The sequence below is a fragment of the Sinocyclocheilus rhinocerous genome, unplaced genomic scaffold (genome assembly GCF_001515625.1).
Source record: "Sinocyclocheilus rhinocerous isolate Xijiao unplaced genomic scaffold, SAMN03320098_v1.1 scaffold1541, whole genome shotgun sequence".
Lineage (NCBI taxonomy): Eukaryota > Metazoa > Chordata > Actinopteri > Cypriniformes > Cyprinidae > Sinocyclocheilus > Sinocyclocheilus rhinocerous.
Genome location: NW_015666203.1, coordinates 108116 through 164290, shown reverse-complemented (window position 1 = coordinate 164290; position 56175 = coordinate 108116). Strand labels below are relative to the sequence as shown.

General features: G+C 37.3%; 2 protein-coding genes and 1 long non-coding RNA gene across 3 annotated transcripts; 2 read left to right on the top strand and 1 right to left on the bottom strand.

The window, feature by feature from the left end:
* Window positions 1-2870: 2870 nt before the first annotated feature.
* LOC107732167 (KAT8 regulatory NSL complex subunit 1-like) lies at window positions 2871-24178 on the bottom strand. Its single transcript, XM_016543436.1, has 14 exons — window positions 23546-24178; window positions 18542-19933; window positions 13980-13986; window positions 13750-13886; window positions 13210-13345; window positions 12934-13105; window positions 8971-9150; window positions 8717-8884; window positions 7288-7421; window positions 6449-6567; window positions 5505-5562; window positions 5287-5399; window positions 4951-5209; window positions 2871-3098 (listed from the first exon to the last, which is right to left on the bottom strand). The coding sequence occupies exons 2-14, from the start codon at window positions 19861-19863 to the stop codon at window positions 2946-2948; spliced, it is 2958 nt and encodes a 985-aa protein (XP_016398922.1). The 5' UTR covers window positions 19864-19933; window positions 23546-24178; the 3' UTR covers window positions 2871-2945.
* Window positions 24179-26277: 2099 nt separating this feature from the next.
* LOC107732178 (uncharacterized) lies at window positions 26278-29066 on the top strand. Its single transcript, XR_001638846.1, has 3 exons — window positions 26278-26444; window positions 28660-28762; window positions 28986-29066. It is a non-coding gene; the product is annotated as an uncharacterized LOC107732178 (long non-coding RNA).
* A 5153-nt stretch (window positions 29067-34219) lies between these two features.
* LOC107732176 (serine/threonine-protein kinase BRSK2-like) lies at window positions 34220-52497 on the top strand. Its single transcript, XM_016543452.1, is given in 20 exon segments — window positions 34220-34623; window positions 34721-34815; window positions 35600-35685; window positions 35807-35947; window positions 37392-37508; window positions 40532-40565; window positions 40666-40734; window positions 40919-41065; window positions 43056-43087; window positions 43318-43482; window positions 43860-43957; window positions 45838-45988; window positions 46079-46149; window positions 46746-46822; window positions 46825-46972; window positions 47913-47961; window positions 48503-48626; window positions 49217-49424; window positions 52141-52230; window positions 52306-52497. Coding segments are annotated over 20 exon segments (2169 nt in total). The 5' UTR covers window positions 34220-34538; the 3' UTR covers window positions 52488-52497.
* Window positions 52498-56175: the final 3678 nt, after the last annotated feature.

The window sequence follows — 56175 nt, the reverse complement described above, 5'->3', positions numbered from 1 at the left end:
AAAAAACTCATACAGATTTGGAACAACTTGAGAGAGAGTAAATGATGACAGAATTTTCATTTTTGGCTGAACTGTCCCTTTAAACCAGAATTCAAAGGGCTTAGAACAGGGCTGTCCAAACTCGGTCCTGGAGGGCCGGTGTCCTGCAGAGTTTAGCTCCAACTTGCCTCAACACACCTGACTGGAAGTTTCTATGCCTAGTAAGAGCTTGTTTAGCTGGTTCAGGTGTGTTTAATTAGGGCTGGAGCTAAACTTTGCAGGACACCGGCCCTCCAGGACCGAGTTTGGACAGCCCTGGTTAGCTCCAGCCCTAATTAAACACACCTGAACCAGCTAAACAAGCTCTTACTAGGCATAGAAACTTCCAGTCAGGTGTGTTGAGGCAAGTTGGAGCTAAACTCTGCAGGACACCGGCCCTCCAGGACCGAGTTTGGACAGCCCTGGCTTAGAAGGAAAATTTAGCATGAAGGATTCCTTGTTAAAGTGAACATGAAATCAAAACTGACCCAGTTCACTTTCTTAATACATATTTTTGGTCTCACTGTGTTCATCATTCAACATTTCAAAAAAGTAGGCCAAAAATAGACCCCCTTGCTCCCCAATGTAGCTGCCTGGGTATATCCTGGCCTAAATAATGTAGGCTATACGTCAAATTTGAGACAAAAATATGAACTTCTGTGGGGAGAAAAAAAAAAATCTGTTTTTCAGTGTACACATTTATACATAACATATAAGTGTTAAATGTTTTATCCCCAACCCAGTATTAGAGTAAAAAATATTTTAAAAGAGTAAACCTAAGTAAACATTTCAATTTAATTTAACTTGTTTGTCTAAACTAAAATTCAGTAGGCCTAATTTATTTTGGCCCAAGTATAAAGACAAACAGGAGCTATTAAATTTCGCAAAGATGTGTAATTTCTTGTAATATAGGATGATGTATCATTAAGGGTTTGTAACATCAAAAGCAGTTTCGATTTTTGAAATTGATATTTTTCAGGTAAAACAGCATTGACAGCATAAAATATTGTCAGTAAGTTAGAGCCATTTAAATGTCCATTTAACATAAATATTACTCAAAAAGTCTAAAAAAGGAAGAAAGACAACTTACCATTGGAAAACCGTTTTTATACAGTCTATGTGGAAAACATGACCATGTCCCAGTCAGAGAGTCTTCTCACTAGTGTTGGCAGTGTTTCAGTTGGTAGCAATAAAGCTGTTTACACCAATAACGACAACAAAGATAACCATGATGATAATTACATTAGCCTAGCGTCCACACAAACGCAAGATATCGTTCAGTTTCTTTCATTGGCGCGCTCATCTGCCGCTTTAAATGTGGTGGATTCTGATTGGCTGTCAGTGTTTTATCAAACATCAACTGGAGAGAAAAAAAGAAACCGTTCTGAAAATGATTCCGAAGATTTCGTTCCTCTGTGTTATCTTTCCATATTCTCATAGAATTACAGTAATTCAGTCTTTATAGTTTTAGTTATTGTACTTGGTGTGAAAAAGCCTGTGGTACTCCATAATTATTTGCAAGAAGCATTCAGGTATGGCTCCATACTCCTGTGTAACCTCTTCATGATCTAATTAACTCCTGATGGATAAAATCAAGTCCTGCCATTTTCTTAATAGCCGAATATGCAATTTCTCACACGTCTGCACCAGGCATTGAAAATCCTTTTCCCCTGTTGTCAGGAGCAGCACAAGCACAAACAAGGCATCAGTTTCTACGCTTGCCTCCAATGTAGAAGATGTGGCAGAAAATCAATACGGTTGGTTGTTTTATCGTTACAGCACAGTGATGAGACGTACAACCTGAATGGAGTTTGATTTGTTTTAATGGTACTATTTACAAAAGGGTGTTTTTCTTTTTCTTTTCTTTTTTCTGCAAATGATTTAACATCTGAAACAGTCTGAATTACAATGAAACCTGTCTCAAACAGCTATGAAGAGAAAGACACATCAAAGTAAATTAAAAAAAGACAATTGTGATTGTATGAAAAAGAAAAAGGACAGGGCCACAACAATAATGTTGAGTTGCATAGCAAGTAGATTCTCGAAGGGGCGACAGTGCGGAATAAGAACACTAATATGGGGTCACACCGACAAAGTGAAAGAAAAGCAGACGCCTTGTTAACACAAGTTTCCATACAACTGCATAACCTGAGAAGGGCAGGTCTGTGTGAAACATCTGGCTCCTTTCAGAAGGAATACAAAGTACAACCTCAACAGATGATGTAGAAGGAGCCTGGAACACGCAAGGGCCCAAGTGTGAGAGCTAAACTAATGTGCACTAAAAGGCTTTGTTTCGCAGAGCTTGCAATTTCTCCATTAACATTGAGATACATAATGCCATGACCATCAGCATAGCCACACTCCATATGCTGGTTGGAAATTATTAAAAAGGGAGGGTCGAGGAAGAGAGCAAGATATTGACGCCCTGTGAAGTGCTTTTTAACGGAGGAGATCTCTGCTTGGAACGTGACCGCCAATCGAGAATAACACGGACAAGTATTTTCGTCAGGTTTTGGTTTGTCACTTCACAACACAAGCATACATATATAAGTCAGCAGAGAGGCACCCTTTGATCAAGCCCTCTTAAGTCTGCTACACAGTGCACTACATAGTGTTCACCTGACAGGTTAGAATACCACACCAAGTCCCAATGATATATTTAGCTGACTATGAAAACATTTATGGAAACAACTTTCATACATCTCGTTTACATTTTTTCTTCTGAGAAAAGAGTTTTAGAAGACAGGTTTAGCTTTCTATGTTCGGTAATATTCACTAAAAACTGTGAAAATAATTGGGTGATGTTTGAATATCAAACAACAGAAGTCCTGACAGATTTTTTTGTTTGTTTGTTTTGATTAGTATGAGTTTTCTTCTCAATTAATGCCATAGGAGGTGTGGTTTTAAGGTCGTTAATCGGTTAATCGTCACGGCGAGGAAGCGTCGCTCTCTGACTCCGCCCTGCAGTGGGCGTCGGCTCTGAAGCCTGTAGGAAAGCTCGGTTGACTCTTGTCTGTCTCGGGCTCCACTATCGGGTCCTCAGGTAAAGGAAAACTCCTGGGTTCCCAGGGCTGGACCGTCTGTCAGGGTAAAAAAACACAGGGTGTTAAGAATAGAATTTGTAGTAAAGAAATTAAATAGTGTTTCTGTATGTATTTTTTTATTTCCACATTCCCATTTATAAAACAAAGCACAAGCACAAACAAGGCATCAGTTTCTACGCTTGCCTCCAATGTAGAAGATGTGGCAGAAAATCAATACGGTTGGTTGTTTTATCGTTACAGCACAGTGATGAGACGTACAACCTGAATGGAGTTTGATTTGTTTTAATGGTACTATTTACAAAAGGGTGTTTTTCTTTTTCTTTTCTTTTTTCTGCAAATGATTTAACATCTGAAACAGTCTGAATTACAATGAAACCTGTCTCAAACAGCTATGAAGAGAAAGACACATCAAAGTAAATTAAAAAAAGACAATTGTGATTGTATGAAAAAGAAAAAGGACAGGGCCACAACAATAATGTTGAGTTGCATAGCAAGTAGATTCTCGAAGGGGCGACAGTGCGGAATAAGAACACTAATATGGGGTCACACCGACAAAGTGAAAGAAAAGCAGACGCCTTGTTAACACAAGTTTCCATACAACTGCATAACCTGAGAAGGGCAGGTCTGTGTGAAACATCTGGCTCCTTTCAGAAGGAATACAAAGTACAACCTCAACAGATGATGTAGAAGGAGCCTGGAACACGCAAGGGCCCAAGTGTGAGAGCTAAACTAATGTGCACTAAAAGGCTTTGTTTCGCAGAGCTTGCAATTTCTCCATTAACATTGAGATACATAATGCCATGACCATCAGCATAGCCACACTCCATATGCTGGTTGGAAATTATTAAAAAGGGAGGGTCGAGGAAGAGAGCAAGATATTGACAGGCCGTGAAGTGCTTTTTAACGGAGGAGATCTCTGCTTGGAACGTGACCGCCAATCGAGAATAACACGGACAAGTATTTTCGTCAGGTTTTGGTTTGTCACTTCACAACACAAGCATACATATATAAGTCAGCAGAGAGGCACCCTTTGATCAAGCCCTCTTAAGTCTGCTACACAGTGCACTACATAGTGTTCACCTGACAGGTTAGAATACCACACCAAGTCCCAATGATATATTTAGCTGACTATGAAAACATTTATGGAAACAACTTTCATACATCTCGTTTACATTTTTTCTTTAATTTGTGGGCTAATTTTCATTTTTGGGTGAACTAACTCTTTAAGACTGGTTTTGTGCTCCAGGGTCACTTATTAGAATGATTTCTGAATGATCATGTGACACTGAAGACTGGAGTAATGATGCTAAAAATTCAGTTTTGATCACAGGAATTTAAGATATTAAAACAGAAAAGAGTCATTTTAAATTGTATTCATATTTATATAATTTACAGAATTATTTAATTCGTTTTTGCTATATTTTTGAAAAGACAAACTTTTGACTAAACAATAGTTTATTTTCATCTATAGACACATTTATGTTTTATTTTGTTATGTTATATAAAAACAATGCTTCAAAATCTTACTAAATTAAATAATTGTCTTTTACACCGTTCCTGTAAGGCCAAAAAAGTAAAATATAATTTATTTATTTAATTGTTTTTTTACATTGTATTAAGTTGAAAGTCCATTTTAAAATTTTTCATACCCACTATTAAATGTTAACCGAAGGTAAACGTTCACTTAATTGATTAAGCTGTGACTGTGGCGATGAGACAGAGACAAAAAAGATAAACACTTTTCCAGAAATACTAGCGCTTACAATAGATTGCTCTTTAGAAAGCAGGATGTAAAATAGAAGCGCATTTTTTAATTAAAATTTTTTTCTATGGAGAAAACGAGCAGGATGATGATCATGAAACTGGCGTGAGAATGCGTGTATGTTACCATCTCCTCAAAGGTGCAGTCTGAAGTGGAGCCGCACGTGTCTTCGCTGTACAGCAGTCTGTGTGCGTCTCTGGTGTGAGGTGTGTGTGCGTCGCGGGAGCACGGCGTGTCAGGGCTGGGTGGGCTCAGGGGTGACGGCACCGGTCCGTAGTCCTGCAGGAGGTGGAAGTGACTTGCGTCTGGGGATGAGGGCTGAGGCGTCGAAGGGTTCGTTCCCACTATTGAAGGTGTCGTTCGCCCGTCCAGGGATTTATAGGACCTGTGGAACGACATGGTTAACTATAAACTCACAAAACAGGAAAAACGTTGTCTGATAAGATCAAGTAGGGCAGGTACCTGCTGCCTCTCCTCTTGGCGGGTGCGAGAGCCGTCCATCGCCAGCGAGAGCGCTCCTGATCCTCTAACGTCTGGTGGAGTTTAGCGAACGCTCCTTCTGAAAGGTCCTCCACCTACACGGATCAATCACATGGGTCACATCACTAATAAGGATCGACAAGAGGTTGAATTGGAATATATGAGAAATGAGTGGAGGAAAAAACAGATGGCTGTTATACCGGAATGTTACTGTCTTCCTCTGCCAGTGGTTTGGCTAAAATGTCCACTTCCCTCCATCTGAACAACAAAAATAAGTGTGAGTAGAGCAGATGTTTGAAATGGAACAGTTTATTAAACCTTTAGACAAAATAAAAAAAATGTTTGCATGTGTGTTTTTTGTTCAGTATCATATTTGATACATCAGGATTTTATGACCCATATAGTATGATCCTGAGGATATGGAGCTCAAACTTGAGAAGGAAAACACCTCAATTTTCCAAACTGAAGAAAATTATGCAACTGGGGCATTTGCTGATATTTATATGGCCAAAAAGATGAAATTCCGATAGCTTGTAATTTAAATCAATGGGATCTTTATAACAGTGTAGCAGACTACTTAATAAACAGACTCTCTCAATAATATGTCATAATAGGATGATATTTAATGTTTAGTTTTTACGATCAAAGCTCTGTTGTTTTTAATGGGGGGCAAAACATAGAATGCAATGCAATACAATGATGACTGAGAGATGAACAAATGAATGTTCCTCAAAGGCCTCAAACACCTGATGTATCATGTCATATTTAACATGATTTTTCAAAAATAAATAAATAATAATACAATAATAATAATATGTATGAATAGTCAAGTAAACTCAAATTATTTCAGTCTAATAAGTGTTCATCTTGAAATTCTTAAGATTGTTTTTACATTTACTTTATAAAAATCTTTTCACAGCAAAAAGACACCTGAAGGGCAACGTTTTTATAACTATACGGAAACTTTACTTGCTATAAAAGTCTAAACTATCAATCAGATGGCAAAAAGCATGTAGTAGATTGTGTACAACAGGTTTTTCAGAGCGTTTTGATCATGTTTATCATTTTAGGGCTTATAAATTTGCGTATCAAATATGATACAGTCAGCTTTAATGGAGGCACTGTGAGTGACTTGGAGACACACCTGGGTGTGAGAATTTCTTTGTACTGAAGCTTCTCCACTCTGGTGGTGGCGGCCACTGACATTGGAATGACGATGTTGTTGATATCAAACGGACTCTCGCCTCTTCTTCTCCGAACGGGCTGTTTAAAACATGAATGAAAAGTGAACACATGAGCTCTATTTAAAATCCTGACAAGAGCACCGTATTCTGACTTTGAATGTACAATGCTGACATTTGTTTAAATATAAAGTTTAACAATCACTATTAGGACATATTATGATTCCTGTTCTTTCATCCCTAAATTTAAGCCCTATGTGTTAAGTACCATTTAAGACTGCACTAAGATTTATTTTGGCATGTTTTTGATATAAACGTGGAGGGGGAAGGGGGATGTGGCTGTCCCACAAGCTGGGATTCAAACTCGAGTCACTTAAAGTTTAACTGTGCCACATGTCAAGAACGGTTTTGGCTCAGACCAAAACTATTGTACAGAAAATAATAAAATCCTGACAAGAGCACCGTATTCTGACTTTGAATGTACAATGCTGACATTTGTTTAAATATAAAGTTTAACAATCACTATTAGGACATATTATGATTCCTGTTCTTTCATCCCTAAATTTAAGCCCTATGTGTTAAGTACCATTTAAGACTGCACTAAGATTTATTTTGGCATGTTTTTGCCAATATTAGACAGTATACTGTTGATTGGCTAGGAAGCAACGTGGAGGGGGAAGGGGGATGTGGCTGTCCCACAAGCTGGGATTCAAACTTGAGTCACTTAAAGTTTAACTGTGCCACATGTCAAGAACGCTTTTGGCTCAGACCAAAACTATTGTACAGAAAATAATGAACGTACCACGCTGTTTCCCAGAGGAGTGCTGCTCTCAACGGGGAGGGAGAGCTGTCTGGTCAAGGGACTGGTGTTGGAGGAGTGAAGGCTGGACAGAGACGCACATGGACTTGGACATGCATCCATCACCACTTTTGGTGCTATATGAGGAAAGGAAAAATGAAAAAAGATATATACACATATAAGACACTCATATGTGCTTATTGACCATTTAAAGGAACAATATGTAATTTTTCGCCGCTAGATGGCGCGTATTCAAAATAAACAAAGAATCAAAGGCGTAGTTTGATGGCGCCGTGACTGAGTGTGGAATCATGGGAGTTTACTGAAATAAATGAACTTTTCCACGACATTCTGTCTAATAAAACGCACAACATATTAAAGCGTCTTTGGTGTTTCCAAAAATCGAGGGGTTATGACGTCATGGGCAGGCGACACAATGGCACTATAGACACGGTCCGTGTCACTAGTTAAAATTGCTTATTTCTCTGGATTTAAACATTCTTCGAAACATTTGGGATAATGTAAGTACACAAGTCAGGAAAATATATAACACTGTTCTAGTAGTTTTTGGATATAAAAAAAAATAAAAAATCTTATATATTGTGCCTTTAATTTCAAATTAAATGGTGTGTTGGTCTCACTGAGCTGTTTGGTACCATGGTCAAAAATGTACTTTTGCATTAAGAGACCATATTTCAATGGATGAATGAATTGATTCAATCAATCAGAATACTACAGTATTTTATCAATAAAATGTTATGAACAAAAGTAATTTTACACTATTTACTCTTGTCTTTTTAGAGCAGCTTTTCGGTAGAATTGAATTTTTTGTTTACATCACTGAATCACTATTTCCTTGTTTATCACTGTAAAACTGCTTTGAAACAATCTGTATTGTATAAAGCGCTATAGAAATAAAGGTGACTTGACTTGCAAAGGTGGCACAAGAGCTGCATCCGACATGGCATAATGGTATGAGATTAATATCATTTTAAATAGCCTACATAAAGTAAATTATAAAGTTAAAAAACAAGAGCTCATTACAGGATAGGGCTGCAATATTTTGACAAAAAAATGAATGCCCTTGATGAATGCTTATTATAATACAGTATCTAAATGTAATGCCATAATCAAGACTTTTTATGTTCACATTTCACTTCAACATGACAGTCATGACTGTTTCAGTTTAATTGTGCAGGGGCGTTATTTACCCTGGTATCTTGCATTCAATTTTAGTGTCTTTTTTGCCCCAAGCCCCCATTAATATCTGACCCTGGGTGCTCAGTCTACTGAAACGGGATTTTATGACTGCATGATTTATTTTATGCTGTTGTCAGTAACTGTGCATAGCTGAAATAACCAGAAGCATTCATTAGACAGGCCGTTTAAGACATATTTAGGGTCATGTTTGTATGGAAAGCATTGCACTCACAGTCTGCTCTGTCCAGTGAATGCTCTCTGACCCTCTTCCTGCTGTGACTCTGGTGCAGTACACGATCCGGCCTGCAGGGTGTGAGTGTGTCCAGCTTTGGGACACATGAGATGTTGTCCACCTGCAGCCTGTGCAGCCTCTGCGACCTGCTCTTGTGATGGGCCAACCCTGACAGAGAGAAAGAATGAATAATGAATGGCTTCAGTCACTCTGTCACAGTCAGTGGCTGTGAGTAGAAATGTGTGTGTACTTACGGACAGCAGCTGCATGCGAGTTTGACAGTCTGAATTTGTGTTTAGAGAGGAAGGAGGAGGCAGGTGTGATGGAGAGCTTGTGTTTGAGAGAGATCTTCTTCAGCGATTTGATCCTGTCAAACGGACGAGTCTGCCAATGAGATCTCAAGACCTTCTTCAACTGTAAGCTGAGAGCCACATCTGACAGACAAACCAGAGGAGCAAAGGAGAAAAAAATTTATAGACAGAATCATTACAATTTATGAAATTTCAACAAATCTAGGACTGGAACAATTCATAAATAAAATTGAGAATCTGTGAATGGTGAACTTCTGACAACAATGATACTATATTATACATTTGTATATTATATATATATATATATATATATATACACACACACACACACATACATTTTATTAGCAGTTTGGACTCTCATTCTGACGGCACCCATTCACTACAGAGAATCCATTGGTGAGCAAGTGATGTAAATTTATCAGAATCTGTTCAGATAAAGAAACAAACTCATCTACATCTTAGATGGCCTCAGAGGGAGTAACTATTTAGCAATTTTTTATTATGATTGAACTATTCCTTTAACCAGAACTAACTGTCCATCTATGGGCAAACACAGGGTTTGGAAAATCTGACTGAAAATAATTCTATGCAATTTTGCAACACTAAGCTAGTGGCACAAAATTATTTTTTACCATTAAGGTTGGTTGGTGTTTCTAAACAAATGACAAATATGAAGTGTGAAATGAAGAGAACAACTAAGAAACATCTGGACCCTCTACAAATAAACCATCTACTAACAATAAAGAATCTATTTCTAAGTGCAAAACCTGCTACTCCGAACGGCCTCCTCAGTCCTCCTGTGTGTTTCTTTCCCTCCTTCAGCTCCATGCAGCCCACACGGATGATCTGACACACCAGGAAGAGACGCTGTCTGATGAGGTCACTGCTGCTCAGATCCTAAACACAGAGACGCCACAGGAGAAGAACAGCAGGAAGCACTTAAAATTGTTTCATTATCACAAAGAAAAAAATCCAGTGGTTTTTTCTTCTTCTCATTTTTAGATCTGCCACTCAAAAGTTTGGGGTCAAAACCTTTTTAATACTTTTATTCAGCAAGGACATTTTAAATTAGTGCTGTCAAACGATTAATCGCATCCAAAATAAAAGTTTTTGTTTACATAATATGTGTTTATACTGTGTATATTTATGATGTATATATAAATACAAACACATGCATGTATATATTTAAGAAAAATATGTTATGTTTATATATTAAATATATTTATACATAATATAAAAATAAATATATAAATGTATATACTTTCAAAATATATACTGTGTGTGTGTGTGTGTATTTATATATACATAATATACACTGTACACATACATATATTATGCAAACAAAAACGTTTATTTTGGATGCGATTAATCACGATTAGATAGTTTAACAACTTGAAAACTACAGGACTAACAACAATAGCGCTGTTAGTGAAGAAAATGAACAAACTTTCACTATTACTAGAGACACTGCTGCCGAACACTTTTAAGAGATTCACAGACTCGCAGGTAATTCTCTCTCTCTGATAACTTAGTTATTAACTGCATTATTCTGCTCTCAACAACTCAAACCTCCGTTACTAGGTTTAAAATGACGTTTTGGAATTAGCAACGGAGGCATTGGCACTCCATACTCCTGTAGTGGACAGCACATTCCAGGGCCCAGTTTATGGAGGGGCCCCTCTCTGACCACAATAGTGGACAAAGGTTTGCTACATTTTGATTGGATCTTGGTGGACTAACATAAGCAAACTGTCCAATGCCATCAGATAAAGATGCCAGGACAACAGCCAGACACCTCTTAGAAGGCAAGAAGGAGACCTTTGGTACAAAGCCCGGGAAGGACAGGACTTCCTATTGGTCAAAATGCAGTTTCTGCCCTTCACCGACCAACAAACTGATTCCTCAGGTTTTGGCCTGTGACCGCCATAAAAATTCCTTAGGACCTCTGGACGCAGCAGCAGTGGGTGAAACAAAGAGAAAGATCACAGAGTTCCATCCAAACTCATTCATAACTATGTTCTCAAACCTTAAACTGGTGCAAACTACAACACACATCTCATACTTATTCAGAGAAATAAGTATTCTCAGTGACAGCGACGTGTAGTGCAACATCTTACACAAAACCAGCTGTTAATGAACAAATGAATGCATGCATGACAGTTCAATCTTCTTCCATCATGTTCGGACTTAATGTGTTCGTAACATTGCCAAAGGTATTCTGGTTGTGGTTTGGTAAGTGAATGATGCATTGGTAAAAATTTAGTGACACTTTTCTAAATGTGTGTTTAGACTATGCAAATAAGGAAAGAAGGGTGGGCCACTCTGATGGAAACAGCCAATCACAGCCTGGAAATGGAGAAGCGCCAGACTGCAATCCCCTCCTCATTGGAAAGAGATAAAGGTAGTAAGGTACCTTCCCAAGAGGCAATAACAGCTACAACCTTGTTCTGAGTCAAAGTCCCGAAAGGGAGAGACACTAACAGAAACACCGAAGTTCTGAGTCTGAGTCCTGTCAAGGAAAGGACTGTAACAGATGAGTCTCCCATCCAGAGAGACAATAGCAGATACACCGTTCTGAGTCTTCGGCCTGAAAGGGTGAGACACTAGCAGATACACTCGTTCTGAGTCTCCTATCCCGAGAGACAGAAACACCAACGTTCTGAACCTCTGGCCCATGCGGGAAGCAGCAATAACAGATACCAAGTCCTGAGTCTCCAGCTTGTGAGGCAGCAACAGATACGACCAGGTTCTGAGCCTCCAGCCTGCGAGGAGAGAGATATTCTACGTTTAGAGTCTTCGTCCAGCGAGACAACAACCGATGCAGCAGTCCCGAGTCTCCATCCTAGTGAGACGAAGTGGAGATCAGCATCCTACAGCGCTTCGTGTTCAAGGCTGTTGAAACAGATTCCTGCTCCTTTCCCCACTGCATTGTTACCAGCGCAACCAGTGGAAGAAGTCACCGCAACCGGACTGCTCACTCGATCGCAGAGAACGTAAATATCACTTATCCAAACCTCTTCCAGAGACCTTGGCATTGTTGTATATTATCAGTATATGATTTTTCTAATTTACATTAGATGTTATATAGCTTATTGCAGTTGATAAATAATCTTTCACATATTTGTTTGATGCATAATAAGGTGCTTCACCTTATTTGTTTCAGAGTAGCAACAGTTTATCTTTCCAGATAATGTAGCTCTGACAAAGCAACACTCAACATAATCACTTGCATTTTATGCATCTTATGCACTTTATTCCTATTTCATTTATGGTATTCATTTAGTAGTTGTTCATTACTCTTGTCTATCTTTTGTTAATAAAATCTACAAATTGGAGATTCCACCAATCTTTCTTATGTGATGTACTCATAACCACACCTTAAGTGACACGTAATCCAAAAATCATAACGTCATTGGTGACGTGAGTACCCATCACTACATTATTTCGCCTCCCTAGATTGGCGAAAGCAAATTCACTACATCTCAAAAGCATTTAAGTAGAAAAAACACTTCACGTTGTGGCTGCATCACTACCTCGGGTGTGCATTATTTTCCAAGAATTCAACGGCCCGTCGTCAATTATTCCTTACATATATTTTGTTTATTATCTAATTTTAAAAATAAGCTAACCAAATAGAGCGACTTTGAGGGGGCCAGTCCATCATTTTCAATTTTCCAGCAGATATATATATATTATATATATAGGCCTATAAATAATAAAATGTTTTAAAAAACATACATATGTATACACAATATATACACTTTTTAAAATCATTTTATATAGTAAAACCATTTTATATAAAGTGATATCGCCATACTGTATACATAAAATCACACTGTATATTTGCAGAAAAATCTATTGTGAAAATAGTTGTTAGCTCTAATTGCATCTGACTGTGCATCTCACCCGACTGCATGGAAAGAACAGGGTGGATGCTGCGGTCTTGATGTGCAACTCTCTCCAGCAGAGGGCGATTAAACGGTAAGTCTGGTTTGGAGAGGGGAGGAGTACTGCCACACATGATACACGAGCCGTTGACCTCGCACACGCTTGGAGGTGAGAAAGACACTCTCTGAAACTGATAAAGGAATGAAGCTTACTTCAGATACTCTTCAAAATCAGCCAAAAATGTGCTCCTGGAATGTTGATACATTCATACCAACAAACTTCACCCAAACGCACCTTGCCGTTGAGATTGTGGACAGTGTTCGGGTGGATAAGACGTCGTCTCCTGCAGGTCAGCAGTGGGCGTGTTCGTGCGGATGTACAGCTGCTGTCCAGACTTGACAAGCATGTGTCAGACACTTCTGCCACACTACTGAAATAATATATATAGTGTATATGTATATATATATATATATATATATATATATACACACACACACGTTGGAGCTCTTAATTTTGAACTCTCAAAGTGCATTAGATAGAATAATTTAACTTTAAAATTTACAAAATTTTTTGTTTTTCCAATTCTTCATTTGCCTTTTAAAAAAAAATATTGCAATAAATATCGTACCGTGGACTTCATATCGCAATATTATCGTATCGTGAGATTTTGATATCATTACATACCTATTATGTACTGTAATGTGTAAATTTATAGAAAAAATTGAAAACTTTATCTAATCTAATCCACACAATGAGTAAATGGAAACAACTTATACTAATAATAAGTTCAAATATTTACTCAGACACAATATTAACTACTAAAATAGTCCGAACCTAATGGAGATGTCGTTCTGGGACTGGGATTCTGGGAAATTCTGGGATGTTTCTGAGGTCGGGACATTCTCATTAGTCTCCGTCATATTTACGGTTCTCTGGCAGGAATGGGCGGAGTCTCCCAGCTCCACAGGACCCTGCAGAGAGCACGCAAAAAAAGCAACAAAAAAAAACTTTTATACACAGCCAAATTCCATTAAACTAATTCCCAATTTCAAACATTCCTGAACCTGGATGCTGTTTTTGTCTTATAACACAAACACAGTAGATATCAAGGCCCAATCCCAATTCTACCCCTTAGCCCTTCCCCTTTCACCTACCCCTCCGTTTCGCGCGTTCAACAAAATCTTAGATGACACTGAAATTTCACAATTACACATTCCACATAATACTAGCCTAATATAAGTAAAAAAATACACATAAAGGGTCAATAATAAAATAAAATGTTCATGTGAAATGTGATATTCTTTGTATGAACTTGCATTTGTGAATGCGTATGAATGGAAGTCAATGGCGCACAAAGTGTAGAGTAGCCATTCACAGATCTTTTATCAGTGACTATATTCACTATATAACAATTGCTTAAAGGGATAGTTCACCCAAAAATGAAAACAACCATCAAGTTGTTCCAAACACTGGTTTGCCTCAAAAGATAATGCACACTTTTAGAAAAATGGCTTTATAAAGGTAAAAATGCCCATAAAAGGTAAAAATCAATTTAAACTTATTGGAAAAGATTAATTTCTATCAGTGCACACAGCACAATAACACACTCAGCAAATTATCATCTAATTATCGTTATCGATAAAATCCAAGAAAATATAGAGATATTATTTTTTGTCAATATCGCACACCCCTATTTGGACCAACTATTTTCCCAAAAAGTTTCATGGTGCAATGTTTGGAAAAAGAATTAAGCCATAAACATTTGTAATAGTGTTCATAGGCTTGCAGCCTCCATGTTACAGCTAATGCTGTGAGATTTTATGTTTGTTTTGTCTTAAACATAAAATAACCTGATCCCTGTTTGATCAAGGCATGCGACTGTTCTGACTTGTCCAATTTTCAGCATCAGTTTTTCATCTTGCATCAAAATTCTGTCTATTCATTGTATGCATTTGAAATATAGAGTTGGGTTTTGTTTTATTGTACCCAAGTGTACCTAAAATAAAAAGTGTTTAATATACAGGTTTGTGGCTCTTAATTTCCTATTAATTAACCATTTGTAATCTTATGTTCACTGTTCATTTTTTATAAATATAGGATTTGTATTAAATCTATATTCATTCATATAGTCAAATCGAATCGAGAATCGAAATCAAAAATCGAATTGAAATCGAATATCGAATCGAAAATCGAAATCGAATTGAGAGCTTGAAAATCGAAATCGAATCGAATTGGAACATCTGAATCGATACCCAGCCCTAGTAAACACAATACCAATGAATGCACAATTTATGGATGAAGGACTGAATCTGGTTAGTTTTTCTCAAACACAAACAAATACACTGATACTTGTCTTTATCAGATCAAAAAAGGCACTTCCTGATTAGCTTGTCGTTTTCTCACATACATGTGTGAATCTCAAGTCAAGAATATGTTGGGGTAACTTTTTTTGTTTGTTTGTTTTTACAACAGTTGAAAATCTCTTTAGTCTTTATCATAAATGAAATGTATGCATTTACAGTGTTTCTGGTAGAAAATGTCATTACAAACCTGTATGACTTCCTTACTTCTGTGGAACACGGAAAAAAACATATATATTTTGAACCAAACAGTTTTGGTGACCACTGACTTCCATTGTATGGGAAAAAAAACACTGACATATTTCTCCAATATGTTCCCCAGAAGAAAGAAAGTCAAAGGTTTTGTTTTATGCAAAATATAATTTCTTATTTCTTACTTTTTGATTTTGAACTGAAATGTGACCTGGACATATTTTCGTGAGATTTACCCGCAGCCAATAACCGTTCCACAATCTGTCAACATACACGTAAAAGGAAAATAAACAACTTTTGGTTTTCGATTTTTGGCGACTTTTTGAGCATAGACCATTAAAACCCCCCATCTCTGTAAAGCGCTCCAGCAGTCACTCCAGCTCTCGGTGGATTAAAGTGGTCTTTAATTGCAGTAAAAGCAAATCTTCCATTTGCATAGCAGCTGTGTTCCAGTAAAAGCTTCCAATAATGAGTGTGGGTGTTTGGGATCAATGTCCTGGGATGCACAAAGTTTAAATTCATCTTGATTTAACTGCAGTCAGAGGTCAACAAGCAGCAGTTCCTCATGCTCTAATTTCCCAACCATCACAGCGTGATGTCATAAACATGTGCCGAGAAAGATTAGTCAGAGAGCACTTCAAAGGACGAAACCGGGCTGAAAAATCACTTATCATCATCAGCGTTCAGCCAGCAAACACACACCCTGAATGGATTCAAGCATGTGACAGTGGCGTTTAGAGAAACTGGAGCATGTTTCAGTGAGCTCAAATTTGACATCCAAAAACTGCATTCACGGATGCCTGATTATTTAGGTCAAAGGTGCAAAGCCAAGTCAGCAAGCTGCTAAATGGCTCCTTTTAAAACAGCGTGCATTGATAAATCAACCTAAAATATTAAATCAGATCAAATACGATGAAAAAATACATCTAAATGCTCATTGGGCTAAACTCCAAAGCAACAGGATTTTAGCACCTGAATATATAATGCACAGTTTACCAACACAAGGGGTCTGAAATGCATGTGCTTCTGTTAGGCAGAGCTCACGACGCTTTGTACATACACACACAAAAACAGGAAGTAGGAACAAAAATTACACATGAAAGTGAAACTGCTTAAAAAGAACCGTTTTTTTATCCATCACCTGTGGTTTACTTTGATTTTAATATTAACCAAAACATCAGGGTTCTCGGTTTCACCCTCTCTGTTTTCACCTACAATGAATCAGACTCTCCCTCGGGGGCCAAACAGGAAATTTAACCTCGCTGAAGTTTTCAAATAAGACCACAGCCGCGGAGGACAGCTGAAATGACTTTAGACTAGACTGCGTCATGGCAACAAGATCTATGATCTCACTGTACAAACAAGGTCAGACTGGAAATTAACAGTGACTCTCTAAAAGGTTCAGGGCATGAACACACAGGCCTACAGTCACAAACATGCCCCCACGCTCCTTTGGGGCTCCTGTGAACAGGCCACATAACGTGCCTGCTTCACCATAGTAATGCTGCACAATGGTTTAATGAGACTAAATCAAAAAGTGCGTCCCAATTCACGTACTTATGCACTTTTGCAGTGTGTGTTGAGAGGTGTACTCACACTAAAAATTACAAAAAGAAAAAGAGTACTTCAGATATCCGGATGATGCACTTTGTTAACACTTTGTGCACTCAACAGTTGCAGCTTTCTTTACCTAACAGAAAGGGAGGGGATATCAGATTCTGATGCTAGATGACAAAACTGATGCTAGATGACAATGATGGATAGTGCAAGAAGAATGTTCATTACAAATCCAATTTATTCACCTAAAACCAATTAATAAATGGTTCAATCTAAATAAAAACTGAGCATTTTACCCACAAAATTTGCATGTACTATCTAGACATGTGCCGGTATTCGGTAATGCGATATATATCACGGTAATGAATATGCACGATATTGTTATCGTTGGCACTTCTAAATACCGTGAATATTTATATATTACAAATTATTCAGAATTTTTAATGCATTTTAAGAATACTTTTCCCATCAACTGGTCAAAATGCACAACACCGCTGTATGCTGCGTGAAAGATGCTTGGCATAAATTATTCTTGAACTGACCAAAGTATTTAAAGGGAGAAGGTTACATTAAAAACATATATTTTAACATTATGTTACATTCTGATGTTAAATCCACTATTGTTCTATACAGTATTTAATGTAATTACATCAGAAGTAACTGTAATTAAATTACAGAAAAAACTAAGAGTAAACCCTTATATTTCTGTATTGCTTTATTGCATTTAAATGTTCAGTTATTTTTGTTATAAGAAAAAAGTTATTAAACCTGTTATACTGTATTATGACAGCACTTTTTTTTAAACTAAATTTCAATATCGTGATAATACCGTATACCGAGATAAAAGCATTAGCAATTAATCGCAACATGAAAATTTGATACCGGCATATCCCTAGTACTATCATAAAAGTATAACGGCATTAATAACATGCAAACACCAAACACTACCAAAATCAGTTGTCAATAGTCTCCCGTGCACTGTATTTTATGCCTAAATTGTTTCAAATCAGTTACTTATGAGGTTCCATTTGAGTTGTAGGAGAGTTTTTGCACTCTCCTCACATGTAGTACACATGCACCTCGTGCATGACAGAGTGTTCTAAAAATGCTGTGCTCAAGTTAAAAAATTAAAAGTTTAAACAACATTTTGCACATGACACGGCATTCTAAAAACACGGCGCACAAATTAAAAGTAGTTCAAAAGTAACTCAACATTCCGTATTGTCACATACATCTGAGTGCAACAGATTATCATGAAATAAAATATGTAGGGTATGATTGGATTTTGAGGTGTGGGCGCTAAAGTTAGGTAATGATAATGAAGTCGCTGGACAGGGTTTGAGGGGACTACATGATTCGAAAAATTCTGCATACAGCACCAGAGAGAAGTCTAGCATTTTCACTGTAAGACCAGTTGACATTTTGATTAAACAACTGTTCACAATAAGAACTATAACATGCGCTTCATTTCATGTCTTTAAAAGCAGACTTTTTCTGAAAACAACTGTTTGACTTACAGTTTAATATGACGCTGCTCAACATCCGCCCTGCCCAGCTCCTCCTCCTCGATGTCACTCTCTCCTCCCGAACTGCTCTCAGTGGCGTCCGAGTCAAACTGAGCCTCCGTCGCTCGCAAATACGTGGTGCCGCTCAGATGCAGTTGCTCCAGTTCTGAAGCCACCCTACCACCCTTCAAAAACTGACTCAGATTATGCGCGTGGGTGTCCACGGAAGCGCGAGTGCCTCTCCACGCCCCTTGGTCCGCCCTACGGCTAGATGTTGGTGTCAGAGTGCGGTCCAGAAAACCAGTGAGTTGCTGTTTGAAATGCCGTTGCACCTGCTTGGCCTGCACCACCTGCAGCCGCTTGCGAAGACGCAGCAGGCGGCCTTCGATGTCCGTTTGCCTGTGTTGGCTCTGCTGAGCCCGATCCCGGAGCAGAGCCTCCAGGTTGGGGGTCGAAAGGGATGAATCATCATGGACTGGGGAAGAGTTACGGGACAAGGGACAGTCTACGATATTGTTACTGTTTGTTTCAACAACGGGACTCTCCGGTTCTGCTTTAACCTCCATACTTTCAGACAAAGCCGTGAGCTCCCTATGTGATGACACGCCTTGAACGCTTGGTGTCAAATTCTGTTGTGGCTTCACGTCGCCAGTTGCAAAGGTACCGACAGACTTGGAGGACACGGATAACAACGCTTCCCCATTGGTGGAAGGCTGGTTGCTGTCTCCATTCACTGTGGCCACGCTGCCTTTCTCAGCCACGGCCGCACTAGGTACAGCCACTTTCTTGGAGAGTCCGTTCACAGGCACCATGGTACTTCCAGCTCCGGCACCGTTGACAAGGCTCTTCAACTGACCTCTGGTTAGCTCAAGTGTGTGCCGCTTGCGCAGCAGGAAGTCGCTGCCTGCAGCAGCACTCGGGAATATGGAGCCGCTCAGCAGGCCGTGGCTCTTCAGCACCGACTGCTTGATGAGGACACCTTGCAGCTTCAGTGACTCCTTGACTTTGGTGGACGAGGGCAATGGTTTGACATCAGAGCACAAGTACGTTGCCAGCTTGCCCAGAGATGGGGCATTAGACAGGGGTTCCTGCTCCTGACCCTTGACGCTGTGGTAATGGGCGAAGCTCTGTCTGTCGTCGGCGCTGACGTGACACTTGCCGTTGGTGTGGCTACCGGCAGAGTCCGAGACCGAGTCGGAGATGAGGATGTTGCTGGCGTTGCTGTTGTTCTCGGTGCTGCCGGGGGACAGGGTGGATGAGGGAGAGGCGAGTTTGAAGCGGATGTGGCGGGCTTCGGCTGGGGTGTCGGTCAAAGCGGGCGCCATCGCAGCCATGCAGGGCCGAGGAATGGGCACGGCAGCCTGCACCTCCAAACCTTCACTCCAGCCCAACTACACAGCCTGGCTACAAAGGAAAAAAGAGATTTAGGAGACTGCAAATATACAGAATATTTTGAAAGTGAAGATAACCTTTAATAATAACCTGCTGGAGATACAAGCCGTTTAAAAAAGTTCTCTTCATTTCTAATATTTGCACCAATATTTGCCATATGTCAGAAAAGCAGTTTGCAACCCATTGCTCTTGTGTAATCCTCACATGTATGATTAAAAAGAATATTCAATGGGTGGTGCTTGATTTTATCCATTTATACACATGAATTGTGTGAGGATATTTTTTACTAAGAGTTTTCTTATCTTAAAGGGTTAGTTCACCCCAAAATGAAAATTCTGTCATTAATTACTCACCCTCATGTCGTTCCAAACCCGTAAGACCTTCGTTCATCTTCGGAACACAAATTAAGATATTTTGATGAAATGTGAGAGCTCTCAGACCCTGCACAGACAGCAACACAACTGTAATATTCCCAGGTCCAGAAACGTAGTAAGGACATCGGTAAAACAGTCCATGTGACATCAGTGGCTCAACATCAGTTTTGCGAGAATACAAGAATACTTTTTGAGCGCAAAGAAAACAAAAATAAAAAAAATTTCAACAATTCTTCTCCCCCGAGTTACGTCTTCCTCCATTTTAGAAAGTATCACAATGCATATGCACGCTTTCCCCGAAGCGTAAACAACGCTGATTACGCAGATTACGTTCATGCGCACACTTTCTCCCCCGAACGTAAACAACGCTGATTACGTCGATTACGCTCTTGGGTACTCTCCAAAATGGCGGAAGACGTAACTCGGGGGAGAAGAATTGTTGAATAAAGTCAAAGTTTTTTTTTCTTCTTTGCGCACAAAAAGTATTCTCGTAGCTTCGCAAAACTGAAGTTGAGTCACTGATGTCACATGGACTGTTTTACCGATGTCCTTACTACGTTTCTGGACCTGGGAACATTACAGTTGCGTTGCTGTCTGTGCAGGGTCTGAGAGCTCTCACATTTCATCAAAAATATCTTAATTTGTGTTCCCAAGATGAACGAAGGTCTTACGGGTTTGGAACAACATGAGGGTGAGTAATTAATGACAGAATTTTCATTTTGGGGTGAACTAACCCTTTAAATGTTTTCTTACAAGACCCAGAGTTTCAGCAAACCTCGTTCTGTGGCTCAAAATTTGGAAAATAAGCCAAATACCCGAAACACAACTGCAATCTCTGTCCGATATTTCTTCTCCAAAATTCAAGCCAGCTGGCCTTCAACAAGACCCCCCTCCCCCCCAACCTATTCATTAAACTTTAATAATAACCGGCTGGTGAGACAAGCTATTTAGTCCACTTGCTGTCTTATAATGAAAATTACTATTGCACTTGTGTAATCTGTCTATTTATGGCTGAAACAGGATATTCAACGGGTGGGGTTGAATATGGGCTGGGCTTTTTCACATCAATTGTCTAAGGAGCGTTCTTATCTTCAAGGTTTTCTTACAACAGCCCATTCTGAGCTTCACATTTTTTGAGGCATTCATGAGTAAAATATCTCAAACACAACTGTAATCTCTGTCTGATAAGCCTTCTCCAAAATTCAAGCCAGCAGGCCTCTAATAAGATTAGTTTTTGGCATAGCGAATATTGTTTTGGGAGGGAAAATCTTTGGAATAACATGCAGTGTTGAATCATTCACAGCAAAACCAGGAACATACATAAAAAAATATAAAGAGGTCAATTGTGATGCCATATTGAATTTTATTTTAGTCTCAATACACTGAATAAATAAAAATAAACACAGACTAGAAGATAACTAGTGATAACGGTGTGAGTATGCTCAAACAGGAATCAGTTATCAGTATTTCATAGACATGAATTTATCTGCCCTGATGCTCTTCCCCTCAAAGTAAAAAGGGAATGAAAACTCATTGACCTCAACTGAGCAGGGACCATTACCATAGTCGTTAGTAGGAAAGACCTACTCTTTTCAAGCTTATGTAAGAGCAAGCCTCCTCATTGTCCCCTCCTCCTCAGCAGACCATCTGTGTCAACGGAATTAGGGATATGCCTTTAGGCCTCAACAGATAAGAGACTATCTCTTCATAAGTACATGTAGAGATAGTTCGACTCATGAATTACCATGTACCGTCCATACCTCAACTAAAAACACAAACAACTGTAGAGTATTTCGCTACTAACGAAACATGTCAGTGTGGCTTCATAATTATTGTTATAGCCATTGCATTATCAAAGGACATATATTGATACACTGACAGAGGAGGGTGAAGGACGATATTTCATTTTACTGATGATGCGATCAGTCTTGAAAAGTACTGGGTTTTTTAAAGCTAGCTTTTATCGGTCACAACTCTAGCAATTGTTTACTAACGGCTGTAAATTCACAAAAAAGCTGTTATTTTACTGTATGTTGTCTTTGTCTCTGCTTTGTAAAACGCCTTGAGCACTTGCTGAAAACAATAAATAATAAATATATTATTAGTAGTAACTCGGTCAACTGCATGACATGAAACGCACTGGTCATGTGATGTCAACATGGTGCTGCCCATGAGGGGGCGACCCGCTCCATCTAAAAAACAACCGCTTTTTCTAGAACACCTACGTTTACATTTCAAACAGTAAAGTTGGGACATGTTAATTAGCAACTAATTGGTGGAATCTTTAATATGAAACGCTCAAACAAAATTTGGTGTCTGTACTCTGTGAGTTATCGAGTTTTAAGATCCTAACTAGGTTAATATGCCAAGTAGTAAACATAACAAATCCGGTTACGGTTTAACAAAGAACCAGCGAAGGAAGCGTAAAGAACCCACGGTTCTGTGTTCATGCTAAAAAATAAAATAAAATAATCACGCGTTTTCTACGCATGACTGCCATAACAAGCGACTCATCCAGTACACACAATACAGGAAATACCGGTATAATACACACTGCAGGTCAATAATAGATAATATATTAGGTTAACATCAAGTCCGTTTATAAAATCTCACACACGAATGCCTAGCTAACGTACTAAAGCTACAACGCACAAGTGCAACGTTTCGCTTTAGCAGTATATTCTGAACAGACCACGTGAACATTCACACCACTTCCGTGCATAAATGAAGCAGCCTTTCAGCTCCGACTCGAAGATTAGACGTAGAACCTCATAAAATACACTGCATTATGTTTTTAATGCATTGCTAACTTAGATGTCTGTTAAGCCTCATACTACAGTAAATATGAGCATTAACGTTACACATGTTTAGTATGCTCTCAAATGGCCTTGCTTGCGTTATGCAAGTCATTTTAACCACCAATTTGAACGAGAACCGGTAAGTTAGCACAGACTACATAAGGCTGCGAGTTGTATCATCAAAAACAAGGAAGATATATAGGTCTGTTATAGTTAAAATGAGGGGGAAATTCTAAATAGGCGCGCTTATGAGTGAGTTTATTGCATAGTAATCTGTTTTAAAGCGGTCATACAAGCCTTCGAACCCCCAATAATAAAATTACACATTAAATTATTGCAAATACAACAGTTCATGGTAAAACTCGAAGCTCAGACAGGTTTGCAGTATTAGGTTTATGTAACACAAGTGCTGCTCGAGATCGTCCACTAACAAAGAAAAAGGAGGAACCTACCACGTGACGGGCGCGCAATCCGAGGGAATTTCGGTAACTATTCCACCGACCTTTGGCTTCAGTATCACAATAATGTCACCAAAGCACGAAATAAGCCGTTTGGTAAAGCAACCCCGCCGCCTTTGCCATATCCGTGTCCGCTTCGTGAAAAACACCCCGGTTTCAGGAACCCTTTTCGCTATCGGCTCCGGAATCACGAAATGGGCGATACTAGACAACACCTTGCTGCTGCTGTCCCCTTCAGTGGATTATGGATAGCAAATGTATATTTTTCTTTATATTATGAATCGATGTTTTGCTCAGATACGAGTTCTTTTCATATACGCCTTTATTTACAGATTGGAGGTGGCATGGACCACCGGTTTCGAGATCATTTTCTCTTCGATGCAGGGAGAAACGCACGAAAGATGGCGCCTCGTTTGTCTCCCTTGGATTTGAGTCTGACAAATACAGATGCAGAGCGTGTAGCGAGAAGCCTGTAAGCGGGAGACATTCTCACGCCCGCCGCTAGAGTGAGCGCAGAGCAGCACTTCGCTGACTGGCCACTAGAGGGGGACTGTGAACGCACTGAAATATTTAGGAAAAACGCATACATATTTTCCGCCAAGCTTTTTTTTTTTTAATTAATACAACCAGATGGAACAAAATGACATTAAATCATATGCCAGGGAGCAAGACAATAATGTATCTTTTGAACATATTCACAGTCTTTACAGCTTTCTTATTAGTAGAGTCAGAAATCAAACACAGAGTTTTTAATCTTCAAGAACATTTCTATAGAAAGGCTTACGTCGCTAGAGTGAGCGCAGAGCAGCACTTCGCTGACTGGCCACTAGAGGGGGACTGTGAACGCACTGAAATATTTAGGAAAAACGCATACATATTTTCCGCCAAGCTTTTTTTTTTTTAATTAATACAACCAGATGGAACAAAATGACATTAAATCATATGCCAGGGAGCAAGACAATAATGTATCTTTTGAACATATTCACAGTCTTTACAGCTTTCTTATTAGTACAGTCAGAAATCAAACACAGAGTTTTAAATCTTCAAGAACATTTCTATAGAAAGGCTTACGTTTGCAAAATTGACATTTATGTATAAAATATTTAGCCAAGAACAAAATAAGGTTGAATAAATAAAAAAAAGCATCTGACTGTTCACTCGCATGTGTATATCCTATAGAATAACATTTCCATATTTCAAAGAGATATCAGGAATTATACCATGAAAAACACTCCATATGTTTTTCCAGAGATTCTTAGTATAATCACAATGCCAAAAGAGATGGGACAAATCTTCAGTTTGGTCATCACAGAAGGAGCAACTTGCATCAAAGTCATCAGAAATAAACCTTTGTAAAATAAAATAAAAAACCTTTGTAGGATATCATCGATGTATCGTTTTATAAGACACTTCTTTGATTTTATTGTACATAAATAATTTCTGAGTTAATGTTACTACATGTCTGTTCCAATAAAAGACAGCATTCGGGCAAGAGACTACCTCGCGCTGGAACGGAGTAGGAACACTCCTGTTATTTGACTGTTATTTGGTCTGTTTCAAACACATTGACAGACAGATAGATAGTAGACAGACAGACAGATAGATAGTAGACAGACAGACAGATAGATAGTAGACAGACAGACAGATAGATAGTAGACAGACAGACAGATAGATAGTAGACAGACAGACAGATAGATAGTAGACAGACAGATAGATAGTAAACAGACAGACAGATAGTAGACAGACTGATAGATAGTAGATAGACAGTAGACAGATAGATAGTAGACAGACAGACAGACAGACAGATAGATAGTAGACAGACAGACAGACAGATAGATAGTAGACAGACAGACAGACAGATAGATAGATAGTAGACAGACAGATAGACAGACAGATAGATAGTAGACACACAGACAGACAGACCGATAGATAGTAGACAGACAGACAGACAGACAGATAGATAGTAGACAGACAGACAGACAGATAGATAGTAGACAGACAGATAGACAGACAGATAGATAGTAGACAGACAGACAGACAGACCGATAGATAGTAGACAGACAGACAGACAGACAGACAGATAGATAGATAGATAGTAGACAGACAGATAGATAGATAGATAGATAGTAGACAGACAGATAGATAGATAGATAGATAGATGTTGATTATTTTCCTTTCTTTTGTCGTTTGTTCGTGTTTCTACTGGCTCTTGTAAAACTGCGCCATCTTGTGTTTGATTGGAGTCTTTTTTTATGTCTTATGTTATGACGAAGTCATAAATAAAGGGATAGTACATAAATAAAAATGTTGTTATATATTCACCATCCTGTTTACAATAAAATGTAAGACTAGAGAGGATATGAAAATGATATGGAATATGTAAAATATGTTTTACACACACACATACACACACACACACAGAGAGAGAGAGAGAGACTCTTTTAAATGGATAGGAATTAATAAACATTAGTTTAAAATCTACCCCTTGTTCATGAATGAATATTTACAGCAGACATGCTGGATCTTGATTTATGTTATTCTGAAACAGAAACATTGCAGATATCTTGTATTATTAATATGTATTATTAATACCCAAATATATGCAATATGTACCTTTCAAGAAGGAACATTCCATTCCATTCTAATTTTGTCAAAGTCACCTTTACTATATGATTCCTGCCCTCTCTGACACTTTCTGCAGCCTGTTTCTCCTCCCTCTCTTCCTCTTCCTTCCCGCACAGCCTGGGAAGTAATCCTATATATATTAGTTGTTCACCCTGTACTTCCTTAAAGGCTCTTCTCTGCTCTCTGACATTGTGTCACACAAGCAAAGAAAAATGCCTGAAGAAGTTCCTGCTCAGTGCAAGGCTCCCAAAGATGAGCTGGACAAATGGTGAGTCAAATTTCAGTAAGGATATACATTAACGCAACACTGAATTTTGAATACTTTAAATGTCTGGTGCTTTTTTAATAATAAAAAAAAACGGTTGCATGCTTTATAGCTCAGCATTTGTTCTTGTTCATTCACCAATATCATAACACCTCCCTGTATATAGGTTATCTGTAGTGGTTTGTGAATGAACATTTTTGAAAGACTAGTTAAAACGTGTGTTGGATTCAGTATTGAGCACATGGTGCTGGGGGGTAGCAGGTTTTGAAATTGATGATGCAGGTGAAAAATGACCCACGTTAGCCATCGTGTTACTAAGTTAAAGCATGTTGCTGTAACACACGTTCCCCTTGTGCTTGCATTTGATGTCAACAGAGCTTTGGAGATACATATTACAATAGTTTCTGTCGTTTTTCCAGCATTTTGGATGCTTTCACGAACAAATGAATAAACTCTATCTTCATTTGTTAACAAAGCAGAGTGCTCTCTTTCTAGGTCAAAAGGTCAGAGGTCAATGCACTCACACAGTGACACAATAATGTGAACTTTACGGTGAGTTGCAAAAGTTGGACCATTCACAAGCGAAGAGCTATCTACTTTATGATTATCTCTCAACTGGTTTACTCGCATGCATGCATTGTCAATTGAGGTCATCATTTGTGGTGCATGACTTCTAGGTTGGGTGCTTACACGTAAAACATAGCATTTGTCAGAAACAGAGTATTGCATTATGTATTAAATTCATTCAATAATAATTCAGAGTACATCTGAGATTACAAAATAAAATGAAACAAATGCTTGAGTCTTTGCAGTATGAATATGCACGAACGCATACCAGTCAAAATATAATTATAAACATGTCTCATATTTGTATGCGACATTCAGAGCAATATGCCAAATGCCAAATTTAGCATGAACTTTAGTAATGTATATGTGTGATGTAAATATAGCCTGGTTTCAAATAGGCTCACACATGGAATGGCGAGGGAGTGGAGGTTTGCTCACAGCTCACATTACATCGCCTGTATTGCAATGTCTGCGTTATTTATGAAGGTTATGAAGTCGCCGTCATGTGCAGATCTGGTCTAGACTTTGAAAGCACCTGGTGTTTTAGAATTATGCATTATCTTTTTTATTAGATTTTAGCCCAGTGAGAGACTTCAAACTAGCGATCTGTGAAGAAAAGCTGCAAATCTGCATACCATGTCCGTTTTTTTTTTTCAAGAATTGTTTTTTTTCAAGGATATTTCACCCAAAAATAAAAATTTGTTGAAAATGTACTCACCCTAAGGCCATCCAAGATGTAGATGAGTTTGTTTCTTTATCAGAACAGATTTAGCATTACATCACTTGTTCACCAATGGATCCTGAATGGGTGCCGTCAGAATGAGAGTCCAAACAGCTGATAAAAACATCACAATAATCCACAAGTGATCCACACCACTCCAGTCTGAAATGCAAGTTCTATATCCATAATATTGCTTTCTCCAGTGTAAAAGTCGTCTTGTTTGAATCAGGAGAGAAATATGCACAGATCGAGCACCGTTTACAAGTGAAAACTGTTCTAAACAAATATGTGGGTGGATTTTGATGTGAGAAGACAACAGGGAATGGACTTTTCACTGGAAGAAGTGTTATTATGGATTATGGACTCATATTTTGGCCAGAAGTGATGGTTAAACTGACATTCTCTTATTCTGACGGCACCCATTCACTGCATTGATCCATTGGTGAGCAAGTGATGTAAAACTAAATTTATCCAAATCTGTTCCCATTAAGGAAACAAACTCATCTATTTTGGATGGCCTGAGCCAAGGGTGAGTACATTTTCAACAAGTTTTCATTTTTGGGTGAAATGTTCCTTTAACTATAACTAACTATAACTAAAACTATAATATTTTTATATATATATATTTTTTTTTTATATTTGTACATATTTGTATTAAAATAGCTTTAGTTTGCTTATAATATCTCACACTGCAAGACTTCCCAAAGTATATAACATCAGCTAGCCATATCCTAAAAAAAAGCATAACTCTGAAGACTCTTTCATGTGATGATGTAACAACACCCTTTGACCTTTGACTCCAAGGAATGTGTCCCCTTTGATCCTGACATGAGATCAGTTGTCCAAAAAAATCAATGCACAGCAGAATCATATTCTCATAGGTGCAGACTATTTCACTGTTAGCACTGAACAGACTGTATATGTGTCCAGTGTTCAGGGGAAGGGTGCAGAGGGCTGTAAGGAGCTGCTGGAATCTTTTGAGGCCTGTGTGAAGGGGGCCACGACAACCTCGTGAGGGGACATGCATTTACATGTGAGTATCGAATACTGTTATTATACCCAATATATTCCTAATTTTATTGTGACTTTTCTTCTCTTTGAAATGTATCTGCAGTTTGATGTAGCACAGTTTCTGAAGCGTTTCCTTACAGTAGTACTGTGAAGTGATCGTGTGTACATTTCTCTTCTGTCTGGATGAATGCATTGATTTGTTGATTCTGAATTTGTCTGATTTTCTTCTGCTATTTTTAACTTAGGGCCATCCTTTCTGGGTCCTCCAGTGTCCTTGCATTCCCTCACATTTCACTGGACTAAACCATTCTAAGGACAGTGAAAGGGGTGCAAGTGCTGGAATGTATCATGGTTGTGACAGAAAATATAAGCACAATGACATAAAACAACAATAAACAATAAAAAATCATTAAAAAATTAAATAAAAATGAAAAATAATAAATAAAAATAAAATAATAAAAACGAATCTGAGCCTGTGTGACCTTGTTGAACTCAAGCACTTGTCAAGCATTAAAACGTTGTTGAACTTAAAATTTGGATGTTGTTTGATTTCATATTTTTGATATAATAATAATTATTATTAATAATTATTATCACAGTAATATAATTTGATGTATAATTATAATTAGGCTATAATTATTATTATTATTATTATCAGTTTTTATGTTGAGGTTGATGTATCACGGTTGTGACAGAAAATATAAGCACAATGACATAAAACAACAATAAAAAATCATTAAAAAATTAAATAAAAATGAAAAATAATAAATAAAAATAAAATAATAAAAACCCAGTGAGAGACTTCAAACTAGCGATCTGTGAAGAAAAGCTGCAAATCTGCATACCATGTCCGTTTTTTTTTTTCAAGAATTGTTTTTTTTCAAGGATATTTCACCCAAAAATAAAAATTTGTTGAAAATGTACTCACCCTAAGGCCATCCAAGATGTAGATGAGTTTGTTTCTTTATCAGAACAGATTTAGCATTACATCACTTGTTCACCAATGGATCCTGAATGGGTGCCGTCAGAATGAGAGTCCAAACAGCTGATAAAAACATCACAATAATCCACAAGTGATCCACACCACTCCAGTCTGAAATGCAAGTTCTATATCCATAATATTGCTTTCTCCAGTGTAAAAGTCGTCTTGTTTGAATCAGGAGAGAAATATGCACAGATCGAGCACCGTTTACAAGTGAAAACTGTTCTAAACAAATATGTGGGTGGATTTTGATGTGAGAAGACAACAGGGAATGGACTTTTCACTGGAAGAAGTGTTATTATGGATTATGGACTCATATTTTGGCCAGAAGTGATGGTTAAACTGACATTCTCTTATTCTGACGGCACCCATTCACTGCATTGATCCATTGGTGAGCAAGTGATGTAAAACTAAATTTATCCAAATCTGTTCCCATTAAGGAAACAAACTCATCTATTTTGGTGTATCATGGTTGTGACAGAAAATATAAGCACAATGACATAAAACAACAATAAACAATAAAAAATCATTAAAAAATTAAATAAAAATGAAAAATAATAAATAAAAATAAAATAATAAAAACGAATCTGAGCCTGTGTGACCTTGTTGAACTCAAGCACTTGTCAAGCATTAAAACGTTGTTGAACTTAAAATTTGGATGTTGTTTGATTTCATATTTTTGATATAATAATAATTATTATTAATAATTATTATCACAGTAATATAATTTGATGTATAATTATAATTAGGCATTAATTATTATTATTATTATTATCAGTTTTTATGTTGAGGTTGATGTATCACGGTTGTGACAGAAAATATAAGCACAATGACATAAAACAACAATAAAAAATCATTAAAAAATTAAATAAAAATGAAAAATAATAAATAAAAATAAAATAATAAAAACTAATCTGAGCCTGTGTGACCTTGTTGAACTCAAGCACTCGTCAAGTATTAAAACTTTGTTGAACCTAAAATTTTGATATCGTTTTATTTATTTATTTTATTTTTTTATTTATTTTTTTGTTAATTTTTTAATGTTGACGAAAATATGTGAAGGCTTATAGAAAAGATAAAATTCCAAAAATTAATTAATTAAAAACAATTTTTGGAGTAGGCTACGTATTTGGTACTTGAAGATGCTTATCATTCAGTGCCAATATATTAAGTATCATTCTACGATCTGATAGCATGACTGTATCGCGAGGAGCAGATATGTGGCGCGAGGTGCAGTGGAGGGATGGTTGATGATGATGAGGAGGAGGGTGTGGGACCCGAATGCTAATGCGAGGAACCAGAGCGGAGAACATAACGCTTTACAACGCAAAAAAAACCGTCAAGACACGCAAAATATTAGCGCGCGACGTATCAGTCACCATCAAAAACACATAACCCCTTCCCCAAAAGTGACCGGCGAGAGAGGACACACTGCGCAGACGAGAAGGAGAAGGAGAAGGATGAGGATGCTGCAGTCCGTAGCTCAACATCAGCAGCAGAGCTAGAGTCCAAACAGCTGATAAAAACATCACAATAATCCACAAGTGATCCACACCACTCCAGTCTGAAATGCAAGTTCTATATCCATAATATTGCTTTCTCCAGTGTAAAAGTCGTCTTGTTTGAATCAGGAGAGAAATATGCACAGATCGAGCACCGTTTACAAGTGAAAACTGTTCTAAACAAATATGTGGGTGGATTTTGATGTGAGAAGACAACAGGGAATGGACTTTTCACTGGAAGAAGTGTTATTATGGATTATGGACTCATATTTTGGCCAGAAGTGATGGTTAAACTGACATTCTCTTATTCTGACGGCACCCATTCACTGCATTGATCCATTGGTGAGCAAGTGATGTAAAACTAAATTTATCCAAATCTGTTCCCATTAAGGAAACAAACTCATCTATTTTGGATGGCCTGAGCCAAGGGTGAGTACATTTTCAACAAGTTTTCATTTTTGGGTGAAATGTTCCTTTAACTATAACTAACTATAACTAAAACTATAATATTTTTATATATTGATGATGATGAGGAGGAGGGTGTGGGACCCGGATGCTAATGCGAGGAACCAGAGCGGAGAACATAACGCTTTACAACGCAAAAAAAACCGTCAAGACACGCAAAATATTAGCGCGCGACGTATCAGTCACCATCAAAAACACATAACCCCTTCCCCAAAAGTGACCGGCGAGAGAGGACACACTGCGCAGACGAGAAGGAGAAGGAGAAGGATGAGGATGCTGCGGTCCGTAGCTCAACATCAGCAGCAGAGCTGAAGCAGAGCTGCCAGATCCGCGGATGCAGAGCGACTTGGATCTCCTTCCGCGATCGCACTGCTCGTTTGGCTTGTCTTGCTCAATGTGAAACGACAGCAAATGGTGAGATTCTGTCTCCTTTCCCTGGGAGTTAGGCCTAGCACAAGTGTACTGAAGGCTTGTGTTCACTTATATTTTACAAACACTAGTCAGGAGGAGTTTCTAAATGGTGTTTTTGTCACGAGGCGATGGCCAGCTGCTAGATACATCTGGAAACTGGAGCTTACTAACAGGACCTGGCTTTCTGTAATGACTTTTTTTTATATTTGTACATATTTGTATTAAAATAGCTTTAGTTTGCTTATAATATCTCACACTGCAAGACTTCCCAAAGTATATAACATCAGCTAGCCATATCCTAAAAAAAAGCATAACTCTGAAGACTCTTTCATGTGATGATGTAACAACACCCTTTGACCTTTGACTCCAAGGAATGTGTCCCCTTTGATCCTGACATGAGATCAGTTGTCCAAAAAAATCAATGCACAGCAGAATCATATTCTCATAGGTGCAGACTATTTCACTGTTAGCACTGAACAGACTGTATATGTGTCCAGTGTTCAGGGGAAGGGTGCAGAGGGCTGTAAGGAGCTGCTGGAATCTTTTGAGGCCTGTGTGAAGGGGGCCACGACAACCTCGTGAGGGGACATGCATTTACATGTGAGTATCGAATACTGTTATTATACCCAATATATTCCTAATTTTATTGTGACTTTTCTTCTCTTTGAAATGTATCTGCAGTTTGATGTAGCACAGTTTCTGAAGCGTTTCCTTACAGTAGTACTGTGAAGTGATCGTGTGTACATTTCTCTTCTGTCTGGATGAATGCATTGATTTGTTGATTCTGAATTTGTCTGATTTTCTTCTGCTATTTTTAACTTAGGGCCATCCTTTCTGGGTCCTCCAGTGTCCTTGCATTCCCTCACATTTCACTGGACTAAACCATTCTAAGGACAGTGAAAGGGGTGCAAGTGCTGGAAAGCAGTGGACATGTTTCTTTTGATCCTGGGAAGTCTTGTTGGTGTCCCTCATGTTGTCCATGATATCTGTAACTGTGGAAGAAAGAAGAACCCAGTTTTATTATTATTTTCCAGATTTCACACTGTAAAAAACACAGTGCATTTCATTTGATTTTGAATAAATTACTATAATTGTTTCTTTATTTTGTCATTACTACACAAGCCGACAGATTTTAACCATGACAATTAAGAGGCAGCCTACATAACTGTGATCACTAAATAACTGAGACTAAATAGTTCCTTAATAATTGCATGCAATGATTGATTGACCTTTAACTGCAGTGGTCTGCATACTGCACATTGTGGTTTCCTGAAAGTAGGCCTGTAGACACAGCACCTGACTGTCAGCACCATCTATTGAAGAAATACTGATGGTGTTGACAAAACCACTTTCATACTTTTCATCACATATTAATCATGCTCTAGTCGTGTTAGTTTTATAGTACTGCTAGCGAGGACCCATGAAAGGTTAGAAAAAAATTGCAATTTGTGTGAAGGGGTTCACATATCATGGTTGTGACAAAACATAAGCACAATGATGTAAAAAAAAAAAAATCTAAAATTATTTGCTATTTATATGATTGTATTGACATATGGTTGTGACAAAATATAAGCACAATTACACAAAATAATAATTATTAGTAGTAGTAGTAGCATAAAAGAAAATAAAAATTATTATTATTAACATAAAATAATAAAAAGTAATAAAAAATCTGAGGCTGTGTGAACTTGTTGAACTCAAGTACTCATGCTAAAACTTTGTTGAAGTATTAAAATTGTGATATTGTTTGATTTTATATTTTTATATAATAATCATAATAATAATAATAATAATTATTATTATTATTAAATATTTTCAGTTTTTATGTTGAGGTTGATGTATCATGGTTGTGACAGAAAATTGCAGAGCGACTTGGATCTCCTTCCGCGATCGCACTGCTCGTTTGGCTTGTCTTGCTCAATGTGAAACGACAGCAAATGGTGAGATTCTGTCTCCTTTCCCTGGGAGTTAGGCCTAGCACAAGTGTACTGAAGGCTTGTGTTCACTTATATTTTACAAACACTAGTCAGGAGGAGTTTCTAAATGGTGTTTTTGTCACGAGGCGATGGCCAGCTGCTAGATACATCTGGAAACTGGAGCTTACTAACAGGACCTGGCTTTCTGTAATGACTGGGAACGAAAAGTCTGATCGATTGAGAAGGGTGACTTTGATTGGCAGAGCTGTGAATTAGGCTGCTTCTATGGACCTGACTGTATCTTTGCATTGCCATCGGCATCTTTCCCCTCATCTACATGACAAACACAAAGAGTCCAGAATAAGAAATGACAGTTTTTAGGGAACCCCGAGCTCAGCATGGATATATTTCCGGGTTGTTGCAGACCCTTGGGAGACTATTTTAGAAAAACTCAACTCAAAAACGGTGCGCTGTGATAACATTGCATGCAGTAGCAAGTTTAGCAGGAGCCAGGCCGCCACTATGTCTAAGGAACTGTCAGTGACCCCGGCAGCTCAGTATGTGGGGCCGTATCGACTGGAGAAGACTCTCGGGAAAGGCCAGACAGGTAAGGAGATGTTGTTTACTTATTAGATTGTCTGTAATTTTTCTGCTCCTTTCAAAGCAGTTGTCACTGATGAACTGTCTTGTGCATGTCAATATAGGTCTGGTGAAGCTCGGGATTCACTGCATCACTGGCCAAAAAGTAGCCCTCAAAATAGTCAACAGAGAAAAACTCTCAGAATCTGTGTTGATGAAGGTAAAGAAAGAATTAACTCTTTTTTAATGCTGTGGTTTTTGTAAAGTTTTACACAGTCATTAAAATTAAATTATAATATTCTACATGTTAAAAGTATTATGTCAGCGTGCTACAGTAATGCATCAGATACAGTACTGCATAATTACAGAATATCACTGAGATACTATTATAGTTTTTATAAATATTTTGAATTTTTATTTTCAGCATAAAGCATTACTTGAAAAAATCTTATCGCCTCAGAAAAATCTAGTTAAGGTTGCTCAATACATTCAAGTTTACTCAGAAGCCAATTTATGAAAACTTGAATATGATAAGTGACCTTAACTAGATTTTTCTGTGGCAATAAGTTTGCAAGATAATTTTTTTTCAAGTAAAGTTAACAAATTGAAATTTACAGTGTATTTTCCATTTTCAATTTAGGAAACGTTTTAGTAATTAATTCTTTGCCATTTTATTAGTTTTTGTCTATATAATTTTCATACCTTTTTATTTCAGGTTCAGTTATTTTTTCTGTTTTTCAAGCTAATAGATTTTTTAATGAAAAAAAAAAAACGTGTTGATTAAATGTTTTAAATATTTTATTTTATTTCATTTAACATTCATTTTATGATTTTATTTTACTTTTTAAGTATTTTTATGGTTTTAAAAATAAACAAAAACAGTTATCATGGCACGTTTATCAAAACAATTTGCTATTTTGAATATGCTATTTATAAAGATGATAAATAGATAATACTATATAAAGAGTGGTAAATATAATCTTTCCTTTTTCTCATTCAACCAGGTGGAGAGAGAAATTGCTATATTAAAACTGATTGAGCATCCACACGTGTTGAATCTCCATGATGTTTATGAGAATAACAAATACCTGTGAGTTACCACACTTTTACATGCTTTGTTCTAGGCTTCACTCAACATTGTTCTTCCTGCTCTTCATTTGTTCCTATCTTGAAGCATTTTTTCCAATCTTTCTCTGGCTCCATTCATGCAGATATTTGGTACTGGAGCATGTTTCAGGAGGAGAGCTGTTTGACTATTTGGTGAAGAAGGGCAGACTGACGCCTAAAGAGGCACGAAAGTTCTTCAGACAAATCATATCTGCTCTGGACTTCTGTCATAGTCACTCCATATGGTAAGACACAAATACTCTCTCTCTCTCACACACTTACCGATAAAATTTACGGTAAAAAAACTGGCAGATGTGGTTGCCGGAATTGTACTGTAAAAAATACGGTAGCAACGTTTTAGGTTTTACGGTTTTAACTTAAATTTACAGTTAAATACCGTAATTTCATTAACTGATATAACGTTAATATACCAACCTATTGAAGTACTGAAATCTGTTTTGTACCTTTGTAAAAACATCAAATTTGAAATGTAACGCAGGGAATTCTGGGAATGTCAATTTACTGTTATTCACTGTAAATTATACGGTCTTTTGCACTTACAAAAATGGTATACTACCGTTAAATTAATGTCCAATACATGTAATGTCCAATACAGTTTTTCACCGTGTACAGTAGGGGAATTTACCGTTAACCATTTAACAGGTTTTTACTGTAGCATTTTTACAGTCTTTTACCGTTAAATTCACGGCCATTTTTTACAGTGCACGCACACACACACACACAATTCTAAATAGAATAATATAAATAAGAATGAGAAAGGACATTTCTTTTTTTTTTTTACTCCTAAATGCAAGCTGATTTAGATCATGAGAATCCCTGAAATCATCACATTTTTTGAGAAGCTTTATGATTTTCAGTTTGGTTGAAAGTGATTAAATTCAAAATATGTGCAAAGTGGTTCCACACTGAGCGCATCACAAATTAGATTTCTTTGTAAAATATACTTACACTCACATTGTAGCTCATACTGTAGTTATAGTGTACTAAAATCAAACGTAAAACAGAAGAATACAGCATTCGCTGGTGGTTATTTTGAATAGGTGTTCAATTGATTTTGAATATGGTGACACAAATTTGCATATGGCCTTTTCCCCAAGCTTTTGATATTTACATGATTTTGATCCAAAACCTTATTTTTTATTTCCTTTGTTACAAACTATGTTGCGCCTTGAGTATTTCACCAATTAAATATATATGTTTGAACATCATGGGTTATTATTGTTAACTAAAACTAAAACCATGAATAATATCTTTGTAACTTAAATTAATACAAAATAGCTCAAATTAAATTGAAAACTGAAAATATAAGAATAACATATAATTTCAAATCTTAACAAAAGCAATAACAGAATGTAAACAATACTGAAAAAACACTGCATCATATAATTTGGGACTGGGAAAAAAAAATCAAATCAAATTTCTTTAGGGGTCTTTTAGCAGTGATTATTAACCCTACTGACACAGTTATTGATAATGGTTTGTTTTCAACATGATTAAGGAGTTTTTATTCCCTCATATGTTCATATGTACAGGATGATACAGGTGTATGCCATTGTCAAAGACAAGGATAAGTGAAATAGACACTATATATCTTCCAAAGTATGTTTTCTGTGGAGGGTTGCTGGTGAACGACATGTTCAGAGCCGGTTGTCCTTTGTGCTCCTGTAGTCATAGAGACTTGAAGCCAGAAAACCTCCTGCTGGATGAGAGGAACAATATCAGGATTGCAGACTTTGGCATGGCCTCACTACAGGTGGGAGACAGTCTGCTAGAGACAAGCTGTGGGTGAGTATTGTGTATGCGTGTGAGTATTATAATGCTTTTTGCTTGCTTTATTGCACTTAATTAAAGCTGCATGCATTGCAATATGAAATGGATAATTCTGATACTGCATGCTGACTGATCAATACAGATTTCAGCTATGTTAATGTACAAAATATACAGGTTTTGAACACTAAAGCACACTTAAGAATGTATGAATGTCATTTAATTAGATGGCAAAATGTCATACGTAGCTACCACTAGACAACATTTTTTTACAAATGGAAGTTGATGAGTGAATTTGTTCAGTAATATAAATACATTTTAGCTTGAAAAGCTTTAAAGGGGTCGTGAACTGAGAAAAAAAAAAATTCCATTGATCTTTTGACATATAAGAGGTCATTGTGCTATAAAAACATTCTGTAAGTTCCAGAACTCAAAACTTTCTTGTTAGTCTAAAGCTACAGCTTATATTGAAGCCAGTCTGCCAAAACCACAGCTTGTGGAATGTACGACTCTATGACATAATAGTGTGGCTAAACACCGCCTCCACGTAAGAAGATCAACGCCTGCTTCTACATCGCTGCCTGTTTAGCCCCGCCCACCGATTCGTGCACGTTGTGTAAATAATGAGAGGCGAACGCAGGTCTACGCAGAAACCAAGCGATAAAGATGGCTCAGAAGACAACAAGACGCTGTGCAGTGCCAAGCTATGGAAAAACAGTCTTTGCATTGCCTTCCGTCTGATCCCAACATTAGGAAAGAGTGGATGAACTTTATTTTTAGAACTCGGTCCTTTGTTCACTTCAGTTTACCGTGGATTCGTTTACAAACAAGGCACAATTTGACATGGGATTTTCAAAAGATTGAAACTAAAAGATGATGCTGTGCCGAATATTGGATAATGTCGCAACACACAAGTGTGAGTAACTGTTTTTATTACGTGATCATTATTATTGCTTTGTCTTTTAAACAGATTTGGTTTGACATGTGCTGAGTATTTATGCATTTTAAACCTAAATCACTGCAGCGTCCATCTGTGAAGGACAAAGGCTTTAAGATATACACAACTGTTAGCCAGTCATAGCAGTGGCATTTACTTCCAAGTCTACAATCCACCATGCCTATTCAAACAGAGCGTTCTGATGAGGGCGAGTTAAAAAAACAGGACAGAAAATAGCCTATTCTAAAATTTGATGCAAAAAGTGGACCTCCGAAAACACTACAAAATAAAAAACAAAGGCAGTTCATGACCCCTTCAAATTTTCTACTGTATTTACTATTTACTGTTAACATGTTTTAGCACTGCTAGATTGTTTTAATTTAAAATGCTTCTAGCATATTTTAGCACATTGTTGACATGTTTTATCACATCGCTAGAATGTTACTAGCATGGTTTAAGCATGTTTTGTCACCTTGTTAGTTTTAACATAGATGTTGTTAACATTAATCGTGAAGCTAGCATGTTTTACTTTGTTTCTAGCATGATTTAGTATGTTGCTAGGATTTTTTAGCATGTTTTTATATATTGCTACCATGTTTCATAACTTTGCTAGCACATTTTACATTGTGGCAAGTTTTAGCACTTAGGGTGTTTTAGCATGCTGCTTGCATGATTTTGCACTTAGTTAGCAGGCTTTAGCGTGTTGCTAGGACATTATGACATGTTCAAGCATGATTTATCACCTTAGTTTTAACATTAGGCCTATAGGTGTTGTTTAACATGATGCTAGCATGATTTATTATGTTGCTAACATGTTTCTACCATGTTTCATCCCATTACTAATACATTTTATATTGTTGCTAGCATGTTTTAGTACGTAGCTAGTAGGTTTAAATGTCCTAGCATGTTTTAGCACTTAGCTAGCATGTTTTAGCATGTCACAACATGTTTTAGCACTGCTAGCATATTTACACATTGTATTGGGCTTTGCTAACATTTTTAACCTGAAGCCATCCAGTTTTAACATGTTGCTAGCTTTTCATAAATTACTATTTGCTTTGATGTTTCATCACATTGCTAGCACATTTTAGCTTGTTGCTAGCATGTTTTAATATGTAACTAGCATGTAGCATTTCCTAGCATATTTTAACATTCTGCTAGCATGTTTTAGCAATTAGCTAGCAGGTTTTATCATGTTACTAGTAGGGTTGCAAAAAGGTGGAAAATTTCCAGTAAATTTAGGAAATATTCCAGAAATTTTGGAAACTTTCCAGGATTTTTTTTTTGAATATTCCAGGGATTTTTGGAAAGTTTCCGGAAATTTTCCACCCCTTTGCAACCCTAGTTGCTAGCATATAACATGTTCTAGCATGTTTTATCACCTTGTTAGTTTTAACATTTTGTTAGGTGCTGTTAACATTTTTGCACGAAGCTAGCATGATATTGCTAGCATGTTTGCATGTTTACATTGCTACCATGTTTCATCTAATTTCCAGCACATCTTATCTTGTTGCTAGCATGTTTCAGCACATAGCTAGCATGTTTTAGCATGTGCATGCTTCTAGCATGTTTTAGCACGTAACTAGCAAGTTTTAGCATGCCCTCCTAACAGCTAGAATGTTTTAGCACTGTATTAGGGATTGCTAACATTTTTAACATGAAGCTAGCCCGTTTTAACATGTTGCTAGCATGTTTTAGCATGTCCTAGCATTTTTAGCTTGTTCCTAGTATGTTTTAGCACATTGAGATGAAACATCCTGAAGATATGTGCCGAATTTGAAGGTTAAAGCTCGAAGGCTACATTCATTTTTAACAATTTAGTCTTAGAAGAAGAAGAAGCTTGAATAATAGATCAGTACTGGCTTTTCAAGCCAACATAATTATTCACAACTTACTATAGCTTCCTATTCCTTATTGTTTAATTATATTTTCAGTTTCATTTAACCTCTTAAGCTCAGGGGTGTGCTTTTGCATTTTCGCCTAAATTTGACCCAGATTTAAATAAATGCCACAGAGTTGTTTGTAAATGAAACAGCGATGTTATTTTAAACAGGCTATACTTTCTCACACCCATCCATATTCTGTTTTCCCAAACTATTTGCAGATCTCCTCATTATGCATGTCCAGAGGTTATCAGGGTAGGTGTATAGATCTAAAAAGTAACCTGTATGTTTTAGAGCATCATTCTGTCTGAAGGTGAACCATTGACCTTACTACCACCTTTGGTTTCTTCTGCAGGGTGAGAAATATGACGGCCGACGGGCTGATGTATGGAGCTGTGGAGTCATTCTCTTCGCTCTGCTAGTGGTGAGGAAATCGCTTCAGCTCCCTCTGTTTCTCTCAGCTTGTCGGAGAGCATTTTACATTCCCCCACTTATCACTTACTACTCATTTTTAGCTCACAGGCTGTTAAGCAAATAACTGAAACGCTCCTTGCATATCACTACCATCTGCGTCTTTGTATCTGGGGCTTTCTGTCCGCTGTCTTCAGGGCGCGCTGCCCTTCGACCATGATAACCTGCGGCAGCTGCTAGAGAAGGTGAAGAGTGGAGTGTTCCACATGCCCCATTTCATCCCACCCGACTGCCAGGCTCTGCTGCGGGGCATGATCGAGGTCAACCCTGAACAAAGACTCACGGTGAGGGAGTACTGTGATTAAGCTTTCTCGTTGGTTTGCTTGGATGTGGTGAGAAACATACTCTACACAAGTACAGAAATGCAGAAGCAAACGCTTGTTGCAAATGCAAAGCAAAATGTTGCAAATGGATGATCCTAGATGGATAATTTGTACATATGGCTTCTTGCCTTCAGGCCCTCATTACTGTGGTGGTTAGTTAGCTATAAACATGTCAAAGTTTAATTGACTTAATATGTGTTTTATGGATTTAGGTCTATGTTTATTACTACAAAGGTTTAGGGTTGGTACATTTTTTTATATTTTTGAATATAGTCTCTTATGTCCACCAAGGCTGCATATAGTTGATCGAAATACAGAAAAAACAGCAATATTGTGAAATATTATTACAATTTAAACGAACTGTTTTCTGAGGAAGCCAGTTTCTACCATGGAATAAAAAAAGTTAAAAAGTTAATTTTTATCTCACAGTTCAGATTTCTTTCTCGCGATTTCAAGATTACCAAGATTATCTCGCAATTTAAGTTTATTTCTCAGAACTTTGAGTTTACATATTGAGTTTACAAATGAATTCTGCATTTAAATCTCATAATTCTTTTTTGTTTGTTTGTTTGTTTTTGACACAAAATAAAACATAAAAAAGGTAACTGTGACATTTTATCTCACAAATCTGACTGTTTTCTCGCAGTTGTGAGTTTTTATTCCACAATTCAAACTTTTCTTCTCAGAATTGCGAGTCTATATCTCACATTTCTGCATTTATATCTCATAATTCTGAGTTTATATCTTGCAACTTTGAGATATTTTGAGTCTGAATTGTGAACTTTTTTATTTTTTATCCAGCGGTGGAAACAAACTTCCACAGCATTTAAATATGTTTTAAAATCTAATTTATTCTTGTGACGCAAAGCTGAATTCTCAGCATCACATGTCACAGTGTCACATGATCCTTCAGAAATCATTCTAATATGCTGATTTGCTGCATAAGAAACATTTCTGATTATTATCAATGTTGAAAAGAGTTGCTGCTTAAAATTTTTGTGTAAACCGTGATGATTTTTGTTCAGGATTTTGAAAAGAAAGTTCAAAAGAACAGCAATCATTTATTTCGATTCAGTGGTTTGAAGTGGGTATTAAACTGGCCAAGTCACGTAATACCACCAAACTAAGCTTTGTTACCCCTTACGAAAAAGAAGTTTATTCAAGTGTGCTATTAGTATAGAATAAAATGTTTTTGTTTACAAGCAGATACCCTGTTCTTTTGATGTTTTGTATGTTCAGATATTCATGTAACAAAATATATACAAATTAATACCTAAATAGGGACATAGTAGTATACTTAAAGTATGATGTAAAGTTCACTTAAAGAAAACTTACGAGTATACTTGCAGTATAGAACTACTAAACTAGTAGTTTACTTAGACTATACTTCAAAGTGTACTAAAAATGCTACTACAAGTATTTAATTAGTAAACTATCAGTATACCTATAAGTTCACTTTAGTGTAGTTGCAGTACAAACTAAACATTTTGATTTAAACTAGTTGTGTACTCAAAGTTTACTACTGTTATACTTAAAAGTATACTTTTATATATTAGAAAGTGGGCCAATTTAGTCCCAAGGAGTATTGAAATAGTACACTTACAAGTATACTACTAGTACACTGATATTTGTATACTTACTACATAAAGTATACTTAAAAATATACTTGAACTTTACTTAAGTATACTTACTAAAATAAACTTGAAGTATACTACTTTTTGGTAAGGGACATCATGTCATTAAAGGGAATTTCATGATTTGTAGATTACATTTAATAAAAGGTGTCTGTATGCATGTTTGGGCTGAGTTCTTATTGCATTTACACCATTTTGATCAGCAGTGTACTTGTTTTGAAAACCTTTATAACAGTGAATCATTTTGTGCAGCAGTTGATTCGCCATCTGCCTGTGAACAGACTCTATTAAATACACCATCTCTTGTCCTTCTGCAGCTAGAGGCTATCCAGAAACATGCCTGGTATCAGTAAGTATTGATTACCGGTATTTATATTCTCTCTATCACTGTAATCAATCTACAGAGATTCAGTGAAAGTGTATTATGTGTATTTATGGATGAATTTCATGAAGAAATCTCTGTTTGTATTGAAACGATATGAAATGATTTCATCTCGCGTCTTTAATAGCAGCCCAAATTGCAGATGATTTGTGCAAGCAGCTCACATTGGTATGTGCGTTTGTTTGTGTGTGATGAAGAGCTGGACGCAATGAGCCGTGTCCGGAGCAGCCGCCTCCGAGGCGCGTGTGCATGGGACGGATCATGTCTCTGACAGAGCTGGACCCAGATGTGCTGGACAGCATGTATTCTCTGGGCTGTTTCAGGGATCGGGTTAAACTGGCCCAAGATCTGCAGTGTGAAGAGTGAGTGTAACATCAGCAGTTTTTGTTTTATAAAAATCTAGTTAATCTTTAACCCTGTCAAGCCTGACGTACGATATAATAGTCCGATTTGATTGTTTGTTTTTGTTTTTTAAAATGGAACAGTGTATTGAACCTTCTAAAAACTAAAAAAAAAAGTTTTTACATACATTGCATTTTTACAATTGTACTAAAACCCCTTTTACTTGCTTTAAAAAAGTATGATTTATCAATCAGATTACAGAAGGCATGTAGTAAATTGTGTACAACAGGTTTTTCACCAAGGTTTTGCTCATGTTGATAATTTAGAGGCCTTAAAAATTGGCATACATAGGGTTAACATTGTTTTTCTCTCTTCTATCTCTCGCTTTTTTCCTCAGAGATAACCAGGAAAAGATGATCTATTATCTCCTGTTGGACCGCAAAGAGCGCTATCCTAGCTATGAGGATGAGGATCTTCCTCCCAGAAATGACATTGGTATGTGTCTTTTTCATGAACACAGTTAAATAAAGCACAGTTTATACAAATTAGAAGAGGAAGAATTTGAAGTTTCTCACTCATGTTAAACCATGTGTATTACATTTATACATTTGCCAGACACTTTTATCCAAAGCAAAATGCAGGTCAGGTGTGAAATGTTAAAGTGATAGAGCACCCAAAAATAAAAATGCTGTCATTTACTCACCCTCTGTCATTTCAATCTTGAATGCATTTCTTTTGTTTCTGGACCATTAAAGAAGATATTTTGGAGAATGTTGGTAACCAAACAGTTTCTGTTCCTATTGACTTTCATTATATGGACAAAAAGTCAGTGGGAACTGAAACGTTTTGGTAACATTTTTCAAAATATCTTATTTTGTGTTCTGCACAGAAAAGTCAATCATACAAGTTTGAAATAACATGAGGGTGAGTAAATGATTTTTCATTTTTTGGGTGGCCTATCCCTTTAAAGGAACACTCCACTATTTTTGAAAATAGACTCATTTTCCAACTCCCCTAGAGTTAAACAGTTGAGTTTTACCGTTTTCGAATCCATTCAGCCGATCTCCGGGTCTGGCGGTAGCACTTTTAGCTGTAGCTTAGCATAGATCATTGAATCTGATTAGTCCGTTAGCATCTCGCTCAAAAATGACCAAAGAGTTTCTATATTTTTCCTATTTAAAACTTGACTCTTAGAGAAAAGGTCTCCCCCTGGGTATCTTTTCTTCACTTCAAGTCCTCAAATGAGCTAACTTCACTTTATCATGACAGCTTCCTACCGGAGGACGTTCACCTCCTCAGTGGCCTTCAAGAAACAAAAAGCCACTGCAAAGGCTGGTATTGATCCAGCATTATTTGTTAATTATAATTATCAAAGAGCAATATTCAGTTGTCAGTGTTGTTGTTGTTTTTTTTTCTTGAGTGTCTCACTATAGTTCCCACAGTAAATGCACAAACTTGTTTACCTTCAATGGAATGCAAGTTGCTTTGGATAAACATCAAATGTATAGTGTTGTCATAAATAAATCATTACACTTAAACATATGTTGCAACAGTACATACAACATCTCCAACCTGTTCTGTTATTTCCTATTTATAATACTTCTTGTTGCATTGCATTGCTATTCTTGTTTTGACAACTGTATCTCTGCCATGGCATATGAAGTGAACTTTTCATTGGTTCTAAAACTAAAAGCTGCCTAGGTTTTAAGTAGCTATTTTGGTGTTAATAATTTTGGAAATTACAGTTATAGAGGAGTTGAGGTAAGCCTCCCAGACAGCAGCTCTGACTCAAACACATTATTTTTATTGCATCATACTCAAGTCATTGTTTTGAAGTAACATGAGCATGCTGTCAAGGAACTTTGCTGCTGTACCATGGGTGCAGCAGGCGCAATGATATTACACATCGCCTGAAAATAGGCTAACTTCTGTCAACATAACCAACGTGACCACCTGCTTGCACAGGGAGCTTGCTGGGGACTATTTTTCTTTTTCTGGAAAATACAGTGCATTTCATTCATTGTACACTCTTAAAAATAAAGGTTCTTTTTTAGCATCTGATTCCATGAACAACCTTTAACATTCATGGAATCTTTGCATTCCACAAAAGGTTCTTTATAGTGGAAAAAGTTTCTTCAAATTTAAAAAAAAAACTGTTTACTGAAAGGTTCTTTGGGAAACCGAAAATGGTTCTTCTATGGCATTCGCTGCAAAACCCGCCTTTTGGAACCTTTATTTTTAAGAGTGTATAGATTTTGTGCATTCCCTGGTAACTGAACGCATGACCTTGCTGTTGCTAGTGCTATACTCTACTGTTTTGAGCTACAGGCACACCGCTCTGTAAACTCTGTGTTTTGTATTTCTATATACAGTAGACCGTCCACGAAAGCGTGTAGACTCACCCATGTTGACGCGTCACGGCCGCTGCCGGCCAGAGAGGAAGAGTCTGGAGGTGCTGAGTGTGACGGAGCAGGGCTCTCCCACACCCCCACGCAGAGCGCTGGACACCTCCACGTACAGCCAAAGGTACGCATGCAGTAGCATTCACATTTTCATGCATATATGGAACTTTGGAATTTAGCACTACTGATTCTTGTCTTCCACACTCCTGTATAGATCTCAATCTGTAAGCGGAGCATCAACGGGCCTCTCATCTAGTCCTCTAAGTAGTCCCAGGGTAAGTACCTGTCTGCCAAACTTTTTCTCTACTAAAGAGATAGTTCATCCAAAAATTAGTCTCTCGGCAGCAGTGTTGTCAAAAATATCGATTTTTTTTTTATTGAAACAGAATACTTGAATACTAATTTTCCTCCAGTATTGATACATCAGTACCAGTTGCACTTTCTTACTCTCTCTTCTCTCTGACAGTGAGTTAACGCGCACCACAGTGTGTATTTTAAATAAGTGCGTAGTCCGTTGTGCATGTTTACTTTAGAGTGAAACACAGCACTGTGTTCATTTACACGCGAGCAGCTCATGATCAGGTGTTTTCAGTGTCTCAGAGTGGCACAGTTTAAAGTAAATGCAGCAGCTTTGCATGTTTAATGTGCATTTTTAGTTTCACTCTCTACTGTGAAACAATGGCCCGGGACAGTGTTGCCACCTTGTGGAACAACTGATTAATGCAAAACAAATTCAAGGCGCACGTGTAACCTATGCGTACAAAGTATGCATGGCTACAAAAATCGGGTGGTGCGCATACAGTACGCGTGCACTCTTCTGGTGAAAAAATGTGCGTCATGCGCACTGTACACGAACCCTCATGTACGTGTAAAAACTGAAGTCCCCACCCCCCCACCGCTACCCCACCCTCCTCCTCCTCTTCCTCTTCTTCCTCCCGAGCAGAGGGAGGAAGTGTGGGCGTGGGCTCACTCTCCTTGACCCCACCCTCTAGTCCAGGGGGAGGCGGCGGCATGGTGGCCAGTAGCTCTGCCCACTGGAGGACACGCCTCAACTCACTAAAGAACAACCTGTTGGGGTCGCCGCGGTTCCACCGCCGCAAGATGCAGGGTGGGTGCCTATGTCTTTCCTTTTTAAGTATTTCATCAATTAGAGAAGAAGTTTTCAAACTTTTTGATGCCATGGAGCCCTAAAGAACCTTTTTTGATGTGATAAATAAGAATGTTATTATATTATATTTTATTATATTTTTTTCCCCTTCTATTAAGCTGACACTGTGTCATTGTTCTGCTATAAGAGTACTAATTCTATTATTAGAGTGCTTTTAGATGTGCTCACTTGAAGAAAAACATCAAACTGTGGCTGTCAATAGAATAAAAAAATTGATTGCATGATTAATCCCATTATTTATGACACTGGAATCCAGAATGAAACATAATAATCAAAGTCTATTGATTGATTGATTGATTACAAATGTATTTCATTTCTATGACCTTTTCTGCAGGTCACTTTGCAGCCAGGGTTATTATCATTAACATAAACTAAAACTAAAACAAAACCATGAAAAAAAATAGTTGCTTGAAATATAATAAATGTTAACTGAAATAAAAATAAAATATGAAAAAATTGATTTTATATAATGTTTTATATAATATTCATATATTTTATATATTAGTTTCTATTTTATTTCAGTTAGTTGCCAATATAACATTTCTAGTTTAAGTTGAAGTAAATAACTAAAACTAATAAATAAAAATTAATAAATATATAGACATATTTAATAAAAATATTACAAAAACACAAAAGAATTACTAAAACATTAAGTAAAAATTAAAAAATAATAAAAATATAATGTAATTCAAAATAACCTATTTAAAAAAAACTATAATAATTTATGATACTAAAATAACACTGCTTGCAGCCCTTTGGGGGTCCCTGGATCTCAGTTTGAAAACCTCTGAAATATAAAATAATTGTCAAATAATTGAATTTAATCAATGTCAGGTTGTATTCGATCTATGTTTCATTCTTACTCTTACCTTCCAAACAGTGCCAACCTCAGAGGACATGTCCAGTTTAACACCAGAATCAAGCCCAGAGTAAGAAACACTTGCCGACCCAATAAGCACATGTATATTGCCAAGAGCTCTGTCAAATAATCTGGAAAAGTCATTTGGAAAGCATTGCATTCTATTTGAAAGGACTCACTGTATGTTGTACATTTTTATGTTTCATTAATTTATTTCCTGAGGAAAAGTGTTTTTCTCCAGAAACAGTAATAATTTACCCTTTCATCTCTGACCGTTTTTGCTACTGTGCTTTTCAGTTAAACCCAGTTTGCATATGAAAAAGAAACATCTCAATTCGATTCACATACATTCTAAATAATAAATGTTGCAAACAGTGCCCTTCGGTATCAAACATCCAACAGGGAATGTTGAAATGCCAACCTGCAGATCCCAAAAATTAAATGTGCCAGATGACAATGCTCATAGACGTCATGGCGACTTGCATGTGCTATTCAGGGAAATATATTAACGATAATGATCTCCAGCTTTTAATTCTTCAGTGTGCTGCATCACTGCGATGAGTCTTACAGATTATCCAAGTGTCTGTCTGTCTGTGTTTGTGGTCCGACAGGCTGGCTAAAAGGTCCTGGTTTGGGAATTTCATCAGTCTGGAGAAAGAAGAGCAGATTTTTGTGGTCATCAGAGACAAACCTCTTAGTTCCATTAAAGCGGATATCGTCCATGCCTTCCTCTCTGTGAGTCAGCTGGTCTGTGCATGATTAGGCATTTTAATAAACTAAATGGATCGCATATACACTACCGTTCAGACGTTTGGGGTCAGTGAGATTTTGTAATATTATGAAAGTCTCTTATCCTCAACAATGCTACATTTATTTGATCACAAAATACAGCAATATTGTTTCATATTATTACAATTAAAAATAACTGTTTTCTAGTTTAATATATAATAAAATGTCATTTATTCCAGTGATCAAAGCTACATTTTCAGCATCATTTTTCCAGTCTTCAGTGTCACACGATCCTTCAGAAATCATTCTAATATGCTGATTTACTCCTCAGGAAACATTTCTTATTGTTATTCATGTTTAAAAGTGCTGTGCTGCTTCATTTTTTTTTTTCTTCCCAAGATTCTTTGATGAATGGAAAGTTCAAAAGAACAGCATTTATTTGAAATCTTTTGCAACATTATGAATGCTTTTAACTGTCAGTTTTGATCAATTTTATGCATCCTTGCTGAATAAATCTATTCATTTCTTATATAAAGAGAGAGGGATCCTATGAATCCCAGACTTTTGAATGTATCAATGTTTTCTGTTGTCTTCAGATTCCCTCCCTCAGTCACAGCGTAATCTCTCAGACGAGTTTCCGAGCGGAGTATAAGACTTCTGGAGGTCCGTCTGTCTTCCAGAAACCCGTCAAATTCCAGGTAGACATCTCCTTCTCTGAGGGGGAAAGAGAACGAGAGCGGGAGAGAGACAGGGACGGACAGAAGGATTATGGGATCTACAGTGTAACTTTTAGCCTCATATCGGGTGAGAAGAATTGCTATCTGTTTGATAATGATGTGTTTGTCCACTTCCATTAAAGTGTATCAGAGCGTTTAATTTATGGTACAGAAACAAAACAAAACATGAAATGAAATATTGTTCACTCAATTTTACATTGTCCAACAGTGACACAGTGAATAAAGTTTCATCAGGAGGCATCATCTCTTTTGCCTCCCTAGAGAATTAAAGGGGTCATATGATGCGATTTCAAGTTTTCCTTTCTCTTTGGAGTGTTACAAGCTGATTGTGCATAGATAAGATCCCTGAAGTTGCAAAGACTAAAGTCTCAAAACCAAAGAGATATTTTTTATCAAAGTTAAGACTCTGCCACGCCCCCCTAAAACGGCTCATTAAGGAGGGGGCTTTGTAGAAAACGAAGCGTTTGAGAGAGGCGGGGCATAGAGGAGCTACAATAATGTACAGTATTTGAAAAATAATGTGTTTTTTGAATATTAAAGCATGTCAACATATTCTGTTACACCAAATACACCAAATAATGATCTTTAAAAAAGCATCATATGACCCCTTTAAAAAATGAAAGCTTTCACAATGTATACTTATTACTTGCATGGTCTATTTGAATGCATGTCATTTTGAATGCATTATTATTGTGCATAATGTAGCAGAATTTTGAAGCAATATGCAATTATATAAAAATATTTTAAAATGTTCATGAGACTTGAAATTTAATAAAAAGTAGCATTATATAAACTATTATGAATATTATAGAAAGTTTAAGATACAGTGGTTGCATTAGCCTTAAATTATTTCCATTAAATGGAATAGAATATTTAAATTAGCATAAACAACATGTGTTACTTTTAAACTTGATCTATTTTAATGCATTTTTTGCAGTTTTTTTTTTGCAGTACTTTAAATATTTTCTAAAAATATTTAAAAATGTTAATGACACCTTGATTTTAATAAAAAGTATGATTATATAAGTTGTTATATAAATGTTATAGCCACTAATAAAATGGTGAAAATTGTTTCCATTACAATTAAATGTAACTGAACATTTACACTTGCTAGTTTTAAACTTACATTTTCTATTTTAATGAATTTTTCTAGAAAATATTTTGAAAAAAAAAATTCATGAAACTTTGATTTCATAGAGAACGATTATATCATTTATTATAGCAAGTGAAGATGAAATGTTGTTACATTAGACTTTATAATGGAAATAATTTCTATTCAAATAAATGGAACTAGAACATTTATTTGACCAAACAACGTGTTTTCAGTGAGCAGTATTTTATTTTTTATTTAAATGTTCATAAGACTTTGATTGAAATATAAAGTATGATAAATAATAAATAGCAAGTGTCAGATACAATATTGTTCCATAAGCCTTTAAAGGAGACATATTATGCCCCTTTTTACAATATGTAATATAAGTCTCTGGTGTCCCCAGAATGTGACTGTGAAGTTTCAGCTCAAAATACTCCACAGATAATTTATTATATAATTTTGAAAATGCCTATTTTGAGTAGAATCAGAAACACGCAGTTTTTCGTGCCTGTCTCTTTAAATGCAAATGAGCTGCTGCTCCCCGCCCCCTTTTCCAGAATAGAGCTGCGCCATTACAGCTCGTACTTGCTATAAAACATCTGTTTTGGTTCTGATTATCATGTTTATCGCGCTGAAATCATGCGGTTTAAACCATATGAGTTTAAACTTAATATAAACTTGATATATGGTTTTCTGAGAGCACACATCCGAAGCACACGGACAGAAAGCGGCTGTCACAGCATGTGAGTACTAAACTAAGTTCTCATTCACACACAAGTTTACGTTAAAAACAGTTATGTTCGGTTATGTCTGTGAAGGTAAACTGCTGGGAAATAAATCGCATGTCTATTTTAGATCTAAATAGCGTTCTGTGCTCGCCTGTGCAGCCAATAACAGAACAGTTAGCATGTTTTGCTCAAACTTTGGCCATGGCATTAGAGCTGGTACACCGTTGTCGCTTGCGAAAACACAATGACGACGCCGTGGGTGTGAACTTACAGATTAAGGGGCGGTAATATTATAATGAGATCCCTTTGCCACGTCACCAAGGGAGCTAAATCAGACACACTCGTTTTCTCAGACGCTTGCAGAAAAAGGCTTACCTAAACAAAGTTACTGGGTTAATCTTTTTCAAGTTTCCTTAGTTGGTAGATGCACCGGGGACCTGATTATAGCACTTAAAGTCCGCATGAAATCAAAATTGACTTTATTTGCTTTATTAGCGCACATTGCTAGTCTTGATGTGAACAATTAATCCGTGCACGTTAATCCGCTGAAAAAAATTTTTTGTCTTGGTAATCTTTAATCAAAATCTGAACATTTGCTTCTGCTCTGGAATGGCATTCCTTCTCTGATGATGTCAGTTTGACGGCTTGGGCAGAATATCCTTAAACACACCCCTCCAACCGTTAGGTTGCTATGAGTGAGAGACAGAGAGGAGGAGCGCAAAAATAAAACCATGCCCTCTATTCAATATTCCGTTTCAGCTGGAAATACGTCACTACACTGAAATAAAGTCGGCAGCAACTTCTGGTTCACGCGGACTTTAAAACCTGGAAAAGTCATATTTTCATGATATGTCACCTTTAACATGGAAATGATTTCCATTCATCACATACCTCATTTCAGAGGTCCACTACACATCACTGAAGTTATATGAGTATGTGTGTGTGTGAATTTGATTTTTTAGGTCCAAGTCGCAGGTTTAGACGAGTTGTTGAAACGATTCAAGCCCAGTTGCTCAGTGCTCACGATCAGCCCATGGCGCAAACTTTTTCAGGTAAGAACGGACGCATGTCATGAATTATTCCAGCATGCTTCCACTCTCCTATAGCCTTTTTTTGCTCTACGCTAGATGAGAAGAACAGTCGCCCTCCTAGAACACCAACCAGACAGAATTCTCGGCGCTCAGAGGGCGGAACCGACCGCTGCGAGTGGGTGGAGTGTGGAGAGGGCGGGGTTTTACTCCAGCGCAGGGGGTCGGGAAGAGAAAGAACCCGCCTACTTTCCTCCAGTGGAACACAATCACAGCCCTGAGCGAGAAGTGTTGTGAATAATCAGCAATCCGTCAAGAAATGAGCCATGATATGAGACTAAACTACTCAAACGATTCCTTCTCCCCTTCTCACCTCAGAACAGCACGATGGTAAAATGTGTTTTTAAAGGAGCTTTTTGAAAGTCTAATGAAACCAAATAGAACATGGGATGCAACCGAAGCGAGAGCCGTCTCCATTGAACAGTCAGATAAACTTCTGGGATCCGAGGAGCTTCTCCAAACTTTCTTCTGAAACATATTTAATTTATGATCCTGGACAATGCTTTGATTTATGCCGTCTTTTCTCTCATGTGATTTGGATGTAATGTGCAGAACTTGAGTTTATAATGACATTCGTGAAAGGAAAGGTTTCGGTTGGGGGTAGCACACCATCTGTTCCTTACAGGCCTGGTATCGGTTTCAGCAATCGAGTAATTATAGCAACAGAGACGTTAATTCCAATTTAGTCCGAATTTTTATCCTCCGAGAAAATATGTAGAGATCCAGATCCAAAAGCTATCAGCACCAAGAGTCTGCTCAGTCATATGCAATAAAAATCAATAAGCTACAAAAGATTCAGTTTAACAAAGCTGCACATGCTGAATCTTTTAAAACATGATTACCTCCTTGAGCGGACAGACTCATGATGATTTTATGACCGTAAGTAACTACCGTTGCTCACCAGCCCTGCGTCATTATCTATAGACAACTTCATTTTCACTCTCCATAGAAATGCTGCATGCTAAATAACGTCGAGCTTCAGCCCCTAATGCCTGATCGTGATTGTAAAACATTTCTGCGTTCGTTTACACATCTAAATCTGGCCTTGGTTCACCCTTTTGGCAGCTCAAACATACCAGAGCATCTGACTAGCGGAGGATTCCCGTGACTGTTGTCTCCAACAATGTAGAGTTTCCCTCTTAGATGCTCCTCCAGTATTGATACATCAGTACCAGTTGCACTTTCTTACTCTCTCTTCTCTCTGACAGTGAGTTAACGCGCACCACAGTGTGTATTTTAAATAAGTGCGTAGTCCGTTGTGCATGTTTACTTTAGAGTGAAACACAGCACTGTGTTCATTTACACGCGAGCAGCTCATGATCAGGTGTTTTCAGTGTCTCAGAGTGGCACAGTTTAAAGTAAATGCAGCAGCTTTGCATGTTTAATGTGCATTTTTAGTTTCACTCTCTACTGTGAAACAATGGCCCGGGACAGTGTTGCCACCTTGTGGAACAACTGATTAATGCAAAACAAATTCAAGGCGCATGTGTAACCTATGCGTACAAAGTATGCATGGCTACAAAAATCGGGTAACATGATTACCTCCTTGAGCGGACAGACTCATGATGATTTTATGACCGTAAGTAACTACCGTTGCTCACCAGCCCTGCGTCATTATCTATAGACAACTTCATTTTCACTCTCCATAGAAATGCTGCATGCTAAATAACGTCGAGCTTCAGCCCCTAATGCCTGATCGTGATTGTAAAACATTTCTGCGTTCGTTTACACATCTAAATCTGGCCTTGGTTCACCCTTTTGGCAGCTCAAACATACCAGAGCATCTGACTAGCGGAGGATTCCCGTGACTGTTGTCTCCAACAATGTAGAGTTTCCCTCTTAGATGCCAAAGGGAACGGGAATCAATCCAAAATGTGAAAGGATGTTCATCCAGATTCTCTGTTGCTGCAAGACTTTTGGTTGAAGCCAACCAAGTGAATGTCGTTGACTATTTTATTTGTGAATTTTGGTTTATTGAAAATAATTTATTTGTATATTACTCCTGGGGATTAAAAAATGGCCATTAGGTGCACATATGTATGTGTAAGAAAGAATTGAATGTCTGAGGTATTAAAAATACATATTTTGGGGGAATTGCAACATAATCTATGGCAAAGTTCACTTTTCTTTTAGACAAGCAAACATGCGTGCTTTGTTGGTTTTAAAAATGAAATTAAAGATGTGTAAATTTTCTGTCACTAGCATCACTGAACGGAAATGCAAAAATAATGACAAGATTTCCTGAACCCTCCCCCTCACCTGCCAATCAAACAGTTAGCCACGCCCCAAACTCACACCATTGGTTGAACCGAAGTTGCTTTTAATTCAAATTTTCCCTACATGCACTCTTAAAAATAAAGGTTCTTATTTTTTTTTAGCATTTATGTTTTCAAGAAGAACTTTTAACATCCATGGAATCATTCCATTCCACAAACGGTTCTTTCGATTATTAAAATGTCACACTAAGAAAAATGGTTCTTTTAAGAACCGTTTACTGAAAGGCTCTTTGGTGAGCCAAAAATGGTTCTACTATGGCATCGCAGCAAAAACCCCCCTTTAGTTTTTAAGAATAACGCTGGAATAGAAGAAAATATTTCAAAATCCCCCCAAAAATCACACACTTCACCTTTAAGAAGAAAGGAGTATTGCAGAAAAGAGCTCTCCCTTGCTTGTACGCCAGTATTACTGCAATGAGAGCGAAAGAAAGACTTCCTCTGGACATTATCTGATGAGGAAAATGTGCTGTACCTTGCCACCTAAAGAGGAAATTGAAAATTGAATGGTATTTGAAGCAAAATAAGCCATTGTCTAGGCCACGGACCTTGCTCGCACCATCACGAAATATGTACATTCACATCAATGTGTCTCTAATTATGATTATGATACAGTATAAAATATGAAATTGATCTCTTTGTACAGCACTGCTTTGTCACTGGGCTTCCGTGCAGCTGTTATGCAACTGATCCAGCGTAATATATCTGAAAGAGGGACACTCTCTGTACAAATGGCTTGTCTGCTCAACAGTTGTCATGAATTCTGTCAATGTGATCCAGTTTTGTGTGTCTTTATGAATTTTAAGTTGTCTGCGTGTCAGTTCTTTTCCATTTTTTATTTATTTATTGTATGGAAATCGGTTGGCACTAAAGGCATATCATGTGACCGATGTACCATCATATCTTATCATATTTATATAGTCTAAGCAAGGTATCCAGTTTTGGGGAAGCAACCCTTGATCATTAAAAACCGACCAGTCCAAATCTACGGAAAGCACTGTCCATTTATGCTGCAAAAAAAGAATAGCATAGGCCTATTATATTTTTGCATCAGGTAATGGCACAAGTATATGCCACAGGTAATTGTCTAAGCTGGCTATCAGTTGGTTAACATCAGTATATGTATTTTTAGGAATAACAACAGGACGAAATGACCTAGGAACAGCTTTGCCAATGCAATATTGATTTTTTCATGTTAAAACCGGCCAGGCTTCATTTGCTTTTCTATCTGTGGTTATGTATGCGTTTAATGTGTTTCCCACCCCTCAACAGAATTTGAACTATATCAGTGAATATATGTTGACATCTCATTCGCTGAGAGTGAATGGATCATGATCGTGCATCTGGACGTGTGTGCACAGTGTGTTCAGAGTCGTGTGGTTATATGGATGAGTGCTCTGTGAGTGCACCACATTGTTCCTTGTATATCTGCTTTGAATGTAAACATCTGTGTGTATGGATGTGCAGTTGGAATGCATTATGCTATTGTGTGTGTGTGTGGGAGAGGGAAGCGAAATGGATTCATGGTCTACGTAATCAGTTTAATAGGCGTCAATAAAAATAACCAACAAGGTTTACAAAGCCACAGCTTTGTGTTGTTACTCATCTGCATGTGTTATTATACATTCATTCATTC

Coding starts and splice junctions, on each gene's coding strand:
- LOC107732167 (XM_016543436.1), bottom strand. CDS start 19,863: ATGGCTGCGATGGCGCCCGCTTTGACCGACACCCCAGCCGAAGCCCGC. Junction 13,346..13,749: donor CAGAACGACATCTCCATTAG/GTTCGGACTATT, acceptor ATATTATTTCAG/TAGTGTGGCAGAAGTGTCTG. Junction 5,210..5,286: donor GCCAAGAGGAGAGGCAGCAG/GTACCTGCCCTA, acceptor GTCGTTCCACAG/GTCCTATAAATCCCTGGACG.